This window comes from Mya arenaria, chromosome 8, assembly GCF_026914265.1.
Source record: "Mya arenaria isolate MELC-2E11 chromosome 8, ASM2691426v1".
Lineage (NCBI taxonomy): Eukaryota > Metazoa > Mollusca > Bivalvia > Myida > Myidae > Mya > Mya arenaria.
In genome coordinates this window covers 69,033,214-69,105,302 of record NC_069129.1, presented here as the reverse complement: position 1 = coordinate 69,105,302, position 72,089 = coordinate 69,033,214, and the positions used below count along the sequence as shown (strand labels likewise).

General features: G+C 38.4%; 2 protein-coding genes across 2 annotated transcripts; one reads left to right on the top strand and one right to left on the bottom strand.

Moving 5' to 3' along the window:
* The first annotated feature begins 29,419 nt into the window (after positions 1 to 29,419).
* On the top strand, positions 29,420 to 34,674 carry LOC128242343 (linear primary-alkylsulfatase-like). The gene is made up of 4 exons (XM_052959460.1): positions 29,420 to 29,731; positions 31,954 to 32,160; positions 32,533 to 32,788; positions 32,976 to 34,674. Exons 1-4 carry the CDS (start codon positions 29,552 to 29,554, stop codon positions 34,097 to 34,099), a joined length of 1,767 nt encoding a protein of 588 aa, XP_052815420.1. The 5' UTR covers positions 29,420 to 29,551; the 3' UTR covers positions 34,100 to 34,674.
* Positions 34,675 to 34,695: 21 nt separating this feature from the next.
* Positions 34,696 to 56,142, bottom strand: LOC128242342 (sodium- and chloride-dependent glycine transporter 1-like). The gene is made up of 14 exons (XM_052959459.1): positions 55,864 to 56,142; positions 48,736 to 48,867; positions 48,103 to 48,265; positions 46,409 to 46,561; positions 44,765 to 44,897; positions 43,442 to 43,576; positions 42,847 to 42,950; positions 42,409 to 42,533; positions 41,960 to 42,072; positions 38,259 to 38,390; positions 36,321 to 36,420; positions 35,913 to 36,013; positions 35,471 to 35,638; positions 34,696 to 35,079 (listed from the first exon to the last, which is right to left on the bottom strand). Exons 1-14 carry the CDS (start codon positions 55,976 to 55,978, stop codon positions 34,852 to 34,854), a joined length of 1,902 nt encoding a protein of 633 aa, XP_052815419.1. The 5' UTR covers positions 55,979 to 56,142; the 3' UTR covers positions 34,696 to 34,851.
* Positions 56,143 to 72,089: the final 15,947 nt, after the last annotated feature.

Below are 72,089 nucleotides of genomic sequence, written 5' to 3'. Positions count from 1 at the left end.
TTTACAACATTCGCTTTCAAAACACAGAACTCACATGTTTGCAGTGAGGCCGCCGCCATCTTGGGTATAGTATAAACCTCGACCGATTCCGTTCACACCACCTATTTCGATGGAATGGGTAGAACGCTGCCAGAACATTGTTCCGACGCACTCGATTGAAGTTCTCCCTGTTCTAACAGTCGGAATTTCCAATCGAGCACACGGTTTGTTGTCTTCATTTTAGAACTGTGTAAATCTCCTTACAAATAGTCCCACTCGCAATGACATTTTCAGAATAGAACATCCCTTTTCATTACCTTCATTCATGATTCCACTTGGGCATTCGTGTCTCTATCCATTTCTTCCAAAAAAACAGGCTGCCAAATGAGGGACTCATGGCATGTATTGTTTACCAAAAAAATGGAGTCCTATAGGTTCAAAATATGGATTATCTGAATCACTTGTCGCTATGTCCTCAATTATTACAGTAAATAGCCATTTTGGGAGGTGATCCTCTTTTTCATGTGCTTGTGCAACTTTCTTCTTCAATGTGCACTCTAAAATAAAAATAAAAACATGGTTTGTAGGGACCCTTCCCCAAAACCTATACGAGATAAGTTAAACAGAACTGTTTAGTTCTTAATGAACAAATATTCTGACCAAAACAAATAGAATATTGTTAATCCGTCTTATCAACCTGCACCAAGCTTGCTACTTGACCGCGAGAGCGCATTGCATTTGTTTTAGTCCAGAAGACTTTCTAATGACTACAGACCTTTGAGAACATTGCAAAAAAAAATTAATAACCATTCCGTACAAATAGTTTTTCATTTTTCTGAAGAATTATTTTCATAATAAATATAATTCTTACAAACCTTCGTTTTACTGTAACACATCATCCAAGGGATCAATCAGAACTGACTCCAGACAAGAATTACGATTTTCTGCTGTAGTTTCAACGTATGGAGAAAGAGATCTTGTTCCATAAACAGTACAAAACATTTGCCAAAGTCTGTTTGTTGCTTGATTGTGACAAAACAAATAGCCTCAAAATTACTGCTCTCTTAAAGCTTTTTGAAAATGTAAATGGTGCACAAATGGACAACCGTTCCATGAAGTTGTCTTTTTCTTTGTATGGCTTGGTGCCAATCTTGCAAGTATGCTCTGATGTTCGAGCCATTTACAGCACACAGCACACTGTGGATCATGGCCCATGAAAAGTCAACTTCTACGCGTCTTGGTCTGTTAACGGAACCTACAGCATTGAACAAAAACATCAATGGCCTTGTCAGGTGGACAGCCCCTTGCCATTCTGACAATTCCTTTCACCAAAAGGGCATAATACAAGACTCTTTGTTTCCTGAAGCTTTTGACAAGTGTTCCTGTTGCATCAAAATGAAAGACTCCTGAAGCATTTTTGATGCACTGCTGCGTAATGCTAATGGAATTGGCATTAAACGTGGTAACAAGGAACGGGCTGTAAGATTTCTCTTGAACATACCCTGTATACTCTGACGGAGTTTGCTCACAATCATCTGCGTCTTGAAGAATATCTTACTTAAGTGCCATCTCTGTAAATGGGTCTGTATGTAGATAGTCATAAACATGCCATTTACTCTTGATTTTCCTCAGAACATGCTGGGACTGGCACAAGGTATAATTTCCTTCCTCTATTTCTTGATGGTTCATGTTTCCAAAAGCTGCCTAGAAATGAGGTGGTGTCTCATTCTCTACGTTTTATCAAAGGTTAAAAAAAGGATAACTAGGCCATTACGAGTCACATCTATTTTCTCTCAGGTTTAAATTCAATAGTTAAGCGAACTTTTCCACAGTGGTTGTGTTTGCATTGTGCAACAGTTGAAAAAATGGCTTCTTGTCATTAATGTGATGGTTCTTGAATGCCAATACGCATGCTGGAGATTCTGCCTTCATTTATTTTGCAACTAAATATGTGCATCCGTTTTGTAATTTTTTGGAAGCTTATTTATTTTACCTTCCAGATTTTCATTCTTTGTAGAACATTTTCAGTTTAAATTTATGACTTATGGGGACTCTTGAGGTTGTTGTTTCTGTGCTGCCACACGAAGTCGTAGGACCTTGCAGCAAGTGTCAACCAACAAAGACCATTTTCTGCTTCTGATCTTTTAATGGTGAAAACTGAAAATTACAAAACACTAGTTGTACATTTCCATCACTAAAACTAATGACACTGCATAATCCAGTTAGAAACACGAAACACTACACAGTTTGACTAGAATAAATCGAGTAAGAAATGCTTTTGAAATCTACATAAATATAGATTAAGCATCCATACGCATATAGATTTCTAGAAAATCTGGATCTACACAGTGCCCTATGTTGTTCAAATCTTCATTTAGAAAGAATACTAAAGATACCTAACAATCAATATCCTTGGACAACTATAGCAATGACCTCATAGAAAACGACTGCCAGTTTCTTATAGTAAACCCCGATCAGTCTCAGTCCATGATCACCAACGCAGATCTGGGTAATAACTATAAGCAAACGTTTTATTTTCATCATAATAAAGCATTTACTGCCAAAATAACATTCTTGAATGTATCAAAAAGTCTGATCTGAAATATAGACTAGATCTACATGGTTTGCTAGAAGGCATAGTGTCACAGAGTTATTAAACCATAATGCAAAATATGATGGCTCGTATAAATCAATAACTAGTACACCGATTCACTAATGCATATATAACAATATATCTAGACTGATCAATAAAAATAGAAGACTCCCCCTACAGCCGCCAAAGAGAAAGATGCGGTATTAAGCAGGTCAAATTGTACTTTATAATATCTGGTTCCAAACATGTAGGTACTGACATGTATCAAAGCCAATTTAAACAAAAAAGGGTCCAAGCATAAACGTGCTAACATGAGGTGGAGAAACACCCATGACGCGCACCTAGTTGCTAATGACCTCACGGGAATCCCGAAGATTCTAAATTTAGAAACAAAAGGCACAAAACCCCGCGAAAAGTAATAATGCCATAAAACTCCATAAACGTAATTGACAAGCACAGAAGCTTCAGCTGAACGATAATTCAACATTTCTTCTATCATAAAAACACAATATATAAACTTACATAGCATAGGGGACCATAATTTTGGATGAAAGTTCGAGACGCTGACGAAACATGACCTCTCTGTATGGAATACATCAAACTCTACGACAACAACCGAAAGTTCCGAATAAAGAGTACAGGGTGCAACCGCATAATGCTTAAAAGGTTGACCGAAACCATGTTAAATGACAAGGTCAACAGAGTATTGTCCCTTGGTATTTTAAAAATGAGAAAAAAACTATTATCCTAACAGAACAGTTTCCTTTTTGAAATCACTTTCAAGATCAAATTCTGATGTGCGTGTCTCTTCATTCGGACTTGATTTGCCTGATGGTAAGTCTGAAGATGATGTTAAGTCTTGTTGACTGCCGTCGATGATATTTTGTGAAACTTCTTTGGTTCCCTCTTCAGTCTTTGACTTTCCCCCCTTCGGTTGTCCATCCATGATTTTGAAGAAATCATCATTCCAGTATTCCCTTTTTCTTTTCCTTTTTGCATTTATACCTTTCACTCCTGTATTTTATTCCTCCACCATATCTTCTTTATATGAGCTGCCACGTTATGTCTGTTTTGTCTTTACTCTCGTACTGAATTCCTCCAACGTATTTTCTTCACCTTGGCTGTCACGTTTTTACTCTTGTAATAAATTCATCGATACTATTCTCTTCATTTAAGCTGTCATGTTCTGTATTTTTTGTCTTTACACTCGTACTATATTCCGTCACCGTATCTTCTTCATATAAGCTGTCGCGTTCTGTCTCTTTTGTCTTTACTCTCGTTGGCATATATATCCTTGTATTTTCTGCATTGCAAAGGCATACACTTTCGTTTCTCGTCTAAGTTTGTGCCAAATAGTCTCGTCAACTTTTGGACCGACTGCATGGTCTGATTAATGGTTTGCAAGGACAGAGCTAGATCTGATAAGCCTGGCCCTGTCGACCAATTGCTTGTTTCGTTCCCCATAGCTTCAAGCGGCGCAAACACCCCGTTCCTTACTGCATGCGCAGGGTCATTTCCGCCCTGGCAATGTGCCAACTGAAAACAAATTGGACAACTGCAACTTATTGATATAAACTTTGTAATGTCTATGACTGTAGAATTTCGATTATGTATTGTGTCTTATAAATGAGTTACCCGGACTATGTATATCCATTATAAACTGGTGATAATTGCGCATATTGTCTTGGTGTCGTAAATCCATCACACAAGATTACTGAAGTAACAAAGTATCCACTATCCGGTATTAATATGGTGAACATTTTTAAATAAGCGGATAATCCCGACTGACGTAAATCCATCAAATCGGGTCTTAATAAACGATTCTGAACGACGTACATCCATCGTTTAATCAGAATGTTAAACTGGCGACGTACATCCATCCGCGTAGTCAACTTTAAGCAACTTGCATCCACTCCGTGATTAGAAACATAAGCGACATATATCCATAGCGTGAACAGGACATTAGCGACGTACATCCATCGCTCAAAAATGTCTAATGATTGTTCTGACCATAATAGTTTTCATTGTGAAAACAAAAATTGGAATGTGTCATTCATTTCAACTTATATACAGATAAATAAATATTATTTTGGCCATATATCATGTAAATTGACATAACTCTTCTTTTTTCGTTCATTACTAATGTATCCTTCCTTTTTATACACTTTTCGTTAAAACTTTATATAAATATTTACTATAATTGTTTTGTTAAAACTTTACATCTGTACCCTTTTCGCTGAAACCTCGTTACGAATGTACTTGATTCGCTGAATACTGCGTCCGGATTCTGTGGGGCCCATGACGGGAGTTTATGTGTTGGATGAAATTTAGACAACACACTGTTAGGGAAGAATATATTGACAAAGAACTATGTATACAACCAGCTAGAATCTTTTCTTGTTACACAAGTGTTATTATACAAACTTCAAAGTGGTTTTAGATGTAACTACTCAACTGACGTCTGCCTAATTCATTTCACTGACCATATTATACAACACAATTCCATAGGTCTATATACAGGAATGATTATGTTGGATCTCCAAAAGGCGTTCGATTCCGTAGATTACATAATTCTATGTCGGAAGTTAAAAGAAATGGGTGTGGATTCAATTGAATGGTTTCAATCATATTAATATGGATGTAAACAAGTTATCAATGTAAATAAAACAATATATGATTGAATATTGAATGTGGCGTTCGACAAGGAAGCATACTCTGTATGTTGCTTTGTATGATATGAGTATAAGCATACATGAAAAATGTAAACTAACATATGAAAATGGTAGTGCTATTTTTTTCTCACACAGGTTATACTGTTATTTGAAATGTATGTTTTGGACATTTATGCTTTGACCTATTTTCTTCGCTTTGAGTTGTCCCTGACTTTGATTCTTTTTTGTGGTGGACCTTTTTCTTGGTAACTTAACAAAGCCCTTCGACTGTTTTGGTTTTGGAATTTTCGCTGCAGGACTGTAATTTTTGTTCGGCTATTTGTGAGTTTTGTATGTTGTTTGATACTTAGCCAACTTTTCTTCCGCAAAATCTGCTTCTTTATTTGATTTTTTCAGTTGTGTTCATTTTCTATACTCACTCCTTTGCATAAAGAGTCTTCGTTGTCTTTATTGTGTAAATCTTCTTACAAATAGTCCCACTCGCAATGACCTCTTTCCCATCAGTACATCCCTTTTTATTAATGATTCCACGTGGGCATTTGTGTCTTTATCCATTTCTTCAAAAAACAGGCTGCTCAAAGAGGGACTCAAGGCATGTATTGTCCACCAAAAAATTGAACTCCTATAGGTTCAAAATATAGATTCTCTGAATCACTTGTCGCAATCCCCTCAATTATTACTGTAACACATCATCCAAGGGATCAATCGAAGCTGACTCCAGACAAGAAATACGATTTTCTGCTGTAATTTGAACAGTACAAAACATTTGTTAAAGTATGTTTGTTGCTTGATTGCAACAAAACAAATAGTCTCAAAATTACTTCTCTAAGGTTTTTGTCTTATCCATTTTTTTAAGAGAGTCTCTTACAGCTTTGAGAGTGTGAGTGGCACACACATGGTCAACCGTTCCATGAAGCTGTCTTTTTCTTCGTATGGATTGGTTGCAGTCTTGCAAGTATGCTTGGATGTTCGAGGAATTTATAGCACACATCACATAGATCATGCCCATACAAATTATACTTCTACGCGTCTTGGTCTGTGTGCTAAACCTACAGCATTGAAAAATGCCATCAATGGCCCTATCAGGTGGACAGCCCCCTGCCATGCTGACAGAAATTTCAGAACAGGTGCACCAGGTACATCATCAATTCCTTTCACCAAAATGGCATAATACAAGACTCTTTGTTTCCTGAAGCTTTTGACAAGTGTTCCTGTTGCATCAAAATGGAAGACTCCTGAACCATGCTTGATGCACTACTACGTAATGCTATTGAAATTGGCAATAAACGTGGTAACAAGGAACGGGCTGTAAGATATCTCCTGAACATACCCTGTATACACTGTCGGAGTTGGCTCATAATCATCTGCATCTTGAAGAATTTCTTACTAATTGACAGTTCTGTAAATTGGTCTGTAGATAGTCATAAACATGCCATTAACTCTTGATTTTCCTCAGAACATGCTGGGACTGGCACAAGGTATAATTTCCTTTCTGTATTTCTTGATGGATCATGTTTCCAAAAGTTGTACAGAAATAAGGTGATATCTCCTTCTCTACGTTTTATCAAAGGTTTGATAACAATGCCATTTAGAGTCCCATAGTTTGTTGTTTAGGTTTAAATTCAATAGTAAAAGGAAAGTTTCCAGAGTGTTTTTGTTTGCATTGTGCAACAGTTGGAAAAATGGCTTCTTGTCATTAATGTTATGGTTCTTGTATGCCAATACTCATGATGGAAAATTCTTCCCTAAATTATTTAGCAACTAAATCTGTCCATCCGTTTTGTAATTTCTTTGGAGCTTAATTGTTTGACCTTCAAGATTTCCATTCTTTGAAGGACATTTTCAGTTTAAAATTAATACTTATATGATATCTTCGATTGCTGTTTCCTATTTGTTGAAGGAACTATTGAAATCACTTTCTTGATCAAATTCTGATGTTCGTGTCTCCTCATTCGAACTTGATTTGTCTGATGGTAAGTTTGAAGATGATGTTAAGTCTTGTTCACTTACGTCGATTATATTTTGTGGTTCTTCATAGGTTCCCTCTTAAGTCTTTGACTTCTTCACCTTCGGTTGTTCATCCATGATTTTAAAGAAATCATCATTCCAGTTTTCCCTTTTTTGGTTTTTTGATTTTTTTGCATTCATACCCTTCACTCCTGTACTATATCCTCTACCGTATCTTCTTCATCTGAGCTGACACTTTCTGTCTCTTTTGTCTTTACTTTCGTACTAAATGGATAAAAAATATCCACTTCATCAAAGCTGTATTGGTTTCTTTACTCCCGTACTATATTCCTCCACCGTATCTTTTTCATCTGAGCTGTCACATTATGTCTGTTTTGTCTTTACTCTCGTACTAAATGCATTGAACATATCCCATTCGTCTTAGCTGTCATGTTCTGTCCGTTTTGTCTTTATTCTCGTAATAAATTCCTCAAAATCTTCATTGTCTGAACTCCCCTTTGCACTCTCAAAAATATATTGTAACAAATTTCCCCCACTTGAAGATGCCGGGTTGTTGTTTATCTCATTTATACCTGTCCTTTCATTTTAAAAATTGTTCATCATCTTAAATTTCTTGTTTTGCTTTTGTTGTAAACATTAGAATTATTTTATTCTCATGTTTTGGCCTTATTTAGTGTTTTTCCAATAATAAAGCTTTTCTTTTTCATCCATTGCGGTGTTTTATAAATCCTTCCCCTTGCTGAAAGCATACTCATAATTTTTCTTTTGTTCATTTTTAATAAACCTTTTTCATAGTATGATTGTGTGTGTTTTTTCCAAACTTGACCAAGGCAATCTTTCCTCATGTAGAATAGTGGTCTGCGACTGTTTTCTTATTTGTTTCTGCAATGTCGATTTCTTTATTTTTTTGAATTTCTTTATCTGTGACTAACAATTAACGAAGTTTCTTTTTCTGACTGGGTTTTGCAAAAATGGTGTTTTGTTAACGTTCAGAGTAAAATTAAATATGGTATCAATATCAGACATAGACATTAGCATAAGAGCATGATGTCATGCAGTAAAAAAAGAAACAAAACAAAAACAAGAAAAAATCGCAGAGCAATGAACTATTTATTAATTTAGAATATACTCGATGTAATATATTGTTATGTGATGGATATGTTCAACACAATCATATCCTTTAAAATATATAAACAACGGCATTTTAAAGATGTCATGTATTTGACATAGCACTAAATTTTACTTATATAAATTATGTACAGTAGATGAGTATGAATGAAATAAAGAACCACCTAATGTAAAAAATAGATTAAACAGTCTTTCAACACTGACTGATGAAAAGTACTTCCCATTGAAAATTCGCATCTAAGTACTTAATTATTCCATTCTTTCACTTGTACCATCTTGTAACTGTCTTCTCAAAGTCAAGGCCTTTGTCCGGAATAACTCAGAAAAGACACGTTCAACCTCAGCAGTGCTTATTGGCACAAATACTGCTGTTGCACACAGTTTCTCTTTTTCTCATGAAGTTATGCGGTCTCATTTTTATCATTGCTTTGTTGAGATGGTGCGATTCGCTGATAACTTCTGGCAGTGTAGTTGAGATGGCATCCTTGAAGTCATCTCATTTCTCTGTTGTCACATCAGGATCTATTTGGGTGTTCTCATCGTTGCCATAAAATGTGTCTGTATCATCCATATTGAATACGGCTAGGTTATCTATAATGTCTGATGATGCCATGCTGCTGTTGATGTTTTCGATCAGATTGTCAATGAAATTGCTTCTAACTGCCTGAACTGACTTCAACTGCACGTCACTAGCTACTACACCAATGTCTGTTAACAGCTCCTCACCCTTTTCTCACTACGCCGATATTTTGTTTTCACAGGAGTGAGCTCTGATACTGTTGAGTCTTTTTTGGGTTTGATGATGGAAGATATATATCGTTTTTCTCGAAGACAGGTGTCAGTGATGTGAACGGTCAGTGGGAATCACATAAGAAGTGCACAATCTTCACGGTTGCATTGGTTCTTCAGTTTCTTCAGAAACCCACTGGCAATAGGGCCACTCCCCATCCGCACTTTGTTTGTCCCTGATGCAGTCGCATCTTCCAAGTCAAGAAGGACAGTCTTATAACAGTCTCGGAGGGAAGTGACAGCTGCTTTGTGGGAGAGCCATCGAGTGTGACCTGCCTGCTTGATGGACTTTCTCTTCTCTTCTAGCATGAATTGGATCTTCTGGAGAGAAGCTGTCCGTTTTGCTGAATAATGATAATATTTAAAAACGTGGTTCAGCAGGTCATCCGTGTCATACATAATGGGGATGTATTCTAAACTGTCCTTTGAAGCCAATCGGTTGTTGTGACAATGGGCGGAGATAAGTCCAGGTGTAATTGCCCTTGGACTTGTAGCCACGCCACTTCTTTACCGATCATGGTGTTACATCCATATGATCCATATCCAAAAAAAATTGTCCGTTCCAATTTCTTCGACGACTTTTTCCGTTTCTTTGAAGTTGTCTCAGCTTTACCGTCATGAACTTTGACAACTTTCAGGAAATCTATACATGCATCACCAGTTTTATTGTCAATATACTTTGCGCAACAGGCAAAGTGTTTATTGTTAGATACAAATGTAGTTTCGTCGCTCATGTAATATCCAGGACTGTCTTTGGCTCGTTGTTTCTCTATTTCTTCTATTTCTTTAGCCATTGATTCCATGAACTCATCTGCGATAGTTGGACTAGTGTAGGTTGCTTTTTTAGGTGTTTTAGATCTGGGCATTGTATATCGTTGGTAGCAAAATCAACAAAGTCTTTGAACATTGTGGTATGGGGAAGATTGTGACTGATCAGGAGATGTAATATCTTAGTTGCACATATCAGTGTCTTGAATTCATTTTCACCCATGAGCATCTCCTTTTGCTGGAAGGCACCGCCAATGTTCAGTTGGATTTCTGTTTCAATTCGTAGTGCAGACCTATGCATGTCGGATTTCTCGTGACCAGCTATCTGAACAATGTATACAGTTCGAAGTCAATACCTCAAAAACCTTTTATCTTTATCTTTATTTTATCGTTAAAAACAATTTAAAGGGAAATATGATTCACATTTTTCATTAAATAACAGCACATGTCTATTTTATAAAAGAAAATTTTGACATACTTTAGCTTTTATTAAAACTCGACAAGCATTGTTTGCTCGCACAAGGGAAAGAAAATAATTTTAAATTTAAAATGCGATGAAACGAGTTTATCCCATTCATATAAGTAAAACATTTATTGTGTTTCCTCAAGTTATTGCATACTTTGATAAGATTTACCTTTTACGTTTTATCTTTATTTAGGATTGTTTTTGCACGTAAACTGGTTTAAACCCCCAGTAAATTTACATTTTACTGACCGTTCAAAGGCGGTACCTAACAATCCTTGATAAACATACCTAGTTTTTTTTTTATTAAGTATGTATGTTCTGTGCTGTTTGTGGAGTTTTGTGCTGTTCTTTCATGTTTATTGTGATTTATGTGTGTGTTCTATGTCTTTGGCGTTTACCCAGTGCCATTAAACCGGGTTTTTGTTTAACCTTTTTGCTACTGAGCTTGTTTCTGTAATTTTTCAAATAAGTATTGATATTATGCGTTACCTAATTAAATTTCAATACTAATGTGAAAAACTACAGAGACAAGCTCAGTAGCCAAAAAGACATATTGTCAAGACAGTTCAACTTTTTTTCTTTTGTAAGTTTATTATATAAGTTTTAGCCCAACTAACCTTCAAGCTTCACGACGATAAGTTGACTTACTCTCAAATTAAATAATTTTTTTGAGGATAAGCAAAGTTCGATAATAGCAAACAACATTCTGCTGCCAGTTCGTTTTTCCATCAATTCCATTCATTTGCTTGAAAAATCCAGAAGACCATCCGAATTTGTTCAGAGTGAATCACTGACACTCTTTCTTTTCATGTTTTGTATTTTACAATTCAGTTTAATTAAAGTGAAATCGTATCAAGTAGAACAATCCTGCTCTAAAATAAACACATATCTTGTATCCTTACTGTCGAAATAAATGAAATGTAAGAAAACACAAATTTGCCTCTTTGTTTGTATTGTTTTCATTGTCAACAGATTATATTGATATATTCGAAAATGTTTTATGTCTGTTTAGATCTGACACAGAATGGTACATCCTCGGTGACTTTAATCGTTCTTTAAACCTGTAACTAAAAACAGATCATTAATGACCCCTCCAGAATCTCGGAGTCCTCCTCCTCTCTTATTAGATCACATTTTATGCCGCCATACAGACACTATTTTTCAGTCGGGTACTCTTCCGATAGGTCTTTAGCCTGTGTTTGAACACATAAAACACAGAAAAGGACATATAATAGACATAAGAATGTTTTATACGATCTTTAAAACACTACAATGTAGATATAGGATTCTTGTCTATTTTTTAAAGAAACATTTCTGTCAGTTTGGAACACTGTTGCTCTTGTTAAGGAAGTCAGACTAAATCAAAGAAGTGGACCGTTGTAAGATTCCAAAATTCTGGAACTTATCAGTCAAAGTGATTCTTTTTATTTTAAATAAAAAAAATACAAACAGAAGGAAATGTTAGAAAAATATCGTTTTTATAGAAACCTTGTTCAGAAAGTAGTCATTAAGGCAAAATCAGAATATATGTCAAACAAGCTAGAAGAAAAGTAAAATGATCCAAAAAAGCTGTGGTCAGATTTAAAAATGGATGTAGTAACAAAAGTAAATCTTCTTCAAGTATTATTTTGAACATTCATGATGAAAATTGTTTTGAAACATGTAAGATTGCAAATCATTTTAGTACTTTTTTTACCAATGTAGCCTCAACTTTAGTAGAAAAACTAACTTTGCCTTTCAATTTGTTTAACTATGAGTCTGATAGTTAAAAACCATTTTATAAAGATAGAGGTCCTGATTCTGTTAAATCTAGACTACACACTATTAGTGAACAATACATTAACAAAGAACTATGTTAAATTAATTGTTCAAAAAGCGCATGATAAGATAACATTCCTGCTCGATTTTTCAAAAGATGCTGCACCCTTTTCAAAGATAGATGTAATATTTGAAGTAAACAGCTCTATCACTAGTAACAGTGTACCTTGTGAACCAAAAAGTGCTGAAGTTAAACCATTGTTTAAGAAAAACAACTGGTATGATGTGTCAAACTATCGACCTGTAAGCATACCATGTATAGTTTCAAAAAATCTAAGAAAGAGTTGTATACAACCAACTAGAATTTTTAGCTCGACTATTCGAAGAGTAAGGAGAGCTATACTACTCACCCAAGCTTCGGCGTCGGCGTCACCCCTTGGTTAAGGTTTTGCGTGCAAGCACACATAGGTTAATATCTCAGCTACTACTTGAGGTATTGCATTGAGACTTTATACAATGGTACTCAACCATCCAACCTACTTAATTAACCAAGTTAGATAACTCTACTTTGCATTTAATGCCAATAATAGGCCTTTATTATTTGACTTAGAAATTCTGGTTACGGTTTTGCGTGCAAGCACACATAGGTTAATATCTCAGCAACTATTGAGGTATGGCATTGAGACTTGATACAAATGTACTCGACCATCCAACCTACTTAATTAACCAAGTTAGATAACTCTAGTTTGCATTTAATGCAAATAATAGGCCTTTATTATTTGACTTAGTAATTCTGGTAAAGGTTTTGCGTGCAAGCACACATAGGTTAATATCTCAGCAACTGCTTGAGGTAATGCATTGAGACTTGATACAATGGTACTCAACCATCCAACCTACTTAATTAACCAAGTTAGTTAACTCTAGTTTGCATTTAATGCAAATAATTGCCCTTTATTATTCGACTCAGAAATTCTGGTTAATGTTTTGCATGTAAGCACACATAGGTTAATATCTCAGCAACTACTGGATGAATTGCATTGAGACTTAATAAAAAGGTACTCAACCATCCAATCTACTTCAATAACCAAGTAAGATAACTCTAGTTTGCATTAAATTCAAATAATGGCCCCTTTTTATTCAAATAATAATCAAGTTAGATAACTGTGTTTTTCAAATAATGGCCCTTTATTATTACACATAAAAAGTCTGGTTAAATTTTTGCATGTAACCACATTTATGTTAATATCTCCGCACATCATGTATTGCATTGAAATCTAATCTAACAGTGATCCATGCATGTTTCGCCAAAACTTTTTAATCCTTACACTGAAAAGCGGCGGAATAGTCGATCGCGCTGTCTCTGTGACAGCTCTTGTTACTTGTCTAACAAGGATACTATTCGGATTTCAAAGTAGTTTTAGATGTAACTACTCACCTGCCCCCTGCCTTATCCAATTGACTGATCATATTAAACAACAAAATTCCGAAGGTATATATAGGAATGATTATGTTGGATCTCCGATGGTGTTTGATACCGAAGATCGCCGCAGACGAACATGTAGTGCTTTCAATTCTAAGGTGCCGCAGAATGACATTTTTATTTTAAAAACTTTCTTTTATCAAGCTTTCCGGGACTGGAATTCTTTTGGAATATTTTTTTGCTGTTGGCAGCTAGCTGCTAATCTGCCGTGCTGCTTACTTCACGTACATCTTTATTTGCTTAAAGGAATATTTAACAATGAACAAAAGTTATTTATATGCATTCCTTTTCCATTAAACTCAAGTATTAATGTGACTCTGTGACCAGATTTGTAAGAAAAACGTTATGTAACATAAACATGCAAAGAAATTTATTAAAAACTGTATTATGTGATTTATGAAGGCATTGCACAACAAATGTTTGATACTATAAATGATTCTGTGTATTTTAATGTTATAGAAAACAAAGTTTTTAATTCTGTTCTTGGCTCAGAATACATTTGCACGAACTCATCGTAAACACTTGTCAACGCCCAAACATTTGGAAAGGCATTGCAAAAACTGTATTATAATGAAAATGTACTGAATTCAATGATTTGCGTGATTACTAGGTCTATATGCCACCCTGTGATAATTATGTATATATGCCACCACGTGATTACTGTGTTTATATGCCAACCTGTGATTACTTTGTCTATTTACCAACCTACTTTGTCTATTTACCAACCCGTGATTACTTTGTCTATATGCCACCCCGTGATTACTACATGTCTATATGCCACCCCGTGATTACTACATGTCTATATGCCACCCCGCGATTACTGTGTTTATATGCCAACCTGTGATTACTTTGTCTATTTACCAACCTACTTTGTCTATTTACCAACCCGTGATTACTACATGTCTATATGCCACCCCGTGATTACTACATGTCTATATGCCACCCCGTGATTACTACATGTCTATATGCCAACCCGTGATTACTACATGAATATATGCCACCCCGTGATTACTACATGTCTATATGCCATCCCGTGATTACTATGTCTATATGCCAACCCGTGATTACTATGTCTATATGCCACCCCGTGATTACTACATGTCTATATGCCACCCCGTGATTACTACATGTCTATATGCCACCCCGTGATTACTACATGTCTATATGCCACCCCTTGATTACTACATGTCTATATACCACCCCGTGATTACTACATGTCTATATGCCACCCCGTGATTACTACATGTCTATATGCCACCCCGTGATTACTACATGTCTATATGCCACCCCGTGATTACTACATGTCTATATGCCAACCCGTGATTACTACATGTCTATATGCCACCCCGTGATTACTACATGTCTATATGCCACCCCGTGATTACTACATGTCTATATACCAACCCGTGATTACTACATGAATATATGCCAACCCGTGATTACTACATGTCTATATGCCACCCCGTGATTACTACATGTCTATATGCCAACCCGTGATTACTACATGAATATATACCAACCCGTGATTACTACATGTCTATATGCCACCCCGTGATTACTACATGTCTATATGCCACCCCGTGATTACTACATGTCTATATGCCACCCCGTGATTACTACATGTCTATATGCCACCCCGTGATTACTACATGTCTATATGCCAACCCGTGATTACTACATGTCTATATGCCACCCCGTGATTACTACATGTCTATATGCCAACCCGTGATTACTACATGTCTATATGCCACCCCGTGATTACTACATGTCTATATGCCAACCCGTGATTACTACATGTCTATATGCCACCCCGTGATTACTACATGTCTATATGCCACCCCGTGATTACTACATGTCTATATACCAACCCGTGATTACTACATGTCTATATGCCAACCCGTGATTACTACATGTCTATATGCCAACCCGTGATTACTACATGTCTATATGCCACCCCGTGATTACTACATGTCTATATGCCAACCCGTGATTACTACATGTCTATATGCCAACCCGTGATTACTACATGTCTATATGCCAACCCGTGATTACTACATGTCTATATGCCACCCCGTGATTACTACATGTCTATATACCAACCCGTGATTACTACATGTCTATATACCAACCCGTGATTACTACATGTCTATATGCCACCCCGTGATTACTACATGTCTATATGCCACCCCGTGATTACTACATGTCTATATGCCACCCCGTGATTACTACATGTCTATATGCCACCCCGTGATTACTACATGTCTATATGCCAACCCGTGATTACTACATGTCTATATACCAACCCGTGATTACTACATGTCTATATGCCAACCCGTGATTACTACATGTCTATATGCCAACCCGTGATTACTATGTCTATATGCCATCCCGTGATTACTATGTCTATATGCCACCCCGTGATTACTATGTCTATATGCCATCCCGTGATTACTATGTCTATATGCCATCCCGTGATTACTATGTCTATATGCCACCCCGTGATTACTATGTCTATATGCCACCCCGTGATTACTACATGTCTATATGCCAACCCGTGATTACTATGTCTATATGCCATCCCGTGATTACTATGTCTATATGCCACCCCGTGATTACTACATGTCTATATGCCAACCCGTGATTACTATGTCTATATGCCATCCCGTGATTACTACATGTCTATATGCCAACCCGTGATTACTATGTCTATATGCCATCCCGTGATTACTATGTCTATATGCCAACCCGTGATTACTATGTCTATATGCCATCCCGTGATTACTATGTCTATATGCCATCCCGTGATTACTATGTCTATATGCCACCCCGTGATTACTATGTCTATATGCCACCCCGTGATTACTACATGTCTATATGCCAACCCGTGATTACTATGTCTATATGCCATCCCGTGATTACTATGTCTATATGCCACCCCGTGATTACTATGTCTATATGCCACCCCGTGATTACTATGTCTATATGCCATCCCGTGATTACTATGTCTATATCCCACCCCGTGATTACTACATGTCTATTTACCAACCCGTGATTACTACATGTCTATATACCACCCCGTGATTACTACATGTCTATATGCCACCCCGTGATTACTACATGTCTATATGCCAACCCGTGATTACTACATGTCTATATGCCACCCCGTGATTACTACATGTCTATATACCAACCCGTGATTACTACATGTCTATATGCCACCCCGTGATTACTACATGTCTATATGCCACCCCGTGATTACTACATGTCTATATGCCACCCCGTGATTACTACATGTCTATATACCAACCCGTGATTACTACATGTCTATATGCCACCCCGTGATTACTACATGTCTATATGCCACCCCGTGATTACTACATGTCTATATGCCACCCCGTGATTACTACATGTCTATATGCCAACCCGTGATTACTACATGTCTATATACCAACCCGTGATTACTACATGAATATATACCAACCCGTGATTACTACATGAATATATGCCAACCCGTGATTACTACATGTCTATATGCCAACCCGTGATTACTACATGTCTATATGCCACCCCGTGATTACTACATGTCTATATGCCACCCCGTGATTACTACACGTCTATATGCCAAACCGTGATTACTACATGTCTATATGCCACCCCGTGATTACTACATGTCTATATGCCACCCCGTGATTACTACATGTCTATATGCCACCCCGTGATTACTACATGTCTATATGCCACCCCGTGATTACTATGTCTATATGCCACCCCGTGATTACTACATGTCTATATGCCACCCCGTGATTACTACATGTCTATATGCCACCCCGTGATTACTATGTCTATATGCCACCCCGTGATTACTACATGTCTATATGCCACCCCGTGATTACTATGTCTATATGCCACCCCGTGATTACTACATGTCTATATGCCACCCCGTGATTACTACATGTCTATTTACCAACCCGTGATTACTACATGTCTATATGCCACCCCGTGATTACTACATGTCTATATGCCATCCCGTGATTACTACATGTCTATATGCCACCCCGTGATTACTACATGTCTATATGCCACCCCGTGATTACTACATGTCTATATGCCAACCCGTGATTACTACATGTCTATATGCCACCCCGTGATTACTACATGTCTATATGCCAACCCGTGATTACTACATGTCTATATGCCAACCCGTGATTACTACATGTCTATATGCCAACCCGTGATTACTACATGTCTATATGCCAACCCGTGATTACTACATGTCTATATGCCACCCCGTGATTACTACATGTCTATATGCCACCCCGTGATTACTATGTCTATATGCCACCCCGTGATTACTACATGTCTATATGCCAACCCCGTGATTACTACATGTCTATATGCCAACCCGTGATTACTACATGTCTATATGCCACCCCGTGATTACTACATGTCTATATGCCACCCCGTGATTACTACATGTCTATATGCCACCACGTGATTACTACATGTATATTTACCAACCCGTGATTACTACATGTCTATATGCCACCCCGTGATTACTACATGTCTATATGCCACCCCGTGATTACTATGTCTATATGCCACCCCGTGATTACTATGTCTATATGCCAACCCGTGATTACTACATGTCTATATGCCATCCCGTGATTACTACATGTCTATATGCCACCCCGTGATTACTACATGTCTATATGCCAACCCGTGATTACTACATGTCTATATGCCACCCCGTGATTACTACATGTCTATATGCCAACCCGTGATTACTACATGTCTATATGCCACCCCGTGATTACTACATGTCTATATGCCAACCCGTGATTACTACATGTCTATATGCCAACCCGTGATTACTACATGTCTATATGCCACCCCGTGATTACTACATGTCTATATGCCACCCCGTGATTACTACATGTCTATATGCCAACCCGTGATTACTACATGTCTATATGCCACCCCGTGATTACTACATGTCTATATGCCAACCCGTGATTACTACATGTCTATATGCCAACCCGTGATTACTACATGTCTATATGCCAACCCGTGATTACTACATGTCTATATGCCAACCCGTGATTACTACATGTCTATATGCCACCCCGTGATTACTACATGTCTATATGCCACCCCGTGATTACTATGTCTATATGCCACCCCGTGATTACTACATGTCTATATGCCAACCCCGTGATTACTACATGTCTATATGCCAACCCGTGATTACTACATGTCTATATGCCACCCCGTGATTACTACATGTCTATATGCCACCCCGTGATTACTACATGTCTATATGCCACCACGTGATTACTACATGTATATTTACCAACCCGTGATTACTACATGTCTATATGCCACCCCGTGATTACTACATGTCTATATGCCACCCCGTGATTACTATGTCTATATGCCACCCCGTGATTACTATGTCTATATGCCAACCCGTGATTACTACATGTCTATATGCCATCCCGTGATTACTACATGTCTATATGCCACCCCGTGATTACTACATGTCTATATGCCAACCCGTGATTACTACATGTCTATATGCCACCCCTTGATTACTATGTTTATATGCCACCCCGTGATTACTATGTCTATATGCCAACCCGTGATTACTACATGTCTATATGCCACCCCGTGATTACTACATGTCTATATGCCAACCCGTGATTACTACATGTCTATATGCCAACCCGTGATAACTATGTCTATATGCCACCCCGTGATTACTATGTCTATATGCCAACCCGCGATTACTACATGTCTATATGCCAACCCGCGATTACTGCATGTCTATATGCCAACCCGTGATTACTACATGTCTATATGCCAACCCGTGATTACTATGTCTATATACCAACCCGTGATTACTACATGTCTATATGCCACCCCGTGATTACTACATGTCTATATGCCATCCCGTGATTACTACATGTCTATATGCCAACCGTGATTACTACATGTCTATATGCCAACCCGTGATTACTACATGTCTATATGCCAACCGGTGATTACTACATGTCTATATACCACCCCGTGATTACTACATGTCTATATACCAACCCGTGATTACTACATGTCTATATGCCACCCCGTGATTACTACATGTCTATATGCCAACCCGTGATTACTACATGTCTATATGCCACCCCGTGATTACTACATGTCTATTTACCAACCCGTGATTACTACATGTCTATATACCACCCCGTGATTACTACATGTCTATATGCCACCCCGTGATTACTACATGTCTATATACCACCCCGTGATTACTACATGTCTATATGCCACCCCGTGATTACTACATGTCTATATGCCAACCCGTGATTACTATGTCTATATGCCACCCCGTGATTACTACATGTCTATATGCCACCCCGTGATTACTACATGTCTATATGCCAACCCGTGATTACTACATGTCTATATGCCAACCCGCGATTACTACATGTCTATATACCAACCCGTGATTACTACATGTCTATATACCATCCCGTGATTACTACATGTCTATATGCCAACCCGTGATTACTACATGTCTATATGCCACCCCGTGATTACTACATGTCTATTTACCAACCCGTGATTACTACATGTCTATATGCCACCCCGTGATTACTATGTCTATATGCCACCCCGTGATTACTACATGTCTATATGCCAACCCGTGATTACTACATGTCTATATGCCACCCCGTGATTACTACATGTCTATATGCCACCCCGTGATTACTACATGTCTATATGCCAACCCGTGATTACTACATGTCTATATGCCATCCCGTGATTACTACATGTCTATATGCCACCCCGTGATTACTACATGTCTATATGCCACCCCGTGATTACTACATGTCTATATACCACCCCGTGATTACTACATGTCTATTTACCAACCCGTGATTACTACATGTCTATATGCCAACCCGCGATTACTACATGTCTATATGCCAACCCGTGATTACTATGTCTATATGCCACCCCGTGATTACTACATGTCTATATGCCACCCCGTGATTACTACATGTCTATATGCCAACCCGTGATTACTACATGTCTATATACCAACCCGTGATTACTACATGTCTATATACCAACCCGTGATTACTACATGTCTATATACCAACCCGTGATTACTACATGTCTATATACCAACCCGTGATTACTACATGTCTATATGCCAACCCGTGATTACTACATGTCTATTTACCAACCCGTGATTACTACATGTCTATATGCCACCCCGTGATTACTACATGTCTATATGCCAACCCGTGATTACTACATGTCTATATGCCACCCCGTGATTACTACATGTCTATATGCCAACCCGTGATTACTACATGTCTATATGCCACCCCGTGATTACTACATGTCTATATGCCACCCCGTGATTACTACATGTCTATATACCAACCCGTGATTACTACATGTCTATTTACCAACCCGTGATTACTACATGTCTATATGCCAACCCGTGATTACTACATGTCTATATGCCACCCCGTGATTACTACATGTCTATATGCCAACCCGTGATTACTACATGTCTATTTACCAACCCGTGATTACTACATGTCTATATGCCACCCCGTGATTACTACATGTCTATATGCCAACCCGTGATTACTACATGTCTATATACCAACCCGTGATTACTACATGTCTATATGCCACCCCGTGATTACTACATGTCTATATGCCAACCCGTGATTACTACATGTCTATATGCCACCCCGTGATTACTACATGTCTATATGCCAACCCGTGATTACTACATGTCTATATGCCAACCCGTGATTACTACATGTCTATATGCCACCCCGTGATTACTACATGTCTATATACCAACCCGCGATTACTACATGTCTATATGCCACCCCGTGATTACTATGTCTATATGCCACCCCGTGATTACTACATGTCTATATGCCAACCCGTGATTACTACATGTCTATATGCCACCCCGTGATTACTACATGTCTATATGCCACCCCGTGATTACTACATGTCTATATGCCACCCCGTGATTACTACATGTCTATATGCCACCCCGTGATTACTACATGTCTATATGCCAACCCGTGATTACTACATGTCTATATACCAACCCGTGATTACTACATGTCTATATGCCACCCCGTGATTACTACATGTCTATATGCCACCCCGTGATTACTACATGTCTATATGCCACCCCGTGATTACTACATGTCTATATGCCAACCCGTGATTACTACATGTCTATATGCCAACCCGTGATTACTACATGTCTATATGCCACCCCGTGATTACTACATGTCTATATGCCAACCCGTGATTACTACATGTCTATATGCCAACCCGTGATTACTACATGTCTATATGCCACCCCGTGATTACTACATGTCTATATGCCAACCCGTGATTACTACATGTCTATATACCAACCCGTGATTACTACATGTCTATATGCCATCCCGTGATTACTATGTCTATATACCAACCCGTGATTACTACATGTCTATATGCCAACCCGTGATTACTACATGTCTATATACCAACCCGTGATTACTACATGTCTATTTACCAACCCGTGATTACTACATGTCTATATGCCACCCCGTGATTACTACATGTCTATATGCCACCCCGTGATTACTATGTCTATATGCCACCCCGTGATTACTACATGTCTATATGCCACCCCGTGATTACTACATGTCTATATGCCAACCCGTGATTACTACATGTCTATATGCCAACCCGTGATTACTACATGTCTATATGCCACCCCGTGATTACTACATGTCTATATGCCACCCCGTGATTACTACATGTCTATATGCCACCCCGTGATTACTACATGTCTATATGCCACCCCGTGATTACTACATGAATATATGCCACCCCGTGATTACTACATGTCTATATGCCACCCCGTGATTACTACATGTCTATATGCCAACCCGTGATTACTATGTCTATATGCCACCCCGTGATTACTACATGTCTATATGCCACCCCGTGATTACTACATGTCTATATGCCAACCCGTGATTACTACATGTCTATATGCCACCCCGTGATTACTACATGTCTATATGCCAACCCGTGATTACTACATGTCTATATGCCAACCCGTGATAACTAGGTTATATGCCAACCCGTGATTAATATGTCTAACTGCCAACCCGCGATTACTAGGTCTATATGCCACCACGTAATAACTATGTCTATATGCCACCCCGTGATTACTATGTCTATATGCCACCCCGTGATTACTATGTCTATATGCCACCCCGTGATTACTACATGTCTATATGCCACCCCGTGATTACTACATGTCTATATGCCACCCCGTGATTACTATGTCTATATGCCACCCCGTGATTACTACATGTCTATATGCCACCCCGTGATTACTACATGTCTATATGCCACCCCGTGATTACTACATGTCTATATGCCATCCCGTGATTACTACATGTCTATATGCCATCCCGTGATTACTAGGTCTATATGCCAACCCGTGATTACTATGTCTATATGCCACCCCGTGATTACTAGGTCTATATGCCACCCCGTGATTACTAGGTTATATGCCAACCCGTGATTAATATGTCTAACTGCCACCCCGTGATTACTATGTCTATATGCCACCCCGTGATTACTACATGTCTATATGCCAACCCGTGATTACTACATGTCTATATGCCACCCCGTGATTACTACATGTCTATATGCCAACCCGTGATTACTACATGTCTATATGCCACCCCGTGATTACTACATGTCTATATGCCACCCCGTGATTACTACATGTCTATATACCAACCCGTGATTACTACATGTCTATTTACCAACCCGTGATTACTACATGTCTATATGCCAACCCGTGATTACTACATGTCTATATGCCACCCCGTGATTACTACATGTCTATATACCAACCCGTGATTACTACATGTCTATATGCCAACCCGTGATTACTACATGTCTATTTACCAACCCGTGATTACTACATGTCTATATGCCACCCCGTGATTACTACATGTCTATATGCCAACCCGTGATTACTACATGTCTATATACCAACCCGTGATTACTACATGTCTATATGCCACCCCGTGATTACTACATGTCTATATGCCAACCCGTGATTACTACATGTCTATATGCCACCCCGTGATTACTACATGTCTATATGCCAACCCGTGATTACTACATGTCTATATGCCAACCCGTGATTACTACATGTCTATATGCCACCCCGTGATTACTACATGTCTATATACCAACCCGTGATTACTACATGTCTATATGCCACCCCGTGATTACTATGTCTATATGCCACCCCGTGATTACTACATGTCTATATGCCAACCCGTGATTACTACATGTCTATATACCACCCCGTGATTACTACATGTCTATATGCCACCCCGTGATTACTACATGTCTATATGCCACCCCGTGATTACTACATGTCTATATGCCACCCCGTGATTACTACATGTCTATATGCCAACCCGTGATTACTACATGTCTATATACCAACCCGTGATTACTACATGTCTATATGCCACCCCGTGATTACTACATGTCTATATGCCACCCCGTGATTACTACATGTCTATATGCCACCCCGTGATTACTACATGTCTATATGCCAACCCGTGATTACTACATGTCTATATGCCAACCCGTGATTACTACATGTCTATATGCCACCCCGTGATTACTACATGTCTATATGCCAACCCGTGATTACTACATGTCTATATGCCAACCCGTGATTACTACATGTCTATATGCCAACCCGTGATTACTACATGTCTATATACCAACCCGTGATTACTACATGTCTATATGCCATCCCGTGATTACTACATGTCTATTTACCAACCCGTGATTACTACATGTCTATATGCCAACCCGTGATTACTACATGTCTATATACCAACCCGTGATTACTACATGTCTATATGCCATCCCGTGATTACTACATGTCTATTTACCAACCCGTGATTACTACATGTCTATATGCCACCCCGTGATTACTACATGTCTATATGCCACCCCGTGATTACTACATGTCTATATGCCATCCCGTGATTACTACATGTCTATTTACCAACCCGTGATTACTACATGTCTATATGCCAACCCGTGATTACTACATGTCTATATGCCAACCCGTGATTACTACATGTCTATATGCCAACCCGTGATTACTACATGTCTATATGCCACCCCGTGATTACTACATGAATATATGCCACCCCGTGATTACTACATGTCTATATGCCACCCCGTGATTACTACATGTCTATATGCCAACCCGTGATTACTATGTCTATATGCCACCCCGTGATTACTACATGTCTATATGCCACCCCGTGATTACTAGGTCTATATGCCAACCTGTGATTACTTTGTCTATTTACCAACCTACTTTGTCTATTTACCAACCCGTGATTACTACATGTCTATATGCCACCCCGTGATTACTACATGTCTATATGCCACCCCGTGATTACTACATGTCTATATGCCACCCCGTGATTACTACATGTCTATATGCCACCCCGTGATTACTACATGTCTATATGCCACCCCGTGATTACTACATGAATATATGCCACCCCGTGATTACTACATGTCTATATGCCACCCCGTGATTACTACATGTCTATATGCCAACCCGTGATTACTATGTCTATATGCCACCCCGTGATTACTACATGTCTATATGCCACCCCGTGATTACTACATGTCTATATGCCAACCCGTGATTACTACATGTCTATATGCCACCCCGTGATTACTACATGTCTATTTACCAACCCGTGATTACTACATGTCTATATGCCACCCCGTGATTACTACATGTCTATATGCCACCCCGTGATTACTACATGTCTATATGCCAACCCGTGATTACTATGTCTATATGCCAACCCGTGATTACTACATGAATATATGCCACCCCGTGATTACTACATGTCTATATGCCAACCCGTGATTACTACATGTCTATATGCCAACCCGTGATTACTATGTCTATATACCAACCCGTGATTACTACATGTCTATATGCCACCCCGTGATTACTACATGTCTATATGCCACCCCGTGATTACTACATGTCTATATGCCACCCCGTGATTACTACATGTCTATATGCCACCCCGTGATTACTACATGTCTATATGCCACCCCGTGATTACTACATGTCTATATGCCACCCCGTGATTACTACATGTCTATATGCCACCCCGTGATTACTACATGTCTATATGCCAACCCGTGATTACTACATGTCTATATGCCACCCCGTGATTACTACATGTCTATATGCCAACCCGTGATTACTACATGTCTATATGCCAACCCGTGATAACTAGGTTATATGCCAACCCGTGATTAATATGTCTAACTGCCAACCCGCGATTACTAGGTCTATATGCCACCACGTAATAACTATGTCTATATGCCACCCCGTGATTACTATGTCTATATGCCACCCCGTGATTACTATGTCTATATGCCACCCCGTGATTACTACATGTCTATATGCCACCCCGTGATTACTACATGTCTATATGCCACCCCGTGATTACTATGTCTATATGCCACCCCGTGATTACTACATGTCTATATGCCACCCCGTGATTACTACATGTCTATATGCCACCCCGTGATTACTACATGTCTATATGCCATCCCGTGATTACTACATGTCTATATGCCATCCCGTGATTACTAGGTCTATATGCCAACCCGTGATTACTATGTCTATATGCCACCCCGTGATTACTAGGTCTATATGCCACCCCGTGATTACTAGGTTATATGCCAACCCGTGATTAATATGTCTAACTGCCAACCCGCGATTACTAGGTCTATATGCCACCCCGTGATTACTGTCTATATGCCACCCCGTGATTACTAGGTCTATATGCCAACCCGTGAATACAAGGTTATATGCCAACCCGTGATAACTATGTCTACATGCCATCCCGTGATTACTAGGTCTATATGCCAACCCGTGATTACTAGGTTATATGCCAACCCGTGATAACTATGTCTATATGCCACCCCGCGATTACTAGGTATATATGCCACCCCGTGATTACTATGTCTATAAGCCACCCCGTGATTACAAGGCCAATATGCCACCCCGTGATTACTATGTCTACATGCAACCCCGTGATTACTATGTCTATATGCAACCCCGTGATAACTATATCTATATGCAACCCCGTGATTACTATGTCTATATGCAACCCCGTGATAACTATGTCTATATGCCACCCCGTGATTACTATGTCTATATGCCACCCCGTGATAACTATGTCTATAAGCCACCCCGTGATTACAAGGCCAATATGCCACCCCGTGATTACTAGGTCTATAAGCCACCCCGCGATTACTATGTCTATATGCCACCCCGTGATTACTAGGTCTATAAGCCACCCCGTGATTACAAGGCCAATATGCCACCCCGTGATTAATATGTCTATATGCCACCCCGTGATAACTATGTCTATATGCCACCCCGTGATCACTATGTCTATATGCCACCCCGTGATTACTATGTCTATATGCCAACCCGTGATAACTATGTCTATATGCCACCCCGCGATTACTACGTCTATATGCCAACCCGTGATTACTAGGTTATATGCCAACCCGTGATTACTAGGTTATATGCCAACCCGTGATTAATATGTCTAACTGCCACCCCGCGATTACTAGGTCTATATGCCACCCCGGCATTACTATATCTATTTACCAATCCGTGATTACTAGGTCTATAAGCCACCCCGTGATTACAAGGCCAATATGCCAACCCGTGATTACTATGTCTATATGCCACACTTTAATAACTGTCTATATACAGCCCTTTGAAGCCATAAGAGACCGTGTGAAAACTATATGCCACACTTTGAAGCCATAAGAGACCGTATGGTAACTATATGCCACACTTTCAAGCCATAAGAGACCGTATGGTAACTATATGCCACACTTTGAAGCCATAAGAGACCGTGTGAAAACTATTTGCCACACTTTGAAGCCATAAGAGACCGTATGGTAACTATATGCCACTCTTTAAAGCCATAAGAGACCGTATGGTAACTATATGCCACTCTGTGAAGCCATAAGAGACCGTGTGAAAACTATTTGCCACACTTTGAAGCCAAAAGAGACCGTATGGTAACTATATGCCACACTTTAAAGCCATAAGAGACCGTATGGTAACTATATGCCACACTTTAAAGCCATAAGAGACCGTATGGTAACTATTTGCCACACTTTAAAGCCATAAGAGACCGTATGGTAACTATATGCCACTCTTTAAAGCCATAAGAGACCGTATGGTAACTATATGCCACACTTTAAAGCCATAAGAGACCGTATGGTAACTATATGCCACACTTTAAAGCCATAAGAGACCGTATGGTAACTATATGCCACACTTTAAAGCCATAAGAGACCGTATGGTAACTATATGCCACTCTGTGAAGCCATAAGAGACCGTATGGTAACTATATGCCACACTTTAAAGCCATAAGAGACCGTATGGTAACTATATGCCACACTTTAAAGGCATAAGAGACCGTATGGTAACTATATGCCACTCTTTGAAGCCATAAGAGACCGTATGGTAACTATATGCCACACTTTAAAGCCATAAGAGACCGTATGGTAACTATATGCCACTCTGTGAAGCCATAAGAGACCGTATGGTAACTATATGCCACACTTTAAAGCCATAAGAGACCGTATGGTAACTATATGCCACTCTTGGTAGCCATACGAGACCTTTTGATAACTACATGCATATATATGCGACACTTTGAATCGATTAAAGCTGTTTGATAACTAAATGCCACTTTTGGAAGCCATAAGAGACCGTCTGGTAACTGTATGCAACCCCTTGAAGCCATTAGAGACCGTTTTGATAACTTTATGCCACACTATGAGAGATCGTGTGATAACTATATGCCACACTTTGAAGCCATAAGAGACCATGTGATAACTAATTGCAACTGTGTATTTCGAATTAGTAGTAGTAGGCGGTGGTAGCATGGTTAGGACAATAGTTGAAATTCTTAATACATAATGAGTGCATATCTGATTTTTTTCATTGGCTGAAAAATAGATGTATTTTAATGAATACCAAGCCATTGGCAGAAGAGTTGTCTCTATTATCGCATGCATATTCCTTCGTCTCCTGCCTCATGCTTATTCCTTCGAGATTTTGTCGGTCATTTTTACCACAGTTTTTATGAAGTGTTTAGGTAAAAGTACCAAAATATTCAAAAACAATTCCAATACCCAGACATGCAAAGTTCTCGACTTAGTCAGCTGGATGACTGATATCTTGGGTCAACTCGTATGCAAGTGAATGGATAATTTTGGTATACGGCTTACGCGAATTACTCAATTTCAATGAAACTTGGTTAACATGTTTGTCTTTATAAAATGGAGTTATTTATAATGCATTCCTAGAATAAATTTGTTTCTTTCATTTTCGCGTTTTGTTATCTGTCGTATAGGTGACGCCATTCTTAAATTTAAATTATCAAGCAAATACACAAGCGTCTCATCATGACTGTGATAAATCTCCATCAATAGTTCAGGGCATAATTCAGTATGTTCCCTGACGGTAAGGGTACACCTATGCACCTCCAGATAACAACCCTCTAAAATAAGTACGTAACCTCATGCATTATCTACTTGTATAGTTGTGTATCTATTTTACTTTTATTATCTTATGATTCCCCCTTTTTACTCCATCATGAGTAAACTGGGCTTGTTTACGGGACTCTTCCTGCTGTTGGCGGCCGCGTTTTACGGGCGGCAGGAGTGAATGTTTTGTATCTATTAAATTACTTATCTTATGATTCCCCTTTCTTAACTCAATCATGAGTAAACTGGGCTTGTTTACGGGGCTCCTTCTGCTGTTTGCGGCAGTGTTCTACGGGCGGCAGGAGTGGAGCCGAGCCGCACGAGAAGCCGTCCACCGGAAGTTGGTGAGGAGTACTGACACGCTTCGGGAGATACAGGAGCACGCCAAGGAATTCAACAGGAAGGAAATAATCAAGGTCAGTCAAGATCATTACACAAGTAATTGCATGATTCGGTGTACAGACTAGCGGATTTAGGGTGTGAGGGTGCAACCGGTGACATTAAATTGTTCAAGTTTACTTTTATGATAATATCGGAGAAAAAGTAATAGAACGCTCAGAATGCACAATATTGGACTAGAAATTGCCAAAATGTCTTTGGGAGTACTCCAAAACCAATCGCAAACATTTTAATCAATTTTCTTTTCTGAGGGAGGGGCAAAAGTAAAAAAGTTGTGTCCCTAAGTAACGCTCTATCTAACGTGAAGTCCTGGAGTATACATGCAGATGACATGGTTTTAATGCAATCTAAATTAAATTTGAAATTGCTTGCCGTATCAATGACCTTACCAACTTCAATGTAACCTTAATTATGATGAAATATACCCTGATAATAGTATCTTAATCTGATGTGTATATACTACTGAGGTATTTAATATGTGTTCCACTGATATCAAAATGCGCGTAATGTCGTTGCAAACTAGCTTTCATAATTATGTGCGATGTTTGCCGCAAGGGACCATGTGTTCATTAAAAGGCTGGGGTAGTACTAGGGTGGTATGATATTCACTTTCTAGCCAAGAGGTCGCGGATATGGCCTCTCAAAATATACACTTATATCTTGTTACTCTTCACACTCAAACTGAAATAAATATGTTATAAACTTTGTTTTCTTTCATAATCCGAGATGTGAACGGCTTGCTATTAAATTGAGCTCTTCTTTGGAATCGTTTAAGGGTCTTTTAAATTTCCGAATTGGAGGGGAAATACCCAAAGTTGAAATGGTTCAAATTTCATTATTTATTTAGATTTAAGTTACAATAATGCTATGCACTATTGAGTTGAGCTATTTTTCGAGTGAATACTCTGATATTTGTTTTAATTTCATTTGCAATTTTTCGGAAAAGTCTTTCGACAATAGGGATATGTTTTCGAGTCAAATCGTTCAAGATTATCCAATCAATAATGTATTGTTACTTCTTGATGATTTATTTTCACATTTAAAGCCGAGAGTCAATAAAACATTTACTTTCTTGTTTTAAGACGCTAATATCTTCCTTAAATGTTACAATTGATAGATGCAAAAAAGAGACGTATCCATTTTAATTGCATTTCTCTACTTCACTTATTTTACTTTAATAATCGAAACAAAAACATATGATCTGTGAACAGATAAAAATGTTAGCGTTATTTGGGCGCTTTCTTAACCCACGTAACTACTAATTGAAATCCCATTTATAAAGACTAACATTTTTCATCTGTACATAAATCATGATTGTTGTGTTTTTGTTGTTTTGATCAATAAAGTCAAATGAGAGATTAAAGTTGCACTCTCACAGATTTACCATTTTTACAACTTTTTTATTTTTTGTCTTAGAAAGAGCATATTTTTGCGTAAATATCTGCAAACCAATGATATAAGATTGCTGACAAAAAATCAGATCGTAGATTTTCATATTTCCGTTCGAAAATTAATGTTTTATGGCCTAAACCGTTACTAACAGTTTAAGAAAAAATGCATAAAACATCATTTTTTAACTTAATTACAAAAATCTGCGATCTAATTTTTTGTCAGCCGTCATATTTAACTGGTTTCCATGGTTTTTCGCAAAAATTAGCTCGTTCCAAGACAAAAAAAAATTGTCAAAACTTTCAATCTGAGAGAGTGCAGCTTTAACATAATGCATTAAAATGAATACGTTGTTTGTGTATGAATCCAGTGTAAACCTTTGTTGCAGCCCTTTAAAACTGAAGCAATCACCACAAAACACATCACAAGACATTGTGGATTGAAAAGTGCCATTTTTTGGCACCTGGAGAATTTCTAATCTTGTTAAACCTTAGCGTGAAAATTCAAATCATCGCATGCTTAGCCAGAATCGAATAAAATCTTCTTTCGTTAAATATGAAAATCTCTTAAAACACATGAACATGACTACAGCGTGATTGCGAAAGATTGAAGCTTAAAAAAGACACCGGAGTTTTTAAAATAATGTGTTTTTGTCATTCAAACCACGTTACTATAGTTATATATTATACTTTATATAATTGTTTCACTTCCTTGTGTATATAAAGTTGATCGGTTCGTATATCACTATATTTAGTAAAAATCCAGTTCGGGGGCTGACTAGCCGGACCTTTAACGTCATATGACCTCAGTGGTGTGTAATATTTGTTAATTATGATTCCTTTCTCCAAAGGCTACGGACTCCATCTATGTTGGACTCGGGTACGCACTCGCCAACTCGATCATGTTGGTCGGTCCATCCGGGCTTGTGATCGTGGACGTCACGGAAACGCTGAAAGGAGCTCGGGAAATCTTCGACGAGTTCCGGAAAATCTCGGACAAGCCCGTCACTGACATCATATATACGCACAATCACGCTGACCACGTAAACGGCGCCACAGTACGTACACTTGTTATCATACACTATTGTTAACTATCTGCTTCAACAAATTTTGTCAACACAAAATAAAAGACGCTCACATTATTAGGCTCGCTCAATAGAGCGAGCCTTTTTTAGTGATTGGTTTATGAGATCGTACTGGAGACGGAAATGATTGATTTAAGCCTTTCGATTGTAAGTGTATGCGCAGAAAAGTGTTGTTGAAAATTTAGAATTAGAGAATTATACTATTTTGACTACTGTTAGAGTGATTTCGATTTATCTTTTGTTTTAGGTAGTATTTGATCAAATTGAGGTGATAGTGAGGTTGCAAAACATTACTTGTAAACAATGAACTCATAATTATGAGGAAATATTTTTCCATTCTTCCAGGCGTTCGTCGAAGACGATTTGCATCCACCGAATGTTTGGGCCCATGCGTCAATCAAGAAAGGGTTTGAAGTTCTATTTACTGGAGCCAGTGACGCCCACTTTGCGCGGGCCATGCGGCAGTTCGGCGTGTTTCTTCCAGAAAAGGTGTCCGCGGGAATCGGTCACCGTCTGAAGTACGGGGTTGAGAACACCGATATCGGTCCTATATTCCCGACCAAGTTTGTCCCTGGAAATGAATTGGACGTTAAGCTTGGGGGTAATTATGTTCAAGACGATAAGAATTATATTTGAAGACCTTATCTGTCTTACTAGTGATTTTTTTAATAATGTGTATATGCATTAATATTAAAGACAGAGACACTTTAAGGGACCAAGCACATCAGTTGTTTGTTCATCATTCATCCCGTTATAGAGATTAAATGGGATATTTTTATTCTCTTTAGGACTTGATTTGAAAATCGTGCACATTCCCGGTGAAACTGACGACCAGATCGGAGTGTGGGTGCCTAGCGAGCGGGCCTTCCTGTGCGCGGATGACCTGTACCGGGCGTTCCCCAACCTATACGCGATTAGGGGCACCAAGACGCGTTCCTTGCTCACGTGGGTTCGTTCCCTGGACAAGATAATAGACCTGGAACCGGACATCCTGATTCCCAGCCACACTCGGCCCGTTACCGGCCACGACACCGTCATGAAGGTCCTCACTGAGTACCGAGACGCCATCCAGTTCATCCACGACCAATCACTGCGGTTGACGAATTATGGCTACCATCCAGATGAAATCGCTAACATGGTCAAACTTCCTGTCAAACTTGCCAGCAGCCCTTTTTTGAAGGAATTCTATGGTTCGGTGAAATGGTCGGCCAAGTCTGTGTTTACGGAGCATGAGGGTTGGTTTAGTGGGGACCCCGTTGACCTGGACCCACTCACAAGGGATGAAAAAGCTCAAAAGATGGTCGAGTTGGTCGGCGCTGAAACATTGATTGAAAAGGCTAAAACGGCTCTTCAAAACAACGATTTTCAATGGGCGTTGGAACTGTCTTCGTACGTGGCTAGGTTGGATGCAGGGAATAATGTCGCTAAAGACATTCAGGTAGAATCTCTAACGGAACTAGGGTCTAGGCAGTTAAGTAACAACGGTAGAAATTACTATCTTACCTGTGCAATGGAAATAGCGACAGGACTCAAACTCACTTCCCCACAAGGGTCCAAAGCTAAATTTATCAATGCATTTCCTATTGACTACGTAATCGATACACTTCCGCGTCTTTTTAAACCGGAAGAGTGTGAAGACAGAAACGAGACCATTGTGTTTGAGTTCTCGGACCCTCCCTCTATACATTCAATTCAGCTAAGGAACGGTGTGGCCATCTCCAGACACAAAGAGCCGAAACACTGTGACATCCGTGTGAAGGTTAACGAGGCGGTCTGGAAAGAAGTGGTGGCCAAGACCCGTAGCTCCGCGGCTGCCCTCCTCTCCGGGGATATATCGGTGGAAGGAGGGGTACTTGCGTTCAAGTCGTTTATGGACTGCTTTGACAGAGACTCTCATTTCACATTACGTTGAGAATAGTTTATTTTAGTGCAGTTTTATGTTCATGTAAAATACATGTAATGTTTTACATGTATTTAAGGCATACCTGTGATAGTAACAGTATATAGATGAATAAGTTAAAAGCATTCGTATTTTATTCACCGTGTTCAAGTGTAAGTACGCGACGATGGTGATCTCGCATACGTACAACATGTATGCATCTAATTTCTGTAGTAAATTACTAAAATTGTTTATATATTAATTGTGTTAAAATGTATTTGTTAAGTACATAATAATATATAAGGTTGTCAAGGACAACCTTCATCCTCGTGTCATTCAGTGGATCCAAGACCTTTCCCGTTTGAAGATATTCGAGCAAACCATTACAGTTTACTTAAACATGAAAACAACTCGTCCGTTTAACCCTGTTTTTTCACGAACACAAGCTGCAATCGTGCATCTAAATATACAGACCACTGTTCTCCAACAATTACAGACTAACCAGGAGAACTTGTTCAGTGAATACATATTTATTGTAAACATAGGATTGTTTATGTGGCAAAATACGTATCAAATGCGTTGGTGTACCTTTTTATTCAAACTCAGCGTATAAAGATAACAAAAGCAGTCAACGGAAGTAAATGTATACAAATCAATTCATCTGTTTATATATGTCCGTAACATAATAAATGAATGCAAATATATATAAATATATATATAAAACAGTGTGTGAATAATATGTGTGCATGTGTAACAGTTTAAACTCTTCATATCACATGTGACGATTAAAGTCGTGTATTGAACATTGGATTGTCGAAAGCATTGTTTTTCTTCAAATAAGCGACCTCACCGCCGTTAACGACGGCCGCGTCCCCTTCCTTGGATTTCTCAGCATCCTGAACGACGAGAGTCTGGTTAGCCAGGGCGAAGTGTGCGTGCTTCTTCCCTTCCAGTTCCCGAACTTCAGCCGGAGGACCCCAAAGCTCATTGGGCCGCGTTTCCGCGCGCAGCCTCTGAAAATGTGGCACTGATTACAGCCATTAAGATCTTTGATTTGTTTATACGTCCATTTAGAAGCCATTTCTAAACGGTGTGTCTCTACAATCATGGAAACTTTGGTCGGCCGGTTGTCGCAATGGTTAGCGCACACGCTTCCGACCATAGCGATCCGGCTTCGATTCCCGGTCTGGGCGCTATTAGTACGGTTGGTAGTCACCAAGCTGGACAAGTGGTTTTTCTTCTGGGTTCTCCGATTTCCTCCAAAAGAGGAAACCACACTCTCTTGAAATATCGTGCCAACGAGAGTAACTTAGTAATTTGATAAAACTTTATTTAAAATCGTTGTAAAATAAATGAAGTTTTAACTAAAATGGGTTGAATATCAGCAATATTCGAGCGTGTTACCTCCAGTATGGTCCCCTCTCCATTATACAGACTGTACATGATGTAGACGGGTATGGGGACGATGGAGGCGGCGGCGATACACCAACCCAGGGCAACCGCCCACGGCTTGTACACGTATCCCTGGTACGCCGGGGGAGAATACGTGTAAACCGTGAAACCCAGTGTCACCTGGATAGAAGGAGTCAGACATTTTAAACAAAAGATTCACATATTTATATAAGGAGGAATTGCATGCAAATTACACACTCGCGGCAAGTCTTACAAAGAGTGTATATACATTGTTTATGCATCGCGAAAACATGCACTTTTCAAAGGACGTGTTCACATACTGAGGTAGTAAACGGGTGCGAAGTCATACAATGATTATACATTTTGGAACGGGATAAATGTACACATACCGAAACACTACTCTGTTAGTGAAGTCGTACAAAGCCAAACCTACCGTAAGAAGTATGGGAGTGATGACAAGCCAGCATATCTTGAAGACTATGGGCACCCGCCTTCCCGTCATCTCGAGCATGTTCTGATCAATGTTCTTGATTCCTGCAATCAAAGTACAATGAAGTATTTGGCATCTTCTGCACAGTGTTTTATTTGGTACATGATGAGTAAACTTTCTAAATAATCCAAAAAGACCTGTTATGTTTTTCGAATTGACATCAACACGGGTATCTACCTGAGAAACATTTTAAATAATACCATCTAAAATATATATTCATAGTCGAGTTTAACTGAAACAATATAACTTATATTTCATCTTTTGAAAAAATGTTCATGCTCTTTTACATTGTTTCTCATGCAAAGGTCATTTTTTATTTCAAACTAAGTACAATACTCCAGATGTCGTTACCGTATATGTACGTCATGACAAGAAGTTCTGTCAGTGCGAATATGGTGACGGAGAATGTGGCAGCGTACCAGTCGACCAATGTAAGCAGGTACATACCGCCCTGCAATCACATAGAGAACTATATTAATATGGTGACGAAGAACGTGGCGGCATACCAGTCGACCAATGTCAGCAGCTACATACCGCCCTGCAATTACATAGAGAACTATATTAATAGGGTGACGGAGAGCGTGGCCGTGTACCAGTCGATCAGTGTCAGCAGCTACATACCGCCCTGCAATTACATAGGGACCACTATTAATAGGGTGACGGAGAGCGCGGCCGTGTACCAGTCGATCAGTGTCAGCAGCTACATACTGCCCTGCAATTACATAGAGAACTATATTAATAGGGTGACGGAGAGCGTGGCCGTGTACCAGTCGATCAGTGTCAGCAGCTACATACCGCCCTGCAATTACATAGGGACCACTATTAATAGGGTGACGGAGAGCGTGGCCGTGTACCAGTCGATCAGTGTCAGCAGCTACATACCGCCCTGCAATTACATAGGGACCACTATTAATAGGGTGACGGAGAGCGTGGCCGTGTACCAGTCGATCAGTGTCAGCAGCTACATACCGCCCTGCAATTACATAGGGACCACTATTAATAAGGTGACGGAGAGCGTGGCCGTGTACCAGTCGATCAGTGTCAGCAGCTACATACCGCCCTGCAATTACATAGGGACCACTATCAATAGGGTGACGGAGAGCGTGGCCGTGTACCAGTCGATCAGTGTCAGCAGCTACATACCGCCCTGCAATTACATAGGGACCACTATTAATAGGGTGACGGAGAGCGTGGCCGTGTACCAGTCGATCAGTGTCAGCAGCTACATACCGCCCTGCAATTACATAGGGAACACTATTAATAGGGTGACGGAGAGCGTGGCCGTGTACCAGTCGATCAGTGTCAGCAGCTACATACCGCCCTGCAATTACATAGGGAACACTATTAATAGGGTGACGGAGAGCGTGGCCGTGTACCAGTCGATCAGTGTCAGCAGCTACATACCGCCCTGCAATTACATAGGGACCACTATTAATAGGGTGACGGAGAGCGTGGCCGTGTACCAGTCGATCAGTGTCAGCAGCTACATACCGCCCTGCAATTACATAGGGACCACTATTAATAGGGTGACGGAGAGCGTGGCCGTGTACCAGTCGATCAGTGTCAGCAGCTACATTCCGCCCTGCAATTACATAGGGACCACTATTAATAGGGTGACGGAGAACGTGGCGGCATACCAGTCGACCAGTGTCAGCAGCTACATACCGCCCTGCAATTACATAGGGACCACTATTAATAAGGTGACGAAGAACGTGGCCGTGTACCAGTCGATCAGTGTCAGCAGCTACATACCGCCCTGCAATTACATAGAGAACTATATTAATAAGGTGACGGAGAACGTGGCGGCATACCAGTCGATCAGTGTCAGCAGCTACATACCGCCCGGCAATTACATAGGGACCACTATTAATATGGTGACGAAGAACGTGGCCGTGTACCAGTCGACCAGTGTCAGCAGCTACATACCGCCCGGCAATTACATAGAGAACTATATTAATATGGTGACGAAGAACGTGGCGGCATACCAGTCGAATAGTGTCAGCAGGTACATACCGCCCTGCAATTGCAAAGTGGACACTATTAATACGGTGACGGAGAGCGTGGCCGTGTACCAGTCGACCAATGTCAGCAGCTACATACCGCCCTGCAATTACGTATGGGCCACTATTTATATGGTAACGGAGAGCTTGGCCGCGTACAAGTCGACAAGTGTCAGCAGGTACATACCGCTCTGCACTTATATAGGGGTCACTATTGATATGGTGACGGAGAACGTGGCTGTGTACCAATACCCCGACCAATAGCATGCCATTGATTATTACCCCGTACCTCAGTGACCATTGGTATGGCCAGCAGGAAGGCGGCCAGGATAACGATCAGTGTGAGGATGGTCGTCTTTCCCTTTAGCAGCTTGGAAAACTCGTCACGCAGCGCTGTCACCACTATTTCGTAGTTCGGGAACTGTGATAAACATTGAAGAAAGGAATGATATCCGTACGGAAAATGTCGTACAAGGCTATGTGCTGTGACAGTGTCAACACAAAGAGTCCCATGTACTCAGCACTGCGGTGTTAATTTCCCTGACTTATGATTGGACGTTTCTTATGAGACTTCGTGTGTTTGCTATGAAAGATAACGAATACTATTTTAAACCTTGCCCAATGTATTTTAATCTAACCGAATGCTACTGAACCCCTTATACAATGGCCAATAATCTTAAAGAATACTCCTTTAAAACTTTCAAACAGAATACTCGTAATAAACCTTTCACAATGGCTATGCAAATAAAGCTCTACTACGCACACTTAATTAGCTGTGTGAAGTTAGCTAATCATACGACATTGGACATTCAAAATCTAATGTTGTGCTGGCACGACATTGGACATTGGACATTCAAAAGTGAAAGTCGTGCTGGCACGACATTGGACATTAGACATTCAAAAATGAATGTCGTGCCAGCACGACATTGGACATTGGAAATTGGAATTTCAAAAATGAATGTCGTGCTAGCACGACATTGGACATTCAAAATTGAAAGTCGTGCTGGCACGACATTGGACATTGGACATTCAAAATTGAAAGTCGTGCAGGCACGACATTGGACATTCAAAAATGAATGTTGTGCAAGCACGACATTGGACATTGGACATTCAAAATCGAAAGTCGTGCTGGCACGACATTGGACATTCAAAAATGAATGTTGTGCAAGCACGACATTGGACATTGGACATTCAAAATTGAAAGTCGTGCAGGCACGACATTGGACATTCAAAAATGAATGTTGTGCAAGCACGACATTGGACATTGGACATTCAAAATCGAAAGTCGTGCAGGCACGACATTGGACATTGGACATTCAAAATCGAATGTTGTGCTGGCACGACATTGGACATTGGACATTCAAAATTGAAAGTCGTGCAGGCACGACATTGGACATTCAAAAATGAATGTTGTGCAAGCACGACATTGGACATTGGACATTCAAAATCGAAAGTCGTGCTGGCACGACATTGGACATTGGACATTCAAAATCGAATGTTGTACTGGCACGACATTGGACATTGGACATTCAAAATCGAAAGTCGTGCTGGCACGACATTTGACATTGGACAATTAAAATTGAAAGTCGTGCTGGCACGACATTGGCCATTCAAAAATGAATGTCGTGCTAGCACGACATTGGACATTGGGTTTTCAAAAATGAATGTCGTGCTGGCAAAATCGAAATGGCACGACATTGGGCATTCAAAATATATCGTGCTGGTTAGTTGTCTAGTTAATAAATATCAATTTTGGACCCATGAAAGACAAAGAGTTTAAGATATATTTTAGCATTTCACGCGTCCATGAGCTGAATAATAGGGGACCAGTACTGTTGTCGAATTTAACTGTTTGTTTTATATTTGAACAATTATTGAGCGCGATATTTATGAAATGTTGCAGATGTTAGCACCAATAAATTGAAATCCAAATTGAACATAATTATAGACATTGTATACAAAAGGCAGTAGATATATCACTACATAATGATCCTTTACAATTGTTATTGTATAACCTCAGTATGAATTATTGTGTGGGACGCAATTTTGCAATCGATTGTTTTTTTGTTTTTCTTTTACTCATAAATTGTGTTGATTGCATTTATTGTTGATATACAGCATACGTCTTATTTCAATTCGGATAGTTTTAATCCATCAAAGGTGGACACCCTGCTGAGAGCCGGAATATGTTCAGTAAAGTTGTTATATTTTTATTGCTCAATATAATCCGCAGAAACAATAACACTTTAATTGGCTCTTTCATTTCACATTTTATTACTTTTATAATCATCAAAGACTTTTGTTTGAAAAATAACTAATACAAGGTTTGTATACTTTTGATGAACAATGAAAAAAACTGATATTAAAAAGGAATAGGCCATTTTGTGAACAGATCTAAGTAAACCTCAGAGAATGAATGAGTGTCCAGCGGATGATTTCAAACCGTTTTGATTTTGAATGTCCAATGTCCAAAGTAGTGCCAGCACAACATTCGATTTTAAATGTCCAATATGCACGACATTCATTTTCGAAATCCCAATGTCCAATATCAGCACGACATTCATTTTTGAATGTCCAATGTCGTGCTTGCACAACATTCGATTTTGAATGTCCAATGTACAATGTCGTGCTGGAACGACATTCATTTTCGAAATCCCAATGCCCTATGTCCAATGTCGTGCCAGCACAACATTCGATTTGAATGTCCAATGTCCAATGTCGTGCCAGCACGACATTCATTTTTGTAGGTCCAATGTCTAATGTCGTGCCAGCACAACATTCGATTTGGAATGTCCAATGTCCAATGTCGTGCCAGCACAACATTCGATTTTAAATGTCCAATATGCACGACATTCATTTTCGAAATCCCAATGTCCAATGTCGTGCCAGCACGACAATCATTTTTGAATGTCCAATGTCCAATGTCGTGCTTGCACAACATTCGATTTTGAATGTCCAATGTACAATGTCGTGCTAGCACGACATTCATTTTCGAAATCCCCATGCCCTATGTCCAATGTCGTGCCAGCACGACTTTCATTTTTGAAAGTCCAATGTCGAATGTCGTGCCAGCACAACATTCGATTTTGAATGTCCAATGTCCAATGTCGTGCTAGCACGACATTCAGTTTTGAAATCCAAATGTCCAATGCCGTGCTGGCACGAGATTCATTTTTGAATGTCCAATATCCAATGTCGTGCCAGCACGACTTTCACTTTTGAATGTCCAATGTCCAATGTCGTGCCAGCACAACATTCGATTTTGAATGTCCAATGTCCAATGCCGTGCTAGCACGACATTCATTTTCGAAATCCCAATGTCCAATGTCGTGCTGGCACGACATTCATTTTTGAATGTCCAATGTCGTGCCAGCACAACATTCGATTTTGAATGTCCAATGTCGTGCCAACACAACATTCGATTTTGAATGTCCAATGTCCAATGTCGTATGTTTAGCTAACTTCACACAGCTCACATAATTATATATAGCAGACATAATAATAATCGTTGCGCATCGAGATTATAAAGTGATACATTTTCTTTTAAAAAAAATAAGTATACAATTATATTCCAAGAAATCATTTAACGAATACTCAGGGGTATAATCATCCATAATCGATTTTCATCGAACTTTTATATTATTCTTAAAGGCATGTATACTGTGGTCTTTGAGTCATTTCATTAGATATCCAATAGTTATATTTTCAATTCAGTGTTCTGCCATTAATTTTGAAATGATATAGATTAGATATAAATGATATTTTCATACCAATATTTTGTATGAAATTCACTGATGGATAATCGATCTTGAAATATGCCCAATTATCCAACATATTATTACCGTTGTTATACGGTTTTTTTCCAAATGACGCATGATAAACGGTTGCGATAAACTGGAACAGTTTTCTTCACATAGTTTACACAAGAGACGTTTGTGAAATGTATGGTGGGCATACATAACATAAGTGCATGTTCTTATCCGTTTTAACCTGTGAGTCTATTCCCAGGAAGATGCTCATGACGAAGAAGAGGGCGCACCACAATTGAGGCGGCGGAAGGTAGTTGGCGGCTTCCGGGTACGCGATGAACCCCAGGCTAAACCCTAAAGTGTGCATATATAGAGTAAAATGTCGGCAGCAGTAACAATGCAACAATGTGCTGATTCATATAAGAATTAATAGAGCGTTTTATTAGCTTTATTCCGTACTTATATTCTTGAAAACTTACCAAAGTACGCAAGAAATATAAAGCCCATGGCATTTTTCCTCACCCCCCCCCCCCCCCCCCCCCCCCACCAGGCGTTACCCGTTTTAGAAGACAATTGCTGCTAATACTGTCTCCTTAAGGTCACACTTATGCTTCTGTTTGTGGTGCTCGATCCCCGCCAAGACGACAATATGTCTATGCAATGCCAGTTATCTATTGAGAGAGCACGAACCCGACTCTTTGAAATTCTCGATTTCGATGCCAGTCTTGTGGGAAACGTGACCCAGCACAGAGAAGATGACGAAACCACCCAGGAAACCTGTCAGCAGGTCCATGAGACACACCAGGATAGCATCCCTGTCAATCAGGCAAGAAGTTTAAACTTACATGTACATCATTTAATATTAACGATTGCCAAAACATCACTCTCATTGGCAGGGTGTTACCGTAAATCGTTAAATAACCTTATTACCCGGAGAAAACCCAGGTCACTTGCCCGGCTTGTTGCCCACCAAAAACAACTGGCATGCGCCTTGCCCGGGAATCTGGCCCGGAACGTGGCATTAGGGAGAAGCATGTATATAGATAATATATATAGATAATGAGTGTCTTATAATACATTTAATTATGGTTTTCATTGTGTCAGGCTAACACACTATCACTGCCTCACCTCATGCAGTTGTTTGAGAACTTGTTATAGCTGGCGAATGTGATCATGCCTCCAAACCCGGGCCCGATAGAAACGAATACCTGCATGCACGCCTCCGCCCATATCTGTGCATAGGGGACAAGGTTTATTTTTATAATATGCATTTTAACAGGGTACCGTTATCTATGTTATTCACGGGGACAGTGGACCGCACGAAAATTGACCGTTCGGCGGGTGACAGTGTATATCCTTTGCACGATTACAAGATACGGTACACAACAAACCGGGGTAGACCTTTTATAGAGTTTCCACTGAGCTAGAACACAGTACACCAAGCATGAATGTGACAAGGAGCCAATAACCATTGTTTTGGTTAGCTCCGAAAGATACAAAGCGATAACCAATCTTTAAACTGTACACGATGACTAAGAATCTTACCGAAAACACTATTAAGCGAAACACAATACAAAGCAACGGGGAGCACAAAAGTCCCGGGCTTAAATCGACTTTCAAATAAAATATTTATCAAAATATACATCGGTCTACTATTATATAATATACAATACTCAAAATATATTTTAGAAAGTCAAAATGAACTGTTACATAGGATACATACGGAAATATCACTGAGTTTGTCGAGGTCTGGTGTCAGATAGAACTTGATGCCGATATCTGCCCCCTCGAGCAAGGCGCCCCGGATCAGGAACACCAGAAGAATAGCGAATGGCCCAAGCACCGTAAAGTACACAACCTGACGGGGGATACAGGGGAGGGTTAATAGAGAATTCGATACCTATATACACGCCTTCAAGCAGGGCGCACTCAAACAGGAATACCAGCAGATCAGGTACTGGAAGGGCACAATCTGACGGGGGATACAGGGGGAGGGTAAATAGAGCATTCGATACCTGTATCGCCCCTTTCGAGCAGGGAACACCAACATGATCAGGAACTGGCTCAGTGCCGTGAAGTACACAACCTGTCGGGGAAAACGGGGGAGGGTAAATAGAGAATTCGATACCTTTATCGCCCCTTCGAGCAGGGAACACCAACATGATCAGGAACTGGCTCAGTGCCGTGAAGTGCACAACCTGTCGGGGGATACGGGTAAGGATAGAGAATTCGATACCTTTATCGCCCTGTATAGACGGAACACCAACATGATCAGGAACTGGCTCAGTATTGACCGTAGGTACGGTAAATAGAGAGTACACAGCTTGGCCTAGGGCATAGCAATTTAATGGGGGCGGGGAGAGCATTCCATTTACAGCATGATACGTACACCAATACAATCTTAAATATGATGCTCATTTGGTGAATTATAAGTACACAAGTATAGTCGTAAACAGTGTAATGCTGATCGCTATCAAGTTTTATTATGCATTTAAAATGCTATCTGAATAAAGTGCGCGTTATTATTCAAGCGAATATAAGAATATGATTTTAATAAGATTACTTGAAATGCATCCGTAGTTTTGGATCGAATTCTCGCATAATGGAAAAAGTTCAAACCCTTTACGAAGTTTTTAAAAGTGCACAATACAGGTTGATGCAAAAAAGCGCAAAATAATGTTTAACTAATTTGACTTACATGATAAAAGGCTTGTATTAAAAATCCTCAGTTTTTTGTTTGATCATTTAAGTGAAATGAATTAAACATAATTATTCATTATTTGAAGAAAAAACAACAACACTATTTTGAAAACCTTTAGTGTGCCCCTTTATTATATGGACTGCAATGAAAACGTCGCATTACTCTTTGATGTATTTTGCTTAAACCTTTTACCCTGCATCACCGCTTCATAGATATGGGTGTATGGGTGTATTTTTATTTGGATAAAACCTTTTGAGTGTTATTTAAACGGTTGATCCAAGGTCGGAAATAGACATAAAAATACACGTTACATCATGCATCATCATTTTTGGACACCTGGTATACCTTTCCAGTGAGTTTGACGCCCTTGAATATACAGAGAAAGCAGACAACCTCAATGGCGGCGAGGCAGCCAAAGATAGGCCAGTTGACGGCGCCCAGCTCCTCAAGACCCTCGGATATCTTTAACGCTTCGTACCTGCAGGATAAAAACTGGAAACTATAAACTACGGTGCTGATCGCAATATTCTTACAGCGTATAAATAGATGCCCGTGTAGCCGTTGATGTGTATTGTTTACACCAGCGTTTGAATCGGAACTTTCTGCATCAAGAAGTTTATTCTGATTAATATTCCAGGATTGCTTTCAAACGTGTAGTGTAAATGTTTTATGCCCCGCATATGTCTGTCGGTCCGTCCGTCCGTCTGTCCGTCTGTCGGTCGGTAGACCAAAACCTTGCCATATGTGCACAAGTCAATTGTAACCACGCCTCCCCCCCCCCCCCCAGGTCCGGGGAATAGCGGGGACTTTGAATTTCGGTCCAGTCAAGCCCGGGCAAAACGCCCGGCTAAAATCCTGTTCTGCGGGGACGAACTGCTGGTAAAACCCCCGCCAAATGCCCCCGCACCCCAGGGACCCAAGGTAAAGCCCATTCCCCGCTAAACTTGGCGCATAGACAAAACCACCGCATTCATCCGGCACTGCGGGGCCACCTGGAAGGTAAAAACACGGCCCATTTCCCCGGCTATCCCCGGTATACCCCCGGACCTGGGGGGCCGTGGTTACACTTGACTGGTACATTGGTAACTAGAGTACGCTTAAGTTTAAAATACCCAAACTGGGTAGGAAGCTTGGTCATGTCCAGCAGATCTTCCAAATTGATTTTGATGTCAGGAGGTAAAAGATGATGCCCCCTGTGACCTAGGAAATAAAAAAAAGCTTGTCTGATTGATAACTAGAGTATGCTTGCTCTAACGACACTCAAACTTGGTAAGGAAGTTAGTAGTGACCAGCAGATGATTCATTTTGGTTTTGAGGTCGTTAAGCACAATGTCACGTTCTTATTGATTTTGAATACATAACCTTGTCCAATTGATAACTAGGGTATGCATGGCCTTATAAAATACGAGCAGATGACACTTATTGATTTCGAGGCCAGTTGGTAAAAGGTCTAGGTCGCGGTGACCTTAATATCAAAAACCTTGTCCGATCAATAAAAAGAGGTTCTCTGAAAGCAATGATCTTTGACACTGACAAGGGCAGCAATGCTGTGAGAATACCAGTCCATAAACCTACCTGTTTCTCCCCTCCCCTCACAACATGTCAGAAAACATACATGGCATACCTCGCCACATTAAGAAGAGTTACTACTAAGACCTTACATTGTTAAAAGGTTGTAGTGAAATGTGCAGATATAGAGCTCACTGCAACTTGGTGTAGTACCAGTTGCATTTCAGGCGTTAAGTATGTACATAAAAAGATCACAGCGTGAATAAAATGATTCGGACATCGACACAATTTCCGGCGTACATATAAATTACACATTCAAATTATTTTCAATTAAAACGTATATGATAATTGAAATATGCAAGCTCAGAATATTTTTACACGATAAAGTGAATGTCGCAATTTTGTATTTTGCTCCAAGCGTTTATTGTTAAAGTGGAATGTGTACAATGAATATACTGAGACAAATATTATACCACATACTTAAAGAACTGCTCGGAAGCCGTTTCCGGCTTCATCTTAGCTACGGCAGCCGTCGTAAGGTTGGACACCGTTGACGTCAGTGCGGGCGACAATGTTGACGTGATGGAGCTTACGTTACTCGCCATAGTGGTCGCAACGCTATCTTCAACAACTCTAGAAATACAGTTTCATAAACATACAGAAAAACAAAAGGGATGGTATGAACTACCAGGAGCCGAAGAACTACCGCCTTAGTTCTGACGCTGGTCTCCTGAATAACACATGGTGTCTGTGGCAGTCGGTCTTACCTATAAGTCATAATGAATATCTTGCCATGAAACAGATGTTCTCGATGTTTCCAGGGCAGTTAAATGTAGTTAACCCAAGAGGCCCGGGAAGCCTTTTACTATGGAAGGGATTATCCCCAGTTCACTCATGCTTTATGACATTCCATTTTATTTATTTTTTTGGCAAAAATTAATTTGATGTTAGATTTTGGTTATTTTACAGACTTAGTCTAGTTCGTATCTTTATAAATATAGAGGTATTTTGAAATATTAGTTTGTTAAACGTTTACTTTATTTTTGCAGTTGTTTTTGCTTTTTCGATTGTGATATTTGATATGGTTTCCTTTAAAAAATTATATAATACATTATAATTAAACATAACACATTAAAATCAACATTAGGCATTCAATTTATGAACTCGACAAAATATGTGTAAATTATTGTGTATAAAAGTATTAAACACTCGATTAAAATTAAACAAAATAAAACATATTTGACGCTATAAAATGATGGTTAACATTGATAAACCAATGTCGTCTGCATATCAATGTTAACATTTACAAAAGAAATGAAGCGGGGAACCAAGTTTAACTGACAGTGGTCTCATTTGGAGCTCCTCGGCCATTTTTATCGAAAACAACCTCGGATGTATTTGGACGGTTTTCATACGCAAAAAGAGGTACGTTTCAAACTCCGCGCAGTGTTACTTCCCTTGCAGTACAGTAATCACTGCCTTCACAAATATCACGTGATGATAGATAAAACGGCACGTGATTGCAATTTACAAAATGGACGGAACACCTTTAAAAGAAATTCCAGCAACATGTTTCATTTGTTTAGAAAATAACATTCGATTTGTTTTGGTTTTGCTTGCAATCCTGGTTCAAAACGTTCGATACATGTCTGAATAGCTAACAACACATCCATGTTGATATTGTAATTTGTAAATCCTACTTTCAATTTGAAAAAAGACCGAACATTTCCGAATGTTTTTTTTAATTGTTATTTTTTTATAAAACATATTATGCCTATCAACTGGCGTAAAGTAATTATTTAAGAAAGGATATAAGAATAAATATATATGATTAAAAAAAATGCCATTAAAAGTTTTCATCCAATTTTTCACATTTTTAACCTATTTTGTTAATTTATATATAAGATTAACCATAAACCCCAACTGTTACTCTTATCGCTATTTCTGAAATAATGTGTGGTTGTAGACAAGTTTTGCATAGAATTTTTATTTCACTTCTTAAACTACTTAGCAGTTTTAATGCTATATTTCATTCTTATTGGCTGCTACAGTAATATAATTTTTATTATCACTTTGGTTATATTTTCTGAAATACATCATACGAAATAATTTGCATGCTAGAATGTCATAAAGCATAATGAGTGAACTGGCGGATAATCCCTTCCATGTATTACCTGATCTTTACGCATGTTTCCTGGATGTTCCAGTCGTTATCACACGAGTCCCAAGGCAGTTTCGGGAATAAAGAGTGGATGAAGTAATACAACATCCAGCAAATGATGACAGCATAGTAGATGGAGAATAGGAACGTCGCGATAATCGTTCCGTATCCAACGCCTGGAAAGACAAGTTTAGCATACATGATAGTCTATTCATTTTGCTTTAGTAAAAGTCATTTTATGTTAGAACACGTATATGTGAAAGTTCTATGATGGACTTTTGTAAGCGCTATAACTGTGAAGGTCTTTTATATATTTATTTCAAAACCTAAGTAAATCGATTTTAAATATGTCATTTGACCGAATATGCGAATACTTCCCAGTTTCTTATTAAAAATGTACGTAATAAAACCCTCTTTTAGTCGAATTATCACCCACACAGGCACGGCCACTGACTGGGAGTTCTGGAAGGCGTAGATGGTATACGGTCTGTTTATCGCCTAACATTTTGCAGATGATACAAATTTAATACAAAATACAAATGATACAAACCCTTTAAGGGCGGACGGACCCACCACACGCGGGCGGCTCCTGACTGCTAGTGGTGGCAGAGCCAAGCACAGGTATATATGATGTAACGTAACCTACCTTTGAAAAGCGGACAGACCCTCCACACGGACACAGCCCCTGACTGTGAGTACTGCCCCATTATCATCTCGAGGTACACGATTGGAATGGCGCCAAACACGTTGAAGATGACAATGGGTATCAGAAAGGCACCTGCAAACACGTGAGTTAATCATTACTAACTGCCAATTTAAGGATTTGTGATTACCCGCTCCATGGGAGTATCTGTGATTGATATGTTACGTGTTTTATGTTTGTACAGTATCTTTACACCAACCGTGGTCATACCAATGCCATTATTCTTTTCTTTCGAGAGAGAGAAAGCTCTTCATAGCAAATGCATGAATGTACCCCTTAATTTTGTTTTAATAACATTTTAGGGTTATTGTGTAGTATTGGGCACGCCCTAACACTATGATACAGCTATCTATCATCTTAACTCGCTTATACAAGAAGTAGAGCATATAGCAATTTAACGGTCTTGGTTCAATGGATTATGAAACATTTAACTGATAGTTACTTCAACTTGTTGGAAAACAGTTAAATATTTTTAGAAAAACTATTTTAGCAAAAGTTTATACATCCAAATGCATGTATATGTTCCTTAATTTTGGTTTTATAACAGGAAAATTCCATATATCTTCACAGGTCTTCCTAAAGGTTACTTATTTAAATTATTAATAGTTATTTTACCGGGCATGTAGCATTTATTGTCTTCACGAGTCTCATTGAAGCTAGTCTATTTTACCGGGCATATAGCATTTACTGTCTTCACGAGTCTCATTGAAGCTAGCCTATTTTACTGGGTATATAGCATTTATTGTCTTCACGAGTCTCCTTGAAGCTAGCTAATTTTACTTGGCATATAGCATTTATTGCCTTCACGACTCTCCTTGAAGCTAGCCTATTTTACTGGGCATATAGCATTTACTGTCTTCACGAGTCTCATTGAAGCTAGCCTATTTTTCTGGGCATAAAGCATTTATTGTCTTCACGCGTCTCATTGAAGCTAGCCTATTTTACTTGGCATATAGCATTTACTGTCTTCACGAGTCTCATTTAAGCTAGCCTATTTTACTGGGCATATAGCATTTATTGTCTTAACGAGTCTCCTTGAAGCTAGCCTATTTTACTGGGTATATAGCATTTATTGTCTTCACGAGTCTCATTGAAGCTAGCCTATTTTACTTGGCATATAGCATTTATTGTCTTCACGAGTCTCATTGAAGCTAGCCTATTTTACTTGGCATATAGCATTTACTGTCTTCACGAGTCTCATTGAAGCTAGCCTATTTTACTGGGCATATATCATTTATTGTCTTCACGAGTCTCATTGAAGCTAGCCTATTTTACTGGGCATATAACATTTATTGTCTTCACGAGTCTCATTGAAGCTAGCCTATTTTACTGGGTATATAGCATTTATTGTCTTCACGAGTCTCCTTGAAGCTAGCCTATTTTACTGGGCATAAAGCATTTACTGTCTTCACGAGTTTCATTGAAGCTAGCCTATTTTACTGGGCATATAGCATTTATTGTCTTCACGAGTTTCATTGAAGCTAGCCTATTTTACTGGGCATATAGCATTTATTGTCTTCACGAGTTTCATTGAAGCTAGCCTATTTTACTGGGCATATAGCATTTATTGTCGTCACGGTCTCCTTAAGCTTACCTATTTTGCTGGGCATAAAGCAATTATTGTCTTCACGAGTCTCCTTGAAGCTAGCCTATTTTACTTGGCATATATCATTTACTGTCTTCACGAATCTCATTGAAGCTAGCCTATTTTACTGGGCATATAGCATTTACTGTCTTCACGAGTCTCATTGAAGCTAGCCTATTTTACTGGGCATATAGCATTTACTGTCTTCACGAGTTTCATTGAAGCTAGCTTTTTTTACTGGGCATATAGCATTTACTGTCTTCACGAGTCTCCTTGAAGCTAGCCTATTTTACTGGGCATAAAGCATTTACTGTCTTCACGAGTTTCATTGAAGCTAGCCTATTTTACTGGGCATATAGCATTTATTGTCGTCACGGTCTCCTTAAGCTTACCTATTTTGCTGGGCATAAAGCATTTATTGTCTTCACGAGTCTCCTTGAAGCTAGCCTATTTTACCGGTCATATAGCATTTACTGTCTTCACGAGTCTCCTTGAAGCTAGCCTATTTTACCGGGCATATGGCATTTATTGTCTTCACGCGTCTCCTTAATCTTGCCTATTTTGTCGGGCATATAGCGTTTATTGTCTTCACGACCTTCATTGAAGCTAACCTATATTACCGGGCATATTGCATTCATTGCCTTCACGACCCTCATTGAAGCTAGAATATTTTACCGGGCATACAGCATTAATTGTCTTCAAGACTCGCATCAAAGCTAGCATATTCTACCGGATATATAGCAGTTGTTGTCTTCACGACCCTCATTTAAGCTAACCTATTTTACCGGGTATATAGCATTTGTTGTCTTCACGACTCTCATTGAAGCTAGCCTATTTTACCGGGTATATAGCATTTGTTGTCTTCACGACCCTCATTGAAGCTAGCCTATTTTACCAGGCATATAGTATTTGTTGACTTCACGACTCTCATTAAAGCTAGCATATTTGGCCGAGTATACAGCATTCGTTCCTTCACGATCCTCATTTAAGCTAGCCTATTTTACCGGGTATATAGCATTTGTTGTCTTCACGACCCTCATTGAAGCTAGCTTTTTTTGCTAGTATATAGCATTCGTTGTCTTCACGACTCTCATTGAAGCTAGCCTATTTAACCGTGTATATAGCATTTGTTGTCTTCACGACCCTCATTTAAGCTAGCCTATTTTACCGGGTATATAGCATTTGTTGTCTTCACGACCCTCATTTAAGCTAGCCTATTTTACCGGGTATATAGCATTTGTTGTCTTCACGACTCTCATTTAAGCTAGCCTATTTTACCTGGTATATAGCATTTGTTGTCTTCACGACTCTCATTTAAGCTAGCCTATTTTACCTGGTATATAGCATTTGTTGTCTTCACGACCCTCATTTAAGCTAGCCTATTTTACCGGGTATATAGCATTTGTTGTCTTCACGACTCTCATTGAAGCTAGCCTATTTTACCGAGTATATAGCATTTGTTGTCTTCACGACCCTCATTTAAGCTAGCCTATTTTACTGGGCATATAGCATTTGTTGTCTTCACGACCCTCATTTAAGCTAGCCTATTTTACCGGGTATATAGCATTTGTTGTCTTCACGACCCTCATTGAAGCTAGCCTATTTTACCGGGTATATAGCATTTGTTGTCTTCACGACCCTCATTTAAATTAGCCTATTTTACCGGGTATATAGCATTTGTTGTCTTCACGACTCTCATTTAAGCTAGCCTATTTTACCTGGTATATAGCATTTGTTGTCTTCACGACCCTCATTGAAGCTAGCCTATTTTACCGGGTATATAGCATTTGTTGTCTTCACGACCCTCATTTAAGCTAGCCTATTTTACCGGGTATATAGCATTTGTTGTCTTCACGACCCTCATTGAAGCTAGCCTATTTTACCGGGTATATAGCATTTGTTGTCTTCACGACCCTCATTTAAATTAGCCTATTTTACCGGGTATATAGCATTCGTTGTCTTCACGACTCTCATTGAAGCTAGCCTATTTAACCGTGTATATAGCATTTGTTGTCTTCACGACTCTCATTTAAGCTAGCCTATTTTACCGGGTATATAGCATTTGTTGTCTTCACGACCCTCATTTAAGTTAGTCTGTTTTACCGAGTATATAGCATTTGTTGTCTTCACGACCCTCATTTAAGCTAGCCTATTTTACCGAGTATATAGCATTTGTTGTCTTCACGACTCTCATTTAAGCTAGCCTATTTTACCGAGTATATAGCATTTGTTGTCTTCACGACTCTCATTTAAGCTAGCCTATTTTACCGAGTATATAGCATTTGTTGTCTTCACAACTCTCATTTAAGCTAGCCTATTTTACCGAGTATATAGCATTTGTTGTCTTCACGACTCTCATTTAAGCTAGCCTATTTTACCGGGTATATAGCATTTGTTGTCTTCACGACCCTCATTGAAGCTAGCCTATTTTACCGGGTATATAGCATTTGTTGTCTTCACGACTCTCATTTAAATTAGCCTATTTTACCGGGTATATAGCATTTGTTGTCTTCACGACCCTCATTGAAGCTAGCCTATTTTACCGAGTATATAGCATTTGTTGTCTTCACGACCCTCATTGAAGCTAGCCTATTTTACCGGGTATATAGCATTTGTTGTCTTCACGACCCTCATTGAAGCTAGCCTATTTTACCGGGTATATAGCATTTGTTGTCTTCACGACCCTCATTGAAGCTAGCCTATTTTAGCGGGTATATAGCATTTGTTGTCTTCACGACCCTCATTTAAGCTAGCCTGTTTTACTGTGTGTATAGCATTTGTTGTCTTCACGACTCTCATTGAAGCTAGCCTATTTTACCGGGTATATAGCATTTGTTGTCTTCACGACCCTCATTTAAGCTAGCCTATTTTACCGGGTATATAGCATTTGTTGTCTTCACGACTCTCATTGAAGCTAGCCTATTTTACCGAGTATATAGCATTTGTTGTCTTCACGAATCTCATTTAAGCTAGCCTATTTTACCGGGTATATAGCATTTGTTGTCTTCACGACCCTCATTGAAGCTAGCCTATTTTACCGGGTATATAGCATTTGTTGTCTTCACGACTCTCATTTAAATTAGCCTATTTTACCGGGTATATAGCATTTGTTGTCTTCACGACCCTCATTGAAGCTAGCCTATTTTACCGAGTATATAGCATTTGTTGTCTTCACGACCCTCATTGAAGCTAGCCTATTTTACCGGGTATATAGCATTTGTTGTCTTCACGACTCTCATTTAAGCTAGCCTATTTTACCGAGTATATAGCATTTGTTGTCTTCACGACTCTCATATAAGTTAGCCTGTTTTACCGGGTATATAGCATTTGTTGTCTTCACGACCCTCATTTAAGCTAGCCTGTTTTACCGAGTATATAGCATTTGTTGTCTTCACGACTCTCATTTAAGCTAGCCTATTTTACCGAGTATATAGCATTTGTTGTCTTCACGACTCTCATTTAAGCTAGCCTATTTTACCGAGTATATAGCATTTGTTGTCTTCACGACTCTCATTTAAGCTAGCCTATTTTACCGAGTATATAGCATTTGTTGTCTACACGACTCTCATTTAAGCTAGCCTATTTTACCGAGTATATAGCATTTGTTGTCTTCACGACTCTCATTTAAGCTAGCCTATTTTACCGGGTATATAGCATTTGTTGTCTTCACGACTCTCATTTAAGCTAGCCTATTTTACCGAGTATATAGCTTTTGTTGTCTTCACGACTCTCATTTAAGCTAGCCTATTTTACCGGGTATATAGCATTTGTTGTCTTCACGACTCTCATTTAAGCTAGCCTATTTTACCGGGTATATAGCATTTGTTGTCTTCACGACCCTCATTTAAGCTAGCCTATTTTACCGAGTATATAGCATTTGTTGTCTTCACGACTCTCATTGAAGCTAGCCTATTTACCCGTGTGTATAGGATACGTTGCCTTCGCGGGTCCTCCTTAAAAATGCATATTTTACAGAGCAAATAACATACTTTATTTTCATGAGTCTCCTTAAGGCAAGCCTTTTTAGCCGGTCAAATAATTTCCGTTTTTTTCTCGAGTCTTCTTAAAGCTAGCCTTTTTAACCGACCACAAGATTTTCATTGTCTTAGCGAGCCTCCTTTAAGCTGGCACAAAAACCGGACATATATCAGTAATTGCCTTAACGAGTCTCCTTAAAGCTAGCATATTTATCGGGCATATAGGACTCGTTGTTTTTGAGAGATCTTAAAGCTAGCAGATAAACCGAGCATAACTTATTCATTGTATTCACTGGTCTCCTTAAAGCTTGAAGATGTATCGGACATATAGAAGTCATTGTGTTCACGGTTCTCCTTGAAGTTTACTGATGTACCGGCCATATATGACTCATTGTCTTCACGGGTCTCCTTAAAGCTAGCAGATGTACCGGGCATATAACATTCATTGTCTCCACGAGTCTCCTTAAAGCTAGCTTATTTTACCGGCCATAAAGCATTCATTGTCTTTACGGGTCTCCTTTAAGCTAGCATATTTTACCGGCCATAAAGCATTCATTGTCTTCACGGGTCTCCTTAAAGCTAGCAGACGTACCGGACATATAACATTCATTGTCTTCACGGGTCTCCGTAAAGCTAGAAGGTGAACCGGACATATCGGACTCATTGTCTTCACGGGCTCCGTAAAGCTAGAAGATGTACCGGACATTTAACATCCAGTGTCCTCACGGGTCTCCTTAAACCCAGATGTACCGGGCATATAACATCCAGTGTCCTCACGGGTCTCCTTAAACCCAGATGTACCGGGCATATAGCATCCAGTGTCCTCACGGGTCTTCTTAAACCCAGATGTACCGGGCATATAACATCCAGTGTCCTCACGGGTCTCCTTAAACCCAGATGTACCGGGCATATAACATCCAGTGTCCTCACGGGTCTCCTTAAACCCAGATGTACCGGACTATAACATTCATTGTCTTCACAGGTCTCCTTATCGTGTTTGTTTTATTTTCGTTACACACGAGTGAGATTGTTTCAATATGTTCTTTATATTAACGTTTATATGTATGGCTTATTATGTAGTTGCGTTGTGCAGTTCGAAACTGAAAATTCATTTAAAATCAGCCTTCTGAATAATATATATTTAATTCTCATTGAAATAAGCCTCTCAATAATATATATATAATTCTCATTGAAATAAGCCTTCTCAATAATATATATATAATTCTCATTAAAATCAGCCTACTGAATAATATATAATTAATTCTCATTTAAATCAGCCTTCTGAATAATATATATTTAATTCTCATTAAAATCAGCCTTCTGAATAATATATATTTAATTCCCATTAAACCTTATGAAAAACATTTCTGTGTTAACATTTTTAAGTATGTCACGAAATGTATAATTTGCTTTATGAATCACAATGTGTGTGTGAAACAATGCATATTTGAGCATCCTGTAAACTAAAAAAACTTTCTGACAAGGTTAGTGAACAATTGAAACACCTACCTCCGCCATTTTTCATAACCAAATAGGGAAACCGCCATAAGTCGCCGACACCGACGGAAAATCCGACAGCAGTAAGGAAAAACTCGATTCTTTTTCCCCAACGTTGACGGGCCATGATTAATCCTCCAGCGATGGTGTCTTTCAAAACTTCAACTGGGGTCTCTTGTGAGACTTGCCAAAACTCCTATTCATCCGTTTACAGCCTCTGATCTATATTATAAAGTAAGACACACAGACCTTCAATATTCACACTTACATTTTACTCAGATAAACCAGTAGTTTAACGCTAAAACGTAATACCGTATACTTGTCTAAGGTTAATTTTAAAATTAAATCAAGCATGATGACAACAGGTTGATATTTTCATTTCCTCATCTTTCTGCTTAAGAACATAACTGCATGTCTAGCAAAATAGTGGAAAATTGACGAAACATACGCATTTAAGTTACAACTGGATGGCCCGTATAAAATAAAGTTTTCACCTTACTGTATAAATGTATTTAGAAAATATGTGTTTGTAATCTAAGGTTGTCCACGAACAGTTTTACCATACTGGTTAGCGACCTATTATTCGCCCGTACCATTTTCACCCACCCAGTTAAAACCAGTCAAAACGAAATATTTTACACAAATCAGTCTGGCGTTTCATTGCGGCATCTTTTTGACAGATATCAGCTGTTAACTGCGTTCAAATGTAAGTAGTATGTGGAATTCGACCCAAATAAACATTGTTTACACTTTTGACCTTGTAAGTTGCACGGGGATGACGTCATCACGCGCGCGCCCATTTGCATGAAGCCCTGTAAGGATTTTTTAATTTTCCTTATACATTGCACTATCGGACGACATAGACGACATGATTGATTTGTCATTATAAAGTATAAAACCGGTGATAAATTATACAAATACCATAAATTGCTGCATTTAGAGTTCAATTTTCGAGAATGCAAATGGTAAAACCTGAAAACAGTTAAGTAATCGCCGAATTTTACGTCGAAGGGAAGCAACTCAAATTAGAATTAATCATTACATTCTTGTACGGACATGCGTTGTCCCTCTTCGAAAGTCAATTAATATGCATACATAATGTAGGTCATGTTTCAAGAAGGAATCCCAGTGGCTTTTTATTTTTTTTTGCAAAGAGAAGGCTTACCAAATAGGTGTTGTATCATTTTAAACATACATAAACAGTATGTAATAGTTAACATTGATCAATTGTCGTTTTAATCGGTCGCTAGACTTGTCAAATAAAATAAAAATGTTTTAAGATATAGTTTAGAATATGAAAAACATCGTAAAAACAGTGAATTTATGGGGTGGGCGAATAATTGGTACAGTAGGGTGCTTATTTTAGCTAAATTATAGGGGTACTTTGCACGTGGGAATATTCGGAATCCCTAGCTATTTTTAAAAACAAATTACACAGTTTATTGTCAGAAGAGCCAACCTGTCTGAGTGTAAAGTTTTATTTTTATAGCTAACTTGTGTCAAAAGTAACATAGGAAAAACCTCCATTTCTGGCCGAAAAGAGGTCGCTAACCAGCAACGTTTTATCAGATAAAGGATTTTTTAGTGCATAAAATATTCTATGCACAAACAATAAGTTAATTTAGTATATAAAATATAGTTGACAGCCATGGGGTTATCATGTACACAAGTAGTATTTTTCTTTACATTCTTCGCCCCTCAAGACACAACGTAGAAAAGAAGAAAATCAGAAGAAAGAAGAGAAATTGAAGGAATCACCCAATTTAAAATCTTAACGAGTGTTTTAAAATGTATGATTTGTTTGCGCTCTGCATAGAAGAAAATCAGTTCACTACTACGCACAGTGTGCAGCAGGTAAAACTCCCTGAGCCAATTTGTGACCGTAAGTTGAGCTGTTTGCGCAATGTCAACTGTAATGTATTTTTCTTTTCAGCTTATTTTTGCCGTGTGTCTGGCTCTCTGTCGCTAATAAAAATCTTCCACGCGAGGGCCATTAAATAGACGTCTCCTTATTGGCCACAGAAGGGAAAGTGCCAATTTACACGTGTCAATTAACGAGTGTCATCCCACAGAAATACTTACCACGTAAGGATATTTGCGTAAAAATAGTCCAAGAAATTTTAATATTTTAGGAAATTGCTATGGATACATTTTACATTCAAGCAGGACAGGAAAGGTCCGGAACCCCGAGTTCGAGTCGAGCCAACTCATTTGAGTGGTATTGAAAAGGTCAACATATACATGTGGATTAGACTACGTCACTTTTCGAAATGCGCGTGAAAGAAAAAATGTGACACACAAAGCTTACGGGTGTCAATTGGCAATTGAAAAAAAGAAAGTGTTGCATTCTTTTTCTTAATGTATCTAAGGGACACAATTCTTTATATACTACAGCATATTTCTCTATTGTAGTTATTCATACTGAATACTATGTTTCATATATAGCTATGCCTGTAGTATTGTATTTCACTTGATGCTTGGGTATGAATGAATAAACATGTAACTCCATTTGAGATCTTATGAATCTAACCAATGTCAAAATCAAAAATCAAATCAAAGACATGGTTTGATAAATCTGCCAAGCCACTCACACACTTGTCACAAGGAGAAACAATTAGAATCAAACAAGGTAAACGCTGGAAACAGGCAATTGTTAGGAAACAAGTGCATGACAGATCATACATTGTTGAAACTAATGATGGTGGTGTCTATAGACGAAACAGAAATCATTTGTTGAAGACAAATGAAAAACCATTTCAAATCATAGATACACATCCATGCAATGGCAACGACATTCGTCTAACTGATCAATCACAACATGACAGTGGCAGAAACATACGAAATCAATCAGAGCGAAACATTTCTCATGATAACACTCAGTCGCAACAACAACAACCATCAGCACCAACTGATGTTGCTGGCAATACTGATCAAAATTCTAACATGTACGTCACTAGATCAGGAAGACAGGTCAAAGTACCTCAAAGGTTGGATCTTTGAACTGATTTATGATGTGTTTTGTGTTATGTTGTATATATATTTGTGATACTTCAATATATTTCAAATGTAAAACTTTTCTTCAATATTCTGTGCTGTGAAGGAAATTCATAATCGCCTATATTCTGTAACCGTGTGAAAGTGATATTTGTGGACAATATTTCTACAATGTTAATTGGATATATCAACAGATATCTGCGGTATGAAAACAATACACTTTCAGATGACATTTCGGGGAGGATGCAAGTGTCCTTATCTGAACTGTTAACATTTAGTTGGAAGAAATTCTCATTAATTTCCAGATACACTCTGCTGGAATAATTAATCTGTCAAGAAGATTTTCTGCTCAGCTGAAAATAATGATAACGCTAGGGTGTTGACCAAATTACTTTAGATTAAATGTGTTCTTCATAAATTTACTAATTCTTTTTAAAAGAAGAGAGATGTTGCATTCTTTTTCTTAATGTATCTAAGGGACACAATTCTTTATATACTACAGCATATTTCTCTATTGTAGTTATTCATACTGAATACTATGTTTCATATATAGCTATGCCTGTAGTATTGTATTTCACTTGATGCTTGGGTATGAATGAATAAACATGTAACTCCATTTGAGATCTTATGAATCTAACCCATTCCACAGGTTGTTGTAAGGACTAAACCAACAACGCAACAGAAAGAACGTATAGTAACATGCTTAAACATAGTAGTTTGCCTCTTACTGCAAGGTCACGGGGAAATATTGCTTAGATTCTTATGAAAAAATATTGATTTTCAAAATTGGCAGTTAAATGATTTTTTATATAGAAGAACAACGAACTTATTGTAGATTTGAACTTTTGGACCTTTTTTTATTTTAAACCGCAAAATAGAAAGTCCTAAATGCATTCAACGAAGGTGGTATTCAGTCGGATAGGGAGGGGTGGGAATGAGAATCGATTTTTTACTGTGGCCTAATTTATTTTCAGCAGCCACAATTATTCGGTCAGATATAGGAGGTCCCAACATCTCGCAAATTCTTGAACATGTAATAGTTAGACGCCATGAATTATGATAATGAATATTTCTGTGATGAATGACAAAATCTCACTTACAACCGAAATAAATTCTCTTTTTGCTGGTCAGCTCGATCTGAGCATCCAACATCTTATCTTTTAATATAAACATGTCACATTGTGGCGTTTGTTTGTTAATTATCGTGGTCTGTGTAGTTTTTATGTTTGAATTGATATTGGCGTACTAAAATGCAATATTTTTTCTATAAACGTATTGAAAAAATTGGACAGTTCCTCCATCCACGACACTAACCTAGTATTCTCTATCTACGCAAACATCCATTCATGCCCTTGCACACAGTATTCTCGCCTTTAAAAGGCACTCGCACATCGTTTAAAAATGCAGTTGTTACGAAAAAGTAATAATTTCAATACGAAATAAGTGAAATCATGTGGAGTGTCAAAGCTTATTGACAGCTGAAACCCTTCAACAAATGCGTTTATTTGCTCAAATAGTGTCTTAACTTGAATACAAATGTTGGAATATAATTAGTAACGCAATTCAGCAACTGGTTGTAGAGTGATTGGTTGATGGATATTACCACGTGATGTTTCCTATGTTTTTTACCTCAGGTGGCCATTACGTTGACAGCACCATCATTCAAGCTGCAGCTCTTATCTAACCATTCGCTCTACAGCTTTTTACCACCATGCAAGCTGCAGCTCTTCTACCACCATGCAAGCTGCAGCTCTTCTACCACCATGCAAGCTGCAGCTCTTCTACCACCATTCAAGCCGATGCTCTTATACAACCATTCAAGCTGCTGCTCTTATATCACCATTCAAACTGCAGCTATTTTACCACCATTCAAGCTGCTGCTCTTATATCACCATTCAAACTGCAGCTTTTTTCCCACCATTCAAGCTGCTGCTCTTATATCACCATTCAAACTGCAGCTATTTTACCACCATTCAAGCTGCTGCTCTTATATCACCATTCAAACTGCAGCTTTTTTCCCACCATTCAAGCTGCTGCTCTTATATCACCATTCAAACTGCAGCTTTTTTCCCACCATTCAAGCTGCTGCTCTTATATCACCATTCAAACTGCAGCTATTTTACCACCATTCAAGCTGCTGCTCTTATATCACCATTCAAACTGCAGCTTTTTTCCCACCATTCAAGCTGCTGCTCTTATATCACCATTCAAACTGCAGCTATTTTACCACCATTCAAGCTGCTGCTCTTATATCACCATTCAAACTGCAGCTTTTTTCCCACCATTCAAGCAGCTGCTCTTATATCACCATTCAAACTGCAGCTTTTTTCCCACCATTCAAGCTGCTGCTCTTATATCACCATTCAAACTGCAGCTATTTTACCACCATTCAAGCTGCTGCTCTTATATCACCATTCAAACTGCAGCTTTTTTCCCACCATTCAAGCTGCTGCTCTTATATCACCATTCAAACTGCAGCTATTTTACCATCCTTCAAGCTGGAGCTCTTAAAACATCATTTAAACTGCGGCTCTTATATCACCTTTCCAGCTGTAGCTGTTTTACAATCATTCAAGCTGCTAATCTTATTTAGCCATTCAAGCTGTGATTCTTATATAACCTTTAAAACTGCAGCTATTTCACCATCATTCAGGCAGCAGCTCTTATATCACTATTCAATCGGCGGCTTTTGACCACCATTTAAGCTGCTGCTCTTCAACCATCATTTGAGCTGCTGTTCTTATACCACCATTCAAACTGCAGCTCTTATATAACCATTCAAGCTGCGGCTCTTATATCACCATGCAAACTACAGCTATTTTACTATCATTCAAGATGCATTTTTTTATATAACCATTCAATCTGCAGCTTTTTACCACCATTCAAGCTGCAGTTCTTATATCATCATTCAAGCTGCAGCTCTTTTACAACCATTAAAGCTGCTGCTCTTATATAACCATTTAAGCTGTGGCTCTTGTAGTGCGTTTCAAATTTGCAGCTATTTTAACATCATTCAAGCTGCATTTCCCATGTGAACATTCAATCTGCAGCTTTTTACCACCATTCAGGCTGCTGCTCTTATATCACTATTCAAGATGCAGCTCTTTTACAACAATTACAAATTTACAAATACAGTATGGCATGTTTTCCATCATTCAAGCTGTAGCTCTTATACAGCCAATCAAACTGCAGCTATTTTACCACCATTTAAGCTTTTATTATGTCGTCATTTAAGCTGCTGCATTTATACATCAATAAACCTCTGCTCTTATACAACCATTTAAGCTACTGCATTTATAACATAATTTAAGCTGCTTCTCTTATACCACAATTTAAGCTGCTTCTCGTATACCACCATTTAAGCTGCTGCTCTTATACCACCGTTTAAGCTGCTTCTCTTATACCACCATTTAAGCTGCTGTTCTTATACCACCGTTTAAGCTGCTGCTCTTAGACAACCATTGAAGATGTTGCTTATATGCCATAAATAAGGCTTCAACGCTTATATCACCATTTAAGCTGCTGCTGCTTTTATTCCACCATTCAAGCTGCAACTCTTTAACTACCATTCAAGCTGCAGCTATTTTACCACCATTCAAGCTGCAGCTATTTTACCACTTTTCAAGCTGCAGTTCTTATACCACCAAACAAGCTGCAGCTCTTATACCATACATCAAGCTGCAGCTCTGATATCACAATTCAAGCAGTTGTCTCTATTTAATCATTATTTAAGCTGTTGCTTTTATACCTACTAATCAAGCTGCAACGCTTATATCACCATTTAAGCTACTGCTTTTATACCACCATTCAAGCTGCAGCTATTTTACATCTTTTCAAGCTGCAGTTCTCATACACCAATCAAGCTGCTGTTCTTATGCCATCAATAAAGTTGCAGCTCTGATATCACCATTCAAGCTGATTCTCTTATACCACCATTCAAGCTGCTGTGTGTATACCATCATTTTAGCTGTAGCTCTTATACCATCATTTAAGCTGCAGCTCTTATATCACTCACTCTTACAGCTGAAGCTCTTATATCACTATTCAAGCTGCTGCTCGTATACCATCATTTAGGCTGAAGCTTATATTCTGCCATTCAAGCTGCTGCTATTATACCGCCATTCTTATACCAAGCTGCAGTTCTTATGTAACCCTTCAAGCTGAAGCTCTTATACCACGATTCAAGCTGCTGCTCGTATACCATCATTTAAGCTGAAGTTTATATTATCCATTCAAGCTGCTGCTCTTATATCGCCATTCTTATACCAAGCTGCAGTTCTTATGTAACTCTTCAAGCTGAAGCTCTTATACCACCATTCTAGCTGCCGCTCTTCAACCATTATTAAATCTACAGCTCCTTTGCTGCCATTCAAGCTGCAGCACCAAAACCACCTTTCAAGCTGCTGTTAAAATACCATCATTTAGGTTGCTGTTATTTTGCAACCGTTCAAGCTGATGCTCGTTTACCAGCAATTAAGAAGCTGCTTTTTTACAACCCTTCCAGCTGCAGATCCTATAACACCATTCAAGCTGCAGCTCTTATACCACCGTTCAAGCTGAATCTCTTAAACCATAATTCAAACTGCAGCTGTTATACCACCATTCAAGCTGATGCTCGAATACCACCATTCAAGCTGCAGCGCGTATAACACACTTCACACTGCACCTCTTATACCACCATTCAAGCTGAATCTCTTATTACACAATTCCAACTGGAGCTCTTATACCACCGTTCAAGCTTCTGCTCGTATCCCACCATTCAAGCTGCAGCGCTTATACCATCATTTAAGCTGAACCTCTTATACAACCATTCAAGTTGCAGCGCTTATACCATCATTTAAGCTGAACCTCTTATACAACCATTCAAGCTGCAGCGCTTATACCATCATTTAAGCTGAACCTCTTATACAATCATTCAAACTGGAGCTCTTATACCACCATCCAAGCTTCTGCTCGTATACCATAATTTAAGCTGAAGCTCTTATACCATCATTTCAGCTGAAGCTCTTACACCACTATTCAAGCTGCAGCTCTTATATCACCTATCAATCTGCTGCTTGTATATCATCATTCAATCTGCTGCTCTTATTTCACACTTCAAGCTTTAGTTCCCTTTACGTTTTTTCTCTCGTAGCGTCTTCATTTATAAAGTTTTCTTCTGTTTAGGGCATTTGAAAAATTAAGAATGAAATAAAAAATATTCTTGAAAATAAATTAAATTGATAGAATAATGAACTCTTTCAATTGAATATGTTCACAGAAAATGTAATTATTGTTTTGCTTTGCAATCTTTTCCGTGCAACCAAGAATACATTTGGATGATCATCGAATAAACGATACGTGAGTTTGAAAGAGATGGCCATGTCAAAAGTGTCCACTGTAACAACCGTAACCCGTTAAACCCTTTATGCATTTAACGAGCACCATTCATATCGTAACTGTCACGTATATGGCATGACAAACGTTGCAATATCTGATGTCAAATAGATTTATTCAATAAAAATCTACGAACTTTACTCAGAAAATATGCATGGACTAAAAAATAGCTTGTTCTATAAGAAATATTTTTATTCAATTGCATGTTAAGAACATATCTTCGTTCAATGAAATATTTATGTGTTGTTAAAATAAATATATTTGGTATAATTAGCATCATGGAATACTATCTACATCTTATAATAGCAGTTTTGAATGGCTAAGGCAAAACAATATGGCAGCGCCCAATCACAATTGTTTGATGGCAGGAGCTCAAATGAGTCCATCTAGCTATAATAAATCAGTTCAACTAACCAAAATTATGTTTTGTCATGGCTGGATGATTTTATTTGATGGAGACTGCCATTTCAATTCGGCGAGCCAATGAAATTCCTTGTGGCAATAAAACCGATTTCCCATCATGCAAATTATACCCAATATATATAATTTTTTACCTCACACAAATTCATAGATCTACCGCATAAAAACTATACTGCATATTAATAGTTTATTGAACAAAGAATTTTTTAGCATGTGTCATATACATTTTTATGTTTTAGTTCGTATATTTTTATTGAATTAATATAGTTGACATTGAATATTGCGACGTTTGTTATGCCATAGACGTACAACGCCTTAGGTTAGTTTTTCAGGTACCGTCAGTGTCAAAAAGGCTTGAAAATAGCTGTGCTAAAAGCTCCGCTAAAGTTAAGGGGTATTGGCCAGAAAACCTCAGCTTTTGCTCTACTAAAATTGCGTAGCTTTTGAAAAACCTGCAGCTTTTGCTTCATAGCTTCATCATTTAAGGCAAAAACACAGCTTTTGGCTGTAACATTGGTTAAAAATGCGCAGCTTTTTGTTGCATTGAGCCTCACAAGCGCAGCATTTGCGAAAAGATGCGTTTTTACCAGAAAAACGATGAAGCTACGGAGTTTCTTTTTAGTTAAACGCGCAGCTTTTGTGAAGAACTGCGTTTTTTCTAGAAAAGCACAGCATTGACCAAGCTCTGTGCGGTAACGGCCAAAAAAAACGCAACTTTTGCAAAGAAGTGCGTTTTTCTACAAGAAAAGCGAAAAGGCTTCGTTTCAAGGTAAAACCACATTTTGAGAAGCATTATGCGGTATTGGCCTGAAAAGCGCAAAGCTTTTTGCGAATCTTTTGCGAACAGCTGCTTTTTTTCTAAGTAAGCACAGAAGCTTCGTTTTTTTCAATTAATATCACAGTTTTTGTAAGGTACTGCGTTTTCGCTGGATTTTTTTTTACAGAAGCTTAGGTTTTTTGCCAGGGTAATAGCACAATGTTAGCGAAGAAGCTTCATTTTTAAGGGACCCCTCATATAAGCTGTGGTTTTAGAAAAGGAAAAACTCCCAGAGAAAAAAACTGCAAATATTTGAACAAAATATACTTAATCAAAATATATCTCATATACGTAGCAATTCATATACTATCATTGTTACAATATTAGCAATATCATATGAATAAAACACATTATGACAACCTTTTTATTGCATTGTAATGAGAAACTGTGAAATAGCATCTTCATTTCACTGACAATTCTCTATAAACAGCAGGACCCGATTTCTCGAAACTTCTTTAATCTCTTACTAAGCCAAAACCGATTAGTAACGGGTTTAAGCCCATTCCGTAATTCCGTTGCATTTCTCGAAACATAAACGCGCTTAATCCGATAGATTTAAACCCATTAGCTAAACCTTCTTTGTTGTTGGTTTAAACGCGTTATAGATGGATTAAAAATGGCCGACATCAGACGCCGAATTCGTCGTATTCGTAACCGCATCGCTGGTTTGCCGATTCCGCGAGTTTTCCAGGACCGAACCATCTAATAAAAGTTTTAAATCAATATTTTCTGCTTAATATTGCATCCGTTTGTTTAGATTTTCCAATAATTGGTGTTACAAATGGCAACTATGATAATATCAAAGTAAGATTGCTAATTAAAAAAAATAAGCGTATTTAACTATAATTACACATTTTGCCTTGTTTTGTCATTTTGTTAAAATTAGAGATTCCTAAAAGCTCTGTAATTACAAGAGATTCAAGATTCAAACATATTTATTAAGTAACGTAAACATATTGTTTCTTGTTACATGATAAGTTTAATTTACATTATATACCACGTGTATACCACATCTGTAATTACACTGTGTGAACTATTTACAACGGGAGCCGGACAAAACATAAATATACCTATATATAGTGCATTTTTTTGATAATTCAAATCAAAAATCGAAAATAAAATTAATCATTAAGATAAAATGCAGTTCATGTGTAGAAGAACGCACTTCAACTATGATGACGCTCTTAAAATTTCAAAAATACACTTTAAACGCACAAAAGTGCACTTACATAGAAAATATGCAACAAAATAAGTTTCGTGTTTTCTTTACAAGCTTCCTATTTTCCACTTATTATCATCAATCTCAAGCTGCGAAACTACAAAGCTTTTATTGCAAATCATTTTGGAATCATATTCTTTGAAGATGAGTTACCTTCTTTTATAAAAGGGGTACGGTACCTTTTTTGTTGAGCAGTAAAATGCGTTACCTTTTTTATAAAAAAGGTACAATAAAAAGGTACATTTACTTTGAATTTATTCTCTATTTTAAGTCCCAATAAACCAATTGTCGAAATTAAAAAAACACACTATAAAAAGAGTGTCGGTTGGGTATGTATACACTATTATAAATTATAACCTCTTAATCGAGGAATTGAAACGAGACTTACCACTACGTCAACACTATCAGCTTGTTGGTTTACTTGGCACACATTTTTCTTTGGACTGAAAACGAGTTAAGATGGCGGTAAAACCCAAAAATAAAAATTTACGGAATGAAAAACTCGCTCTATTATTAATTGTCTATACAGCTTAACATGTAAGTGCAGTTTTATTTATAACAGGATTGTCTAATCAGTGTTATAATATATAAATCAGACTTATTAAATTAAGAAGATTTAGAGATAAAATGGTGAAGAGCAAGCAGTCCACTCGAATTACGGAGGTTTCGTCGTCTCTCCACTTCGTCACACTAGTTCAATATAATTAATTGCCAAGATGTTTGTCACACCTATTAGCGGTTTCGTCAAAATAATTGTATAGACTATCTTACACATTTAAGCTAAACCCATTAACTTTAACAAATAATGACCGATTTAGTCCAAATAATTGTACGTTGTCTAAACGGGATTGTGCAAAAAGAGGGGTTTTTGAAAAATATTGAAATTGTGTTTGAAATAGATAATAAATGCTTATATTCATATTTAACCATGTATGTGCAAAAAAAGAAGAAATATTTTGCATAAAACAAGCCTTAAATGCGTTAAAACATAGGATTTACTTTTTCACTAAAATGAAACTTGAATGACTGACATAGACAACAATTATGCCAATCGAAACAACTCAGCCCTCGCCAGCAAGTTTCGAGATAGACGTCGTAAATACAATCCAGGGGTTGACACTAACCATTTCCCAAGGGATCCCGAAGGGACACCAACATCTGAAATCAGGTGTCCCTTCCTGAAATTAAGAGTCCCTTCCATTTTTTACATTTTTTTTCATTAATGAGCCTGTTTTAATGTTAAATTGAACATACAAATCCAGTGCCTTTTACTTTTCAATTTGTAATTCAAGTATACACCATAGCAGAGAGGAAGGTTTTTGGTCTTAAGTCGGTAGATTGGGTTCAAAAGTGGTAGAATGTCTAAGTCACACACAATGGGTACAATGTAAACAAAAACTTGATGTTGTTACTATTTTTAGATTTTCGGAAAATACGCATTAAAAATGCCATGGTTCAGGGTCTTGTCAGATGTCATTGCTTTTGATTGAAAAACAGTAGGAATATTACATCTGACTTGTGAATCAATCAGACTGCCCAACAAGTGTAGTGCATATTGGAAGAGCAGACAACTGGAAAATAGTGTATGTTTATTTTCGCGCCAAAATGTCATAATTTTTTTATCCATTGATTGAAGATAAATAATAAAACTTTGGGTATTTTATTTCTATAATGTTTTGATCAAGGCATAAAACAAAGAATGCTGAATAGTAGGATGGCTTCCCAGTAAACTAGTTCCGTAGGATGCCAGTCTTTTGTGCCGTAAATGTTACTGTAACAACTTGATGGTCGCATCATTAAGGCATCAAAGTCAGCAGTATTGGCATCTTTTGGGCGGTTCTGACACATGAGCAAACTAGTTCACCATAATTATTGTACCGATTATAAAAGTCTGTCACCTCTGACACCATAATTATTATACCGATTATTAAAGTCCGTCACCTCTGACCTTGTTGATAATGTAGACAACAAAGCGGAAACGTTAAACCGCATGCGCACTGTGAAATGACCTGTTTATTTATAGATTTATGACGTAATTATAGTGAAAAGGTCAGCCATACTTTCGCTTTAGTGTGTGCGACGTATCAATATTAATATCTTTTTTACATGCACTGTCAAGAAAGTTAGGGGGACCCAAATTTAGGTAATTAATTCATGAAACGCTATTTATTTATTGATATTAAGCTTTTATCGGTGAATGTGATGAAAATCAATGATTTCTGAGTCAATTACCAAAAAAACTTCACATCACATAATTTATTAGGATGTTGAAAATAAAATGAACCAGTACACAAGGGCAGTAATGTCAGGTGCGTCCATGCTTCCCGGTCCATTGTTTTGAGTGGAAAACGTCCTCGATTCTATGAGTATTGCCACTGTTTTCTATATGTCTCAACGATAATTTTTAGAAACGACCTTGTGCACCGAATGAAGAGTAATTGCTAGTTTACGAAGACGCTTGTTTTAGATCAAAATAATGTCTGTATTAAAATATCTCGTGAAAACAATGCACGTTCTTACTAGGCTTCCCGACTCATTCAATGCATTTTTTGCTTCAAAACAACTATTTAATACCGTTCTCTTGCGTACAAACCCCGCCCGATGCTTTGTTTTGGACAATAAAAGTATTGCTATTGTTTTCCGAATGCAGACAGCCAATTTTAGAGTTAAATCGGCTCATTTACGAAAATGCTTGCTGGTTCATTCTGTACATTTTTAGAACCTAGGTTCATCCCAAATCTGGAAGATCTATGGCTCATTAAAATAACGAATAAAAGGTGTCGATTTTTTTTTAAAAGTTAATTATATGTACTAAAGAACGTCTAAGAAGGTTAATTTTGTACAGGCAGTGTGTGTATACCACATGATAGTATACGTCATATATGCTACGTCGAATGGCAACATTTTGCTTAAAATGAAGACTTAAATCGAAGGTAACTTTTCAATCACTACACCATTTTAAATGAAACAAAGGGCAGTCTATGCCACCTAAGGAGCCACGCCTTTGTTGTAGTACCGGAGTTTGATAAAGTGATTAGTTTCAACAAACACTTCTACAAACCTGTTTCAAAAATAATGTCAGACGGCCGTATTGTGAACAGTTTTGTCAAAGTGTTTGAAGAAACTAAACTCTCAATCAAACACTGGTAAACGACCGCCGCAGGGCTCCGCGAGCGGCGTAAACTGCGCTATATTTCATTCGAAGCAAAATTTAGTTTTTGGACGTAGCGTTTATGACGTTTTTTATCACGTGGTAAACACACACTGACAGGGCTCTCTACTTAAAGTAGAACTGCCATTATTGTTGGAGGTTATATAGTAAGTCGAGACACGGTTATGTCTTTACAAAAATCAGTTTAATCAACTAAGGTGTAACGTACAACATTTAAGACCTTAAATTGTTGACTGTTTCAGACAACGCGAAAACTTTTTCTTCTTCACAGGACATTGCGACAGGTAAACACCTCAAGTTTACCTGTCGCAACAAATTTTTACCTGTCGCAATGTTACAAACAGTATTCGGTTACATCAGCCTAAACCTTGATTTTAAGCCTCTTTTTTAAATAAGTTTTGTAAATCCCCATTATAACAGGTTTAGATCTTTTTGGTTAGATTTGTCTTACAGTTCTATAATAAATTACAAAAAAGATAAATATCATGTAAAAAAAATCAATATTCGGATCTTATGTCATCTTTTTTTCTTCCCTTTCCTCCAAAAAAAACTCATATCTGGTTCGTCTACCCATGGAACAGCTAGATCTTACTCTTTTAATTCATCTTTAAATTAAAGATACAGTACGGTTATAAAATGTAACGAATTGTACTACAAGTCAAACTCAGGCACAACATTTATGCAAAAACGAAAGTACATTTCTTGTTTATTGGCAAAGTTAAACAGAGCAGAAAGAAAGTCAGCTGGTATATTAATCATCATATCTAATTAAAACAATTGCCAGGAACCACTTCGCCAAAAATAAATACATACGGAATTTTGTAATTTCCGAACATTTCCGTAAAATAAAAATATTAGAGTACGAGCTGAAATCGGAACCTTACGCGTTTTATCGGCTTTTACGGAAACATGTCGAAACGGGGTTTATAAATAGTCATGATATAATAGTTAAAATAACTGAACATTTATTTAGAAACTGAAAGTAAATTTTCCGAAAATTATACGGTGCTGACTGTAATTTTTCACCGGACATTGTGACCGACCAAAACGAAAGTTTTGTCGGTCAAAATGGAAATAAACCGGACATGTCCGACTGTCCGACGGACATTCGCATTGTCTGCTGTTTCCTGCAGGTTGTCTCCCTTAAAGGGGCTGTACTCCGAATGATGAAATAGCGTAAAAAGAGAAAATTGTCGAAACCTGACATTAACCTCGTATCGATTTGTACAAAGCATTGGTATTTACTAACTGAAGTATCACATAGTTCAAAATTGGTTTGTTCTTCGCAGTTCATTCATATTTTTTTTCAATTAAAAAAATATACTACACCTGTATGTCTACCTAGTGGAATTCATTCCCGTAATGCGTGATTTGCTAGTCGATGTCATCATGTGATATTACCAAGTAAGGTTTATAGCTTAAATATTCCAACCGTTTAGGGTAAGCCCTCGCAGCACAGTGGATACCACACTGGACTGCAATTTTGGCGACACCGGATCCAACCCGGTCTACGACTCGATTATTTTTAGATTTTTTCTACAATTATGATATGAAAGAGTAAAACATTTCTTTAAATAATTGTCCTGAATTTCTCTACAGAAAAAAACACTTTTTTGGTGCCAATCTGGTGTATAGTCCCTTTGATATATAAAGAACCTCTATTTTTATTTTACCATCTAGTATGCAGAGTTCAATTAGGCCAAAAAAAAAAATATGTCTGGTTCAGGAAACGTTGTCCCAAAAAATTAGGAGGGTAGGCATTTTTTTCCATTTTTTTTTTTTTTTTTTTTTTTTTTTTTTGGACGTATGTTGTCTATGTGTAGACGATGCACAGAGCAGTCAGATCACTTTGTAACTCCCAGCATGTGGTATTGTGATGTGTGCTTGTTTCAATGCAGTCATTTAACCACATAATAACAGAGCATTTCAACCCTGTATTATCTGTAAGGACCACAATGGAAATAAGGTTTTATTTTACCTCTTTTTTGTGTTATCCTTGACATAAATGTTATATATGTTTATACATGTTTAAATTTGTATTTGTCATGTTATATGCAATTTTTATGTCGAATAAATCTATCTAATCTATCTAACCATGTATCATCTTTGTTTATTCACATTATTTTCCTTTTCTATGCTTGCTGTTTATGTACCCTATGCCTTTTAGTCACCCTCTGTACAATGCTAACCTGCACAAAGAGTTCACAAAAGAGATTCATGTACAACCTAGTATTTTATAA

What these genes read in the sequence shown, in the direction of transcription:
- LOC128242343 (XM_052959460.1), top strand. Translation starts at nt 29,552, where the DNA reads ATGAGTAAACTGGGCTTGTTTACGGGGCTCCTTCTGCTGTTTGCGGCA. An exon ending in ACCACGTAAACGGCGCCACA is followed by an intron (nt 32,161 to 32,532) that starts GTACGTACACTT and finishes CCATTCTTCCAG; the next exon opens with GCGTTCGTCGAAGACGATTT. An exon ending in ATTGGACGTTAAGCTTGGGG is followed by an intron (nt 32,789 to 32,975) that starts GTAATTATGTTC and finishes TATTCTCTTTAG; the next exon opens with GACTTGATTTGAAAATCGTG.
- LOC128242342 (XM_052959459.1), bottom strand. Translation starts at nt 55,978, where the DNA reads ATGGCCCGTCAACGTTGGGGAAAAAGAATCGAGTTTTTCCTTACTGCT. An exon ending in TGTCATGACGTACATATACG is followed by an intron (nt 36,014 to 36,320) that starts GTAACGACATCT and finishes CTTTGATTGCAG; the next exon opens with GAATCAAGAACATTGATCAG. An exon ending in TCACTCCCATACTTCTTACG is followed by an intron (nt 35,639 to 35,912) that starts GTAGGTTTGGCT and finishes CCTTCTATCCAG; the next exon opens with GTGACACTGGGTTTCACGGT.